General features: G+C 38.2%; 1 pseudogene; it reads left to right on the top strand.

The window, feature by feature from the left end:
• Positions 1–28,503: 28,503 nt before the first annotated feature.
• Positions 28,504–46,374, top strand: LOC122468735 (annotated as a pseudogene).
• The last annotated feature ends 25,715 nt before the right edge of the window (positions 46,375–72,089 follow it).

Genomic DNA, 72,089 nt, shown 5'->3' with positions numbered 1-72,089 from the left:
ATGAATAAAAATTTGAAGAAAAAAAAAGGATGTAGATGTTTCAACAAGCCAACACACACACGCAACCAAAGAAGGAGGGCATAGAGGTGGGAAAATGGATGAAGGAGAAGGAAAAGAAAGAGAAAAAGGTTGAGAAGGAGGAGGGAGGGAATTAGATCTCAAGAAGGGAGGAGGGGGAGGTGGAACCAGTAGCTATACATCAAAGAATTAGTTACCTGTGTCCCAAGGACTTGAGAGTTGACCTGCCATCAGTTATCAAGCAGTGAGGATCTGAAAATGAAGAGGAAGATGAGCATCGGCTATATAAAAAATCAAAATGGAGGCCGCCTGAAGGGAGTAAACCACAGACACACGTATTCCCCGCAAAGAGTTCTTGGACCGAATCACTCAAAGGTAAACAGTCTTCAAAAGCAGACATTGCAAAGTACACATTATCCTCCAACATTCCCTCAAAATAGCAGGATTATGATGTTTCCTAGAGTAAATACATACATACAACAGGGACTGTAAAACAAATGGTCCAAGGGGAATAGCCCTATACATTGGAACTTTGTAAAAGCGCACTGTGGTTGAAGGTAGAGAGACTCATTTTATCAAGTAGAAAGGTGAATTAATTACCCCGAATGCAACGTTTAAACAGCTATGACACGAATAATATAGAAATACGTAAATCTTAATAAAATATGCCTTTAAAAATTCCCATGGTTTATTACTCAGTAGAAGAGCATAAAGAAACAGCCTTCACTATCCTTAGCTTACTCTTGTCTCATTCCAAAACAAAAAAACAAAAAACAAAAAACAAAAAACAACTCTGGAAAAATAAGTATGAAAGTATGATTTTAAATTAAAAACTTAAATAATGAAATGGGCCTTCACTTCCATTCCAAAAGTGAGAGTGTAAGACTTAGCAGACTAGATGAACCAAAAAATAAAGGGGTATAAATATAAGTTGTTGTTTTTTGCTTGTTCCCTGTTGACTTCTTATGTGTGTCCCCTGGATTCTTCTTGTTTGGCCCAGGAGGATGATTACAACAGTGCTAGATCTCGCTGAGATATCTTTGAACAGGTTAATCCGCTGAACCTGATCAATTTCCTTGGGATGCCCCAAGGTTAATCATTCTTAAGAATCGTTAATGCTACCTACCATATTTTCACTACTATAGATAATGCTTGGTGATTATAAATAAGGTTGCAATAAACATAAGGGTGCATATATCTCTTCGAATTGGTATTTTCATTTTCTTTGAGTAAATACTGAGCAGTGAAATTACTGGATCATATGGCAATTCTGTTTTTAATATTTTAAGCAACCGACATACTACGTCAATAGAAAAGTTTCTTGTTTTTAAATGCTAACAGTGGGAGAAAAAAGAACTGCTAATGAAAAATAAACATTTACACACATTCAGCAGAATTTTAAGCACCTCACATGTATTAATGTATTTAATTCCCCAATGACTCTTACGAGACTGATACTATTATTAGCCATATTTGACATATGAAACAGGAGAAAACTGAGCTACCAAGAGATGAAAATAACTTGTCCAACGATATGCAACTAGAGGTAGGAGGGAGAGCCAACTTTTAAGCCCATGAGACTCTTGATTCCCAAGGAAAACAACTAACTGGTGATGTGCTTGTGTGACTAGTCAAACGGACATACGTTTAATAAATATCTCTTTAATAAATAAGAATGAGCTTACAGGACTGTCTTGGGAAAATCATTAGGGAATGAAAACCCTCAGAGATGAAGAGCATTGGCTTGGAGAAGAAGATGCAATGTACAGAATTCACGGAAGGCCCCACGTTGTGTGGGAGGTTGTGGTAACGTCACTCCTCATCCCATATGTCAGGTCTGCCACTCCCTTGCTTCTGGCCAGGAGGTACAATGGAGAGAGAAATAACATTGAAAATGGCAAGTACATTTTGGGAAGATAGATGGCCATTTGGGGGCGCAATATTATATAGATTCATTAAGACAAATAGATCTAGGTCTGCTAAAAAAAAAAAGTAAAAGTTACAAAATATCTTAACATGTATTTGAAATAAAATTTTTGAGAAAAAGCCCATCCTAAAATAACACCTCTGTGCTATGCTTTTATACAGTTGTGGCACATGCAAGCCTTTTGATGGCCTTCAAGTTTCTTTTTTTTAATTTCTGACAACTTTGGAGGTTACTAAAGAGTGTAGCAATCATTTCTTTTTCATTTTACAATTCTGTAAATTGTTCCTTAATTCATCTTTTGAAATAGCATTGATCTAAAACAAAACCGATTCCATCTGCAACTTTACTAAATTACAACCTTTGAATTATTTTCCTGTTGACTCCTCGGTTTTCAAAGTTACCAAAAATGTAGCATTTGTTCATATAATATGCCTTACATATGGATATTGGTTTTCCTATTAACATTTTTAATTTTTTTTAATTTTTACATTTATTTATTTTTGAGAGACAGAGAGAGACAGAGCACAAGAGACAGAGAGGGAGACACAGAATCAGAAGCAGGCTCCAGGCTCTGAGCTATCAGCACAGAGCCCAATACAGGGTTCGAACCCACGAGAACTGCGAGATCATGACCTGAGCCGAACTCAGACGCTTAACCGACTGAGCCACCCAGGCGTCCCGCCTATTAATATTTTAAAGATGAAATATTTTGAATAAGATGAAATATTTTAAATAAAGAGGAGATATTTGTAAGAAGAAATTATAAAACCCATAATTGTTCCCCACCAGAAGAATATAAATAGGGAAAACACCAGATTGATCAACCCATATTTTGTTGACCATTGACTAAATGGACAATTTAATAAATTGTGATCAAACGTCTTGTATAGGCTAGATATAGAGTGGAATACAAATTATAGAAGGCATGGTGACCCATGCTCCCCAGGAAAGGTCCACAATAAGCACACAGTCATCATAGGAGGAGGTATATGACAACTACTGAAGAAATGCTATAAATCAAGTGAGAGAACAAGGGAGAAAGTCATTTGTGCTGGTAGACAAAAATAAATGAAGACAATCTGAGGCAAATGAAATAAAACTAAGGAATGCATGAGGCAGAAGAGTAAATTTTCCAGTTTTACTGAACTACAGATTATTATTTGGAGAAAATGGAAGCAAAAAGAAAAATGTAAGCTGGATCAAGGTGATGAAGGGCCTTGAAGGCCAGTCCAGAGCTATTTGTTATTACCTTAGATACAACATCTGTTTGACTGATGTTTCTATCCAGATACTTGGCATTATCCCAGCATTCGGCTGGAGTTTTAAGAAAAAAAAATAAGAAACATAACCCTTGGGCAAAGGTCAAGGAATATCTGAATTTGACGTTGGAATTTTTTTTTTCCCAAGGGGAGAAGTCTTACCACTATTCCTTGAGGCTTAAAAAAAGGCCACAGTTAAGAAAATAAATTATTAAACAACGTCACAAAATCAGATGGCTTTTAATATAAAAGGAGTCCACTCCAATTCTGATTTGTATAATTTTATGAACATTAATTTTTCAATGGCCTATAAAGTGCTATAGTACTCTCACCCACACCCAATGACAATGCATTGTCATTGCAGTGGCTTTTCCTAAGTCAGGATTTTAAGGGGTAATTGCACGTTGATGTCCACTGAACTTCCTTTGAGGTTCAAGAATCTTTATTTATTAGTGCATGCACTTAAGTCTGTAAGCTGGAAAGTTACATAAATTTGGGAGTCATGAATTTGCAGGCAGTCTAAGAGTTCAAGCATAAATTTGGGAGTCATGGATTTGGCATTGGTTTCAGTCTTGCCAAAATGTATCTTCCTAACTCTGATCCAGGGACATCACTATGGCCTTCAAACCTTAATCTCTAAGCAGGCGCTACTCCAACTATAAACACTGGGAGTTTTTCACATTTCAAACCGTAAACCCCGCATACCCAGGAGTTTGTGGTGACTCAAGTGTATATAAAACTCAGATTTTCATCCCTACAAAATAAAATAAAGATTCTTCAAGCCTATTTTAGCAAAAATGAAAAATTTTTAAGTATTTTTCTCTTTCTTGAGTAGGTCATGAGTTAAGGACAATCTGTCACCATAACTTTGAACTACTTGATCTTGGTATGCTTTTTTGGTCTCGTTTTAATGTTTCTCCAACCCAATTTCTCTTGTCTTCTTTAAAATGGACTAATCTCCAATCATCATGGAAATAAGTCAAGTAAATGAAAAATCATAAATTACACGGGGACTCACTAATTCAGTCAGTTTATTTGAAAACAAATGCCCTGGGGCTTCAAAGAGAGGTAACTGCCTCAGCTCCAATTCATCGTATACATTGGCCAATTTAACTTGCCAAGGAAATGATAGATGATTTAACAAAGTGAGTGGCCAATGTGACATTCTGTTCCATCCACCGACGTGTTGGGGGTGGGAACGAGGTGGGGGTCAGGGGAGGATAGAAAAAGTCTGGAGCATTAATTCTAAATCATGGTTTTTATGAAACACTCAGGTTAGTTACATTTCACCCCCTAAGGAAGTATCATAAAACAACCCCAACATTTTCAAAGTTAAAAGCTTTCAATTCAATTCTTTTTTAATTATACATACTACAAAGCACTTTAAGGAAGTTGCAAATCCCCAAGGGCTATGAAATATAAAATTAGATATGTGCCAATCAGAAAATACTCCCTTATAGTTTGTTGCATTACTGAAAACAAAACCCATCGGTTATCCACAAGATAACAAAAAATGAATTCAAGATGTAAGTGACATTATCTTATAGGCATATTGCGGTTTCCAGGTATAAGTTACATTCATCATATCTGTATTATGATCTAGTCATGTGAGATATGAGAGGTAGATATTATTCCATTTATCACTAAAGGAAAATTGAAGAGTGGAAAGATGTAATGATATATTCAAGACCACACAGCTGGTAAATAGAAGAAAACAGATACCTGTAATTAATCCAACTTTCCACTATAATACACTAATCATTAAAATGGAAACGTGGAAAAGTATACATATAAAATACAACATAGATTTCAAGATAATATTCATTAATTTACTCATTTAAAAATAATTTTATATATTAATCTGCCCCACACTTTCTTATGAACTAGTGAATAAGATAAAAAATAAAATACAGTTTTGAAAGAATCAGGTTGTGAAATGTAAAATTTTTAGGGTGGCCACTAGTTAGATGAAAGTGACATTTTCCCATGACTGCCTCTATGTCCTTTATAGAGTTGCTGAGTTCTTCCTTGCTTATCACCTTTTAAAAGTGTTTCTGAAGATATCTGGAATGAGAACTCCAAAGCAAAATTCCATCTTGAATTTCAGAGCTTCATCTTGAGGGAATTTTCTAGCAATTCTTACCTCAACTCATCTGGTTTATTAGAAATATGCTAATGCATTATTGGGCCAAATTCCTTTTTAAAAAATTAAGTGCATTAGGTGAATTGATAATAGTGGAATCAAGATGAAATTTTAACTCTTGTTTTTTTTTTTTTAACTATGAAATTTGGGGTGGATAGAGAGAGTATAGATTGGCAAATGTAGACTTAGCCTAAGAGGTAACTTGGAAAAAAAGATTCCTAAATTCTTGTATGATGTACAGGAAGTAGAAAGCAAATGTCAAATATAAATGTAAAACAGGACAGAATAAACTATTACAGCAGATCACGAAAGTGGCTCGGTTCAAACGGGCTTGTCTGGGAATTTTGTGCTATCCAGATGGGTCAATTTGATACATGCACATATATACATCCTACAAGAGTCAACTAAAGTCTCTTATAACTGGAATGTCTCACAAGCTGACAGCTTATGAAATACCAAAGTATTGAAATACAAGCACAGTGTGATGAAAATTAGAATAACATACAAAAATCAACTTTAATTAGTTGTGCATTAATGGGATCCAAATTAGTTGTATACTCACAAGTGGAAGCATTTGGATGGATGATGCAGACATCTGCTCGAGTGTGGGCAAAGGCAGAAAGATAATTTTATTTTCAGCTGCTTTAGGAAGGAAACAGAGAAACTACGGCAAATATGATCGGCTAGTTAAATAAATTAGATAGTGGCAATTACTGTACAAAGAAATACCGTGTCATTTTGGGCAAAGTCATTAGAAAACAAAACAAAAATTTAAATAAGTATGAAGACGATGTATTTTCTAAATAAGTATACAAATCACAGCTTTGGAAATTAAAATTAAAAAAAAAACATACAGTGGGACAAATATAAAATAACGGAGGATTCAGGTCTATAAAATTTTATGTTTAAATGTGGGTGGGGGGGACCCTTCTATCTGCTGGTTAGCAGCAGTCATGTTAATTCACATAAAACCAGAAAGATTGCTGAAGGGGGTGGCCCCCTTGAACTAAATTGTAAACAATCAGGTAAATTAGCAGAAAAATCTACTGCTTCTTTGCCTCCTTGCTCCCTTGCCTCCCGCTATCTTCAGGGGGAAAAAAAAAAGTACCATTGTCACAGTATGTGCGCCAGGACTTTGTTCTATTGGTACAACTTTTGTGTTCTTCTGTTTCTGGTCATTGTATGTTGAATTTACACCCTGACCCACAGAGCTGGATAAAATCCATTTTGTTAAGTCCCTTCATGTTTAGGGATCCTAAATAAACTACCTTCAACAGACTATTCCTGCGCCTGTGTCCAGATTTAAAGCCATGTAACACCTGGACTTTGTGAGCTTAACCTGCTGTGACAAATAAAAATAAATAAGAAAGTTTCCCGTAGTTGACAACCCAGGTGGAAGTTTTACTACAATTTCCATCAGTCATGGGGGAAGGCTTCAAGTGAAATAAACTGTATTTACACACAAGTTTGGTCAGAGAGGTGGCTGTATTATAGCTTTATTCAGCCTCTGAAACCTGCACAGAGATCTACAGATCTAAATAAACTGAAAACAAATCCCCTTGTCCACTTGAAGTTCTTCTTTATCCGTTTACATGCATCTTTGAAGTTCTTCTTTATCCGTTTACACGCATCTTTTCTGTATCTAAATAATTGGGACCAAGTGAATTTTGCCCTAATTCGGGGCAAAGAAAAATCTGGGGGACTCTGGGCTGAATGACATAAACGCTCTGGGAGGGGCGGGGAGCCAAGGATTACACATACTCTCTCAGATCTATATCTCACACTGATTCTGTGATTTAAGTTTTCCTTTTATTCTGATTTACGGAACTGATAGAGTAGGGGAAGTGTGACCAAATTTTTGTAAATACCATATAAAGACAAAAATAAACCCTCTTGCAACAACAATCTAAGATAGAAGAACACTGGTTAAAGAAGTCCAGTCCAGGATTTTAATCAACATCCCCAAAGTATTTTTTTTGAACAACATAAATTTTCCCTAAGTGGAGGCATGAAAATCCGAGCTACATAGAAAACAAGACTAATGAGAGACAGACTTGCAGTAAGGTACAAAAATGTGTTATAAAGCTACCATGCTTAATCAAGTGTGGTGATGTGGGCACAAACATAAGACCAGATGAGAGTCCTAAGAAACAGAAAACACTGCGGAAAATAAAATGTTGTGCATAATGAAGACGGCACTTAAAAACAATTGGAAAAGAATGATTTAGCCATTAAAGTAATGAATGTAGGTTTTCGGGGTGGGGTGGGGGTGGGAGGAAATGAAGTGATACCATTACTCCTACCAATCACCAATATGGTTTAACCGCCTAAACCATGTCAGCAGTTTATCTAAGATGGGGGGAAAAAAACCACGTAAAAGATCAAGAAGAAAATATATGTGTATTTTTCTGATCTTGACGTGTAGAGGAGTTTAAGCACTGAAGCTAAGAAAAATATCATAAAGGCAAAAGCAGAAGGTTCTAACAACATTAAAAGTAGAAACATCTGAATCAGAAAAACACAAACAAAACGAGTATTAAAAGAAAATGATAAATCAGAAAAGCATTACAACACACACGCTAGATTAGTGGACACAGTCCTAATAAAGAACTACAAATAAACACCAAGACACACACCCTAATGATATTATACACAAAAGTCAGGAACGGACAACTTCAAAAAAAGAAACGTGAACAGTCATTTGACATACAAAACAAAGTTCAATTCTGCCTTTAATGGAAGTATCAATTTCTCGTTTTCTCTTTGGAAAAATCAAAAAGTAAATGATAGTGCCTAGTGTGGTTTGGGTAAATCAGACACTCTCATATACTGCAGGCGGGAGTATGAATTAAATTAAGGCATTTGGAAAAAAATAAGTTGCCAATATGATTCCAGGCCCTGAAAAATGTCAATGCATCTTGGTTCAGCAATTCCGTATCTGGGGATTAATCGTATGGAATTAATTTAGAGATGCACACTAAGATTTATGTATAAGGATAGTCATAACTGCTTTATTTATAGTAGGAAAGATAACTTTAAAACTCAATAAAAAAGATGAGCTGAATAAATTACAATACATGCATTAAATGCAATAGTCTACAACCATTATAAATCATATCTCTTCACAGAATATTTAGTGACATGCAAAATTCTCACAAGAAAATCAGGATACAAAATGTTATATACACTTTGATTTGCATCATGTTGTACTCAGCCTCAAGCAGCAGCAAACACAGAAAAATACTACACTGAACTCTAAGAACATATTAACATGGGTGAAGTATCAACTTTGGATTTTGGTTGATTTAAATTTTCTTCTCCACACGTTTCTGCATTTTCCAAATATCTGCAAATAAATGCGTATTGCCTTTAAAAAAATTTTTTTTAAGTTTATTCTTGAGAGATAGAGATAGAGTGCAAGCACGCGAGGGGGAGAGATGGGGGGAGACACAGAATCAGAAGCAGGGTCCAGGCTCTGAGCTGTCAGCACAGAGTCCAACATGGGGCTCGAACTCATGAACCGTGAGATCATGGCCTGAGCTGATGTTGGACGTTTAACCAACTGAGCCACCCAGGCGCCCCATCTGACTGCCTTTCTAATCGACAGACAAAAACAGGTTCAACCACAGCTTCATCTGCTATGTGGACTCAGCCAGGTCGCTTTACCTTCTTGTTTGGTCTTCATTTGCAAGTGCCCACCATCCCAGCTATACTTCTCAGAGGCAGATAGGTGTTTAACAGTTTAAAAACAGTTTTTAAAAAATAATAAAAGGATTACGCATATTTCACGTAGTTTGTTGTTTTATAAAATCAAAAGACATTTATGACTCATCTCTGACACCTTCCTGAAAATTAGGAACACAGGCTCACAAAATGGTTTGCATTTTATAGTCAATAGAATTATTCTGGAAGGTGTATCTAATTGTAGTTGCACGCTCTGGTTGCTGATGGCAAAATGCTTACATCGTCCATTTAGTTTGAATAAACTAAAACCAAGCTGAAAGACTATCACAGTGTTGACATGAAAAAGAAACCTTTCTACGGTGTTCTAGATATTTTTGTTAATGTGAAATCTGAGAACTTTAGTAAGGAAAAGTTCCAATCCATTTTTACATTACTTACATTGATACGTTGTTTCTGAAATGTTGGATCACGATTGGTTGTGTTTTTCAGTCAGAAATCAGGGTATATTAATGTCTAGCAGAAGACGTTGAGGTGGGTTTTGATATGTGGTAGTCCCTCGTTTCTCTTTGCCAATTTCTAGCCAACATGAAGGTTAAAATTATTATGTTAATGCTAAGGAAAGGGTAATGGAGGGGATGCATGAAATATATGAGGTATATGGAAATAGAAAGGTAGGACTTCTGTACTTCAGAAGATCCACACTTGCATTTAACTGGAAAAATAATAACATCGCCAGCAATAACAGCGTGTAACGCTATTTTACACTACTGAATTTCAGTCACCTTGACAAAGAGTCAAACGCTGAAAATTATAAACGTACCCCTTCATTATGCTGTTCCAATGTGGTTTTTTTAACATTGAAAAAATATTAATCTCAGTGATCATGTTCTTAATCGACCGACAATCCTCTCCTATTTGAGATCAGAGGGTCTACTATTGGGTAGAAAAAAAAAATCAAAGGCATAGCAATATCTGATATTTACATTTTTTTTCAGTATTGAATTATAGAAATTAAGTTTTTGAGGTTTTGAAGATTCACCAAGCTTAGATTTCACAGGGGCTTTAGAAATGTTACACGTTCACTTTTGTTGAATATCTAGGCATATTCTATCTTTAATAAAAATCGGTGAGATGTTTTGCACGGTAGAGGAAAGAACAAGCATTTATTTCTTCATTAACCTTTGCCATAGCCTGTTATTCAGTCCCTAACTAACAACGGCAGGAATTTCTAATAGTAGTAACTTATGGTAGTAGTTACAACCTTAATCCTACTTTGGTGCTCTGGTCCAAGTTGTTCATCTTTGTTTTTAGAAAGATTAAGCAAGCCGTGCTTTATTATTATGACGTCAACCTCCAGACATATTCTTTAATGGAGAAATTGGAGATAGCAAAAAGAAGTGTCACATTCTATGGTTCCATATAATACCCTTCTCTCCTTTAAATCACCATATTTTGTCATGTTTCTTCTGGAAGATGAGGCAAATCTTCCCTAGAGAACAACCAGGGTGATGAGTACCAATATATTCAATAAAAGCAACAGAAAGTTCTTGAACTCCTTTTCAGAAGTTCTCTCCATAGCCTGCTTCCTCCATTTTAGTGAAGAAATACAAATTCTCCTCTGGGGGTTACTCAAAGCCCGCCTTCTCACACCCCCAGCTTGAAGACTTAAGAACAGTAGCTCTTTGCACAGAATTACACACAATATGTATAAAATTTTATGTTACTATGTACTCGGCGGTAATCGTATTTATTTTACAGACATCGGTGCCTTTTCTCACATGTAGGTAAAGGCGGCAGAGGCTTGTATGAGTGCCCACCATTTGTATTTGGACACACCTGAAGAGTCTTGGTATCATGTAGAGGCAAGTTCAGAGCTCATTTGCTAAGCAATTCAATCAGTACATTCAATTAATAGTAAAAAGATTTTTTGCCATTTGCCATTATTGAGTTTGTTGAGAAATACTCAGTTACATTAGAAAGAGCATAGACCTTAGAGCCAAGCAGTACCTTAATTTAATCTCAGCTATAATTTATAGGCTCTAGGACAGGGTACAGGTTACTTAACCATTCTGATCCTCAGGTGTCTTCGTCGGTAAATAGCTACAGTTTGGGGGCAGGGATTAAATGTGATAAAGTATGACAGAGTGATGCATACATAATACACACTTAGTAAGTGGGAGTGGGGTTTTAAATACTTGGTTAAAATACACCAGAAAATAGATAACTGGCTATTCCTCCTATTCACTGAAAATCTGTACCTTTCTTATCCAAAACACTCAGAGTGTTCAGTGGTTTTTAAGAAAAGTTGTTCAAATGTTCAAATTTTAAGTAATATAATAAGATATATAACTGGTACCTCTTTTCCTCATTATTCTTATTTGCAGGCTGACGTTCAACTAGTTGGTTTTTATTCCTTGAACACGTCTCTTTGCCTCTAGACCGTAGGTTTTAGGAGGCCAGGGACCAGGTCTGTTTTTTTTCTTCATTGCTTTCCCTTTGCCCAACACACAGTAACAATTCAACAAGTGTGTGTTGATTGAATGAATGAAAACTAATGAACCTCCTTAAGAGAGTGAGGGTTGAACGTGACAAACATACAGCCAGCCTCACGGGTCTTCCTGAGTCACTAAGAGCTCAGTGGAAGACAACGGGGCTGCAGATAGAAGACAGTCCTCCATACCATTTGATCTCTGCTTAGCCTACTACATCCTTATTACTACTGATACCGAATAATATATCAGATGAATTTTATTTTGCATTCATAGTGACCTTGTACTTTATTGCAGAGCTGGGAAATGAATAAGAAAATGTTCTTGCCTATGGAAGTCATGGGACATGCCCAGTATCTACCCCATTATTGTCCGGCTGCACAGGAGACCTCTATAATGAGCCCACTAGCAGTATCCGCGATGTCTCGTGAACGAGCAGGTCAGATCTCCCTGCTCTATCGAAATGTGAGGGGGCCGGTGAATGGGAAACCGGGGCAGGGGTAGTTTAGCTTTATATTTTACTATCTGCCACTTCTTTTGAACAACATGGGTGGTGCTGGGGCCTCTGGCGGTGTTCCCAGAAGCACTGTCCCTGCCAAGCAGAATTTGCACCTTCACAAGTGCTGATTGACTGTGATAGAAAGGTATGGTCCTCTTTGGGAAGCAGCTTTCTGGGAAAGATATTATACTTTCAGTCCAGGGAGGACCCAAGGAAAGAGGAATATTTGTCTGGTACTGGTAGGCGGCAGATAATTTGATTCTTTTCTCATTACGTGTGTTCATGCATATTTTGAAAACTTAAGTTCCCTAGACGCAGATCATAGAGCAAAATAATAAAATATGAAAGAAATAAGGTTTCTCCTTTTCTTTCTCTCTTTTTTTCCTTTTTCTTTCTTTCTTTTTTTTTTTTTTACAGAGTATTATAAAAAGTTTGTTTTCCTGGCTAACAGCAGCAAATGTACAAAGCTTTCTTCGTTAGGGTTTGCTATTTAAACCATCAGCTCATTCTGCAAGAACATCAAACATGTGTCTACCAGATGCTGGGGAACAGTGCAGTCCTAAGGATCTGACTCAAGTGAACAATAATCTGTGGACAGCGGGTGTGAACCTGAGCTGGGCCAACACCTCATCAGACCGAATGGCTAATTGATTTCAAAATTAGACTTGGTATTTCTGAACAATAATCTTAAAAGGCAGCAATAAAATACATCAGGATCCTTTGAGCTAGCCAAGCTTTCATCCAAATGGCTTATTACAAAGAGCTGGCACACCTGAACTTTGGCACAGTCAAATAAATCCAAAAACAGCAAATGGAAACCACATTTGGCACTGGAGGTTTGTCAGGAGAAGTTCGTATTCATGAGGAAACATGATTTTTTATTTTGAAAATAATTTTTGTGTTAGTGGCAGGAAGCAATTCATTGAATGTGTTTTACTTTGACACCTGTGATTTATGCAATAAAATATGCATAATATCTGAAGGCTTTGGGGTCTCACCTAATCTTTGGAACACCAGGAGCAGCCAGGGCACAGCAAGGGTTAGAGTAGTTCCATTAGTGATAACTTAATCGCATGTGTAGACCTACCCCTTTGAACTCTGAATAGCTGTTTTGTGGCATCGGGGTCCAAAAGGGTTTAAATCTGACTGCATTGCAGTGACAATAAATTATACCAACTATTTTAGAAATGCTTGGAATCTTATCTTGCCTTCAGAGTGAACAAACTAAGATTACAATCCCTGGATGAAAAGATGGCATAAATTCTGAGAACAAACACGGAAGATTTACACAATGGCCATGGTGTATTTCAGTACTCTTCTCTTGAAACATTTTATTACAAATCCTACGGATATGTATCAAAAGGCTCCGTTTAAAAAAAAAAAAAGAAAAGAAAAAGAGATAAACAATAGGGTGCATGTCAGGGGAAAATGAATTAAAGAATGGACCGATTACATAATCCATGCAAGAGTGGAATTCTTATTTTAACTTCCTGGCTATTTTAGGAGAAAAACTTTTGGCATTCTCTTTACATGTATTAGCCAAATAATTGACTCAATTTTTAACATTAAACTTTATGTAAAAGCTCTGCTTAACTGGATGTATTTGTTAAGTCTTTTCACTTCCTTGCTAGACTCTACCCAAAGATAACAAAATATTTCATAGAAGGAGGAGGGAGAAGAGAAAAAATTAAGCAAAGGAAATGGACTCACCAGCGTGGGCCTAACCCGGAACTCATGCAGCAAAGAATTTTCCAGAGAACAAGGAGGGCAGAGAGTGAGCCTGGAGAACTTCTCTGCAACTGAAAGCATTTTTCTGTCTTGGGTTCTCCCTTTTTTGGGGCAATATCTCTCCGGTTGTTCAAAAAACTGACAACCTAAGAGCAACTGTGATGATGATTTTTTTTTCACTAAGACGCTACTCCCAGCCTACAGCCTGTGCTGAGCTCATTAGGAGGTGACTGCCCCTTGGGAATTCATGGTTAGAGACCTGAAGAAAGAAAGTCAGGAGTCCTATCGTCTCCTCTTCCATTCATTCACTTAGTGAGCTTTGACATATCTTCCTTTCTGGACTTCCGCTCACTCATTTTTAAATGATGAGAACTGAAATAGATGATGTTCTAAGGACTATTTCAGTTCTAAAATATTATAAAGCAGGGCGCCTGGGTGGCTCAGTCGGTTGAGCCTCCGACTTCAGCTCAGATGTGATCTCAAGGTCTGTGAGTTCGAGCCCCGCGTCAGGCTCTGTGCTGACAGCTCGGAGCCTGGAGCCTGCTTCGGGTTCTGTGTCTCCCTCTCTCTCTGCCCCTCCCCCGCTCATGCTCTGTCTCTCTCTCTCTCTGTCTCTGTCTCTCTCTGCGTCAAAAATAAATAAACATTTAAAAAGATATTTTTTTTGCAAAATAAGATATTATAAAGCTGTAAAACAGTTCCTTCAAAGCTGATATAAACAAACTTGGTGCCTGCACTGCTTGAATGAAAACATTAGAAAGAAACATTTAGGCTGTGATATTTAGTGAACTGGATTAGGACACACGCAGAGGTTTCAGAAATGTGGTTTGTAACCACATTTTCCAGCATAATGAGATAGAGAACTAATTGACAAAAACTTTAATGAGAAATGCTATTCGAAATGGAAATGATTTTTTAGCTAGTACTAAGTAGATGGAAAAATCACTCATTAACTCTGCTTGCACAGGGCAGTAGCAAAATTTTCCAAAATAAAATTAGTTCCTGAGAACACATCTCTCAAATCATATTCTTCATTTATCTCGTTAGCCAGTGTATTCTGAGTGTTTCTTTTATAAAGACAAATGAACACCCAAGATATACAAATACTCAAGAGAGTTGTTAAATGCAGAGTGTTGAATTCTGGAGAGTTTTAGGTATTATGAAAATCAACTCCTTGGTATTCTGTTCCTGCATTTTCTCAGTATACGATAAAAGAGTAAAGCATATATTTAGTTTCAAATGTTATTGACTCAGAAGTTGGAATCCAAAGCAGTCTACATTCCAATCCAAAATTCTTAAGGATTTCCATTTTAATACGTAAGTAATTAAAATGTATATTAATATGACATTGTGTTATCTATACCTTTAGACAGTTTTATCTGGAATCTTAACTAATACATTTTACAGGGCACCTAATCTTATTCTGCTGAATTTGCCTTTGGTCTCATTTAAGTAATTTTCTAATTTTTGTAAAATGGCAATAATAATGACAATAATATTTAACAAATGTATTCTAGTCTGTCAAGTGTTTTTAATGCAGTGACTCATTCAACTTCACAATAAACTTGCAAGGTGGATACTATTATATCTATTTTACTTATTAAAAAAACAATGTTCAAAAAGGTTAAGTAACTTGATGGCGCGCCTGGGTGGCTCAGTCACTTGAGCCCCGGACTTCAGCTCAGGTCCTGGTCTTGCAGTTCCTGAGTCCGAGCCCCGCGACGGGCTCTGTGCTGACAGCTCAGAGCCTGGAGCCTGCTCCCGATTCTGTGTCTCCGCCCCCCCCACTCTGTCCCTCCCTCACTCACACCGTCTCTCCCTCTCTGTGTCTCTCAAAAATAAATAAAAAACATTAAAATAATTTTTTAAATAAATTAAAAAATAAAAAGGTTAAGTAACTTGACCCGGTTGGCACAATAACTTTTTTTTTAAGTTTATTTATTTATTTTGAGAGAGAACAAATGGAGGATGGACAGAGAGAGAGAGAGAGAGAGAGTGAGAGGATCCGAAGCGGGCTCCTCTGACGAGGGGCTCAAACTCACAAACCATGAGATCATGACCTGAACCTAAGTCAGATGCCCAAATGACTGAGCCACCCAGGCGCCCCTGGCACAGTAACTTTTAACTGACTATTGCTTACCTGTTCTTATTTTCTACAATACCTTAATAAGTACATTATCACTACTGCAAGGAGTGTAATCATTCATTCATTCTACAAATACTCATCGGCGGCCTGTTAAACGACAACCACTATTCTAGGCATATAGGACAGCAGTAAATTTACATCTTAGGGTGGGGGGGGGGTCGGAAAGTAAATAAGTAAATATATAAATAAAGATTATTTCAGATAGGGAATAAGCGCCGACGCAAGTTGTGACTCTATTAACGCAAGTTGTGACTCTAAGAATTGTGAAGAAAATTCAGCAGAATGGTGCATGGGGAATGACTGGGAGGGATTTTAAAGTAAGCAGTCAGAGAAGGCTTCTCGGAGGAGGCAGCATTTGAGCTGAGATTCCAATGACAAAAAGCAGCCAGCCTCGGGAAGATCTGGGGCGGGGCACCACGCAGAACGACAGGAGCAAAAACTTTGAGGCAGGAACAGGTTTTCTGAGGACAAGAAACGTAAAGAAAGCCACGAGGCCAGAGCACGCTCAGCAGGGGGAGGAGAGGGAAGAGGAGTGAGACTGGAAGGGACTGGAGCACATGTGGCCCTTCCTGGCCATCAGAAGGAGCATGAAAAGCATTACTAAAATACTAATGTAAACCCTGCCTTTGTACTCTTGTCATTAACATTCATAGAGGGTAAAGCAGAGCTTGTGAATTTGTCTCACTCTCGGAATGCTTGGAGATTTTAGGGACCAAAAAAAAAAAAAAACAAAAAAAAAAGGAAGAAAAAGAAAAGCTATGAATTATCTCTCTGGAAAAACAGGCACATGCACAGAAACGTGCACACTATTTCAGGAGGTATCTAGCTTTATGTTCACCCAGGAGCGTATATATGGGCCCATGGACTTCAGATTAAGAAAAATCACAAAACCTATGTAACGGTGAGCTAAATGAATTGTGGCCGCTAAGTAATAAGCATAATCCTCGCTTAAGGAGTTTTCCTCCCAAAATTATATAATCCAGTGCAGACTATGTAAGTCACACTACACTACACAAGGCTGAGTTTCCAGTTTCAGCCTCAGAGGTACATGTATTTCTTTAACAGATCCACAATCTCCTTTCTGCAATTCTTACACGCAAAAGCCAAATTCTAAAAGCTGAAAGCAATCATTTCATAAATCAGTTGCCAGAAAGGTTTGACCTGAGTCAACCTGAGGTTGTTTTCGATTTGTCTTTATTTGTGCAACTTGTATGTCCTATCTATGGCAGAGATAATAATGTGTTGGATTATACAATGATGCTTTAGTCCTCCCTGGTTGTGTTGATAGATGATAGATAGGTGATATAGATAGGTAGGTAGGTGGGTAGATAGATACGTAGGTACATCCCCTCCAACCACCCCCCCCCCAAAAAAAAATTATCAAAATTCTGAAACACATGAGGCCTGGAGATTTGGGGGTAAGGAAACATGGGCCTGCATAAGTCTTCTAAAATGTTTCCTGAATATCTTACACGCCTTTTCTATGTGTTTGAGATACCAAACATAAGTCAGCATGCAGGGCTCTAACCGCTTACGTCCAGCTGCTGTTCTGCCGGGTTTTAGATGACAGCCTAGTATTTCCTCAGCTCAGACCACCTCGGGAGTAGGAAGGCTACAGGACCCTGTGAACATTCTCCCTCAGCGTATAAAAAACACCTGTACCAAATTACTTTGTGCTTCTCCAGTGTGAAGTTCACAGGGTCCCTCCGCCTTTCTTACCTATGAAGGGTGGTCTATTGACTTAGCTGCTGTGCCCAACAAGCCCATGCAGGGAGCCCTGGCCTCTTGAGGGGCTTTTCCAGGAATTATTCCTAACATATTCCCAAGCTCGTTTCTTCTTTTGTTTTCTCCATTCTCATTTAACATTTATTTATATAGTGTAGCTTTGTATTTTCAAGGGATTTTTACCACCATTTAATTGCTAATACATCCCACATTGTTGTAAAGTAGGCATTATTCTCCTTGTGCTGTGGAGAGACCCAGAGATGAGTTAAGTAATTTTCTCCAGGAATCTGAATGTGAGTCAGTGATTAGGCTTCAATTAGAGCTCAGAGTTTCATATGCGCAATGTTCTTTCCTCAGGTCTCTGGGGCACGATGTTATTATCTGGGAAATGTTCCCAAAGACCAAACTAATTATCCCTAGCTATGATGCTTCTGCCTAAGAAACAAACACTTCTGGGGGCAGGAGAAGAGGGAAGAACTGTAAAGAAATAAATTTCCCAATTTCCCGTAATATATTAATGTATTGGATATAATGAATGTACTACCTCTTATTCGGTCTGTGTGAAATCATTCCATTGTCTTAACATATTTTAACGCGACGATTTAAAACCTAACACAATTATACTGTAAGAAAAAGAACATCAAAGTAACACTATTAGAGTTGAACTTTTGTCGAGTGTGTTCATTTACTTATTTTACTTTACGCGCTCCCCTGAGAAGTTCAAGTTAATTTTTGCCGGTAGTGGACAACCAGAAGATAAGGTAGGTTTTATCCAAGTTTCTAGTGGAGATCTGTCAGAATTAAAATATTTCTTTTAATCCAATCCATAGTTTTTTGAATATGAAAAATCTGACACATGACTCAATAAGGAAAGGAGGGCACTTTCCGAGGAATTACCCTTCTCCAGCTTTCTGCAATTCTTTCTCTCCCCTGCATCGTCTGGTGGACACCCCTTAAGTAGATTTTTTCTTCCTCTGCTCCTTTCCGGATCACTGTAACTGACCTTTTCCAGTTCCATGCAAGTTGTAGCCAGGTTTTCCTGAGCCTGTGCCTTAGCCCCTTAGGTTATTGTAGGATCTGGTATTGTAAATCTCAATTTCCATCTGTATGTATTTCAGGTCCAGAAGGCCAATTTGACAACCGCTTCCGTATCTTAATTTTACACTGCTTCACTTTCCATCAATGTCAGGGATAATTCCCTGGGGTCTTGGACCATCTCCTTTTGTGTATATATATATATTTTTTTAAGTAACCCATTTCTGCCAATAAAATGGTACTTTGCTCACATTTCCTGCCCGCTTGGAAACCCAATGGCTCCGTCTCATAGCGGGATTCCTCACAACTCCACGAACATAATTGCCCAGTGTTCGTCATTCGGATCACATCACAGCCATCCTGAAAAACCTTTCAGTGGTTCTCAGGATTATAGCTCTCAAAATGGGCTATATAAACCATTCTGTTTATTCTTCAAATACCACACTTCTATGTTCCCTGAAACAATTTAGGGTGTTCCTTTTTCTCCAATCATGGCCCAATTTGTTGGTCTCTAAGGGCTTGGCAGAATTCTTTCTGAACGTTCCCTAGATTTCCACTTACACATGTAATAGCCTCTTTTGTTCCATTCCACACATTGTAATTTTCTTCCTTTAATCTTGAACGCTTCTCCTTTCACCAAGAAGTCTTTCCTTATTAATATTACATGACCCAAATCTCCCCACTTAGCAATTGTTTATTACTTCTGTTTTCATATTTTGGCGTTGTTTTTTTTTTTTTTAAATTCCTATTTGGTAAATTCTACTTGTTAGTCTTACATCTGTCCTGCCTTTGTCTCAGAGGACATAGTCTTTATAGCTAGTGAATCAAAAAAGCACCATGCCGATTCTATGCTGTGCCCTTAATTATCTGTTGTCTGGGGGCGCCTGGGTGGCGCAGTCGGTTAAGCGTCCGACTTCAGCCAGGTCACGATCTCGCGGTCCGCGAGTTCGAGCCCCGCGTCGGGCTCTGGGCTGATGGCTCGGAGCCTGGAGCCTGTTTCCGATTCTGTGTCTCCCTCTCTCTCTGCCCCTCCCCCGTTCATGCTCTGTCTCTCTCTGTCCCCCAAAAAATAAATAAACGTTGAAAAAAAAAATTAAAAAAAAATTATCTGTTGTCTGTTTACTTAAAAGAAAGAAAGAAAGAAAAGAAAAAAGAAAGGTGGAGTGCCTGGGTGGCTCAGTCCACTGAGCGTCTGACTTCAGCTCAGGTCACGATCTCACAGTTCATGGGTTGGAGCCCCACACTGGGTTCTGTGCTGACAACTCAGAGCCTGGAGCCTGCTCTGGATTCTGTGTCTTCCCCTCTCTCTGCTCTCCCCTGCTCATGCTCTGTCTCTCATAAATAAACAAACATTAAAAACTAATAATAATTTTAAAGAAAGAGAGAGAGAAAGATTGAAAGATCAATGTATCAGGTGCCTGGGAGGCTCAGTTGGTTGAACGTCCGACTTTGGCTCAAGTCATGATCTCATGGCTCGTGAGTTTGAGCCCCACGTTGGGCTCTTTGCTGACAGTTCAGAGCCTGGAGCCTGCTTTGGATCCCGTGCCTCCCTTGCTCGTGCTCTCTCTCTCTCTCAAAAATAAATAAACATTTAAAAAAATGTTTTTTAAAGAAAGATCAATGTATCTTTTCTACCAGACAAAACCTCTGAATTTTTTTTTGATTTATATTTATTTGTGTCACTTGTGTTTTATAGTAGAGATGATGATGTGTTGGATTATAAGGTGATGGCTCATTCTCCTCTGGTTATTATATTATACATAGTGTTACTATACATTGTATAGATAGATAGACAAAGATAGGGATATGTCTATCTGTCTATTGGAGGTGAGTAGAGTGTAATATTTCAAAAGGTAGATGCCACAGCCAGACTGTCTTGGATGATATTCTAGTCCAAAACTTAATTATTAACTCTGTGCTCCTTGCACCCAGCCAGGTTAACTTCTCTGTGCCTCAGTTCCCTCATTGATTATACAGAAATAATCATAGTACTTACCTCGTGAGATGGGTATGAGGCTTTAACAAGAAACTGTACTTAAAAAACTTAATAGAGTGTGGCACAAAGTAAATGCTCAATAATACATAGCATCATCTTTAAAATTAGATTTAATTCACAATATGACTTTCAACATGTTGGCTTGGGGGAGGGAATGTAAAGTCAGGAAAGATTAACAGCCAAAATTGCAGAGTGAGTTGACGCTTTCAAGCATCCCCTGTCACTGGACACATAGCAACAATATGATTACAGAAACTAAAACTTAAAAGGATAAAATAGAGGGGCACCTGCGTGGCTTGTTGGTTAAGCGTCCAACTTCGGCTCGGGTCATGATCTCACAGTTCGTTGTTTTGAGCCCTGCATCGGGCTCTGTGCTGACGGCTCAGAGCCTAGAGCCTGCTTCGGATTCTGTGTGTGTCTCTCTCTACCCCTCCCCACTCCCACTGTCTCTCTCTCACTCTCAAAAATAAATAAAACATTAAAAAAATTTTTAAAGGATAAAGTAGAACTCAAAAGCAAGATAATCATTTTAATGGCTTAAAAACAGAGCCAAAGCACAAAGCTATGAGTCATGCTAATGTCTGACCTAGCAGCAGGCAGTAAGTAGTTGTTGGGAGGGGGCAAGGCCTAAAATGTGCTTGAAAATTAGATTTTGGTGGAGTTTTCCTATTCCTGAGTAGAGGCCCAAATAAGCCACTTAGGGGCCGAGACCGGCTAGAAGATGTGGAACTGGCGATGCATGTTGTAGGCCCTGTCCGCAGCCCCCAGCACTATTCCAGGCAGACATGGCCGAGGGAACCTGTCTTCTTTCCTGACACAACCCCAGTCATAGAAAAGCTCTACTCCAGGGACATAGGCTGAGAACACTGAGACTTTTCATGCTTCTGTCCAAGCTCACTTATAGGGCAGGTATTCCATGCCAGGCGGAGCTAAATGAGAAGACCAGGGTCGAGTGTCTCCACTCAGAGCTCTAATCACAGACCAGAGGTATCACCCTGGCAGAAGTGGGCTCCTGTCCAGGCTACAGCTGCAATGCAGTGGCACAGTAGTTTCATTTAGGGGGAGAGAGAGATTAAAAGAACAAAGGGCAGGGGTGCCTGGGTGACTAGTTGGTTGAGCATCTGACTTCGGCTCAGGTCATAATCTCATGGTTTATGGGTTCGAACCCCGCATCAGGCTCTCTTCTGTCAGCACAGTTCCTGCCTCAGATCCTCTGTCCCCCTCTCTTTGACCCTCGCCCGTTCTCTTTCAGTTCCTCTCTCAAAAATAAACATTGAAAAAGAACAGAGAGCAGTACAGCTCAGCTTAAGGTGAATTGATTCTATTTGGAACAGAGTATGGGGAAAGTTCATGAGTAGGGGTGTTGTGGAAAACAGTTGAGATCTTGGTGGTGAGCACTTAAGAGGAGGCTAGCAACCCCATGAGGGAAATAAGCTAAACAGTAGATGAACAAGAAGTTTAAAAGGGAGAACCAGAGAGAAAGAGAGAGAGAGATAAAAAGAGAACTCCTAGGGTTGAAACAAATCACAAAGATTCTCCTCAAAGATCACGCCTGCAAAGGGGATCAAATTTATTGGATCAGACTATGGAACAATTTATGCCCCAAGGCCTAGTCAAAAACAATAGAATAGGGGCGCCTGGGTGGCGCAGTCGGTTAAGCGTCCGACTTCAGCCAGGTCACGATCTCGCGGTCCGTGAGTTCGAGCCCCGCGTCGGGCTCTGGGCTGATGGCTCAGAGCCTGGAGCCAGTTTCCGATTCTGTGTCTCCCTCTCTCTCTGCCCCTCCCCCGTTCATGCTCTGTCTCTCTCTGTCCCAAAAATAAATAAACGTTGAAAAAAAAATTTAAAAAAAAAAAAAAAAAAAAAAAACAATAGAGTAATCCACCATCAGGGACTGGAAGCCAGCAGCAATGTGTGATATCAGCAGAGGCAATCCCTAATAGAGAAATCAGGGACACACAGCACGGCAAAATCCATTCTCAGCTAAGGGTGATTATATCCATGTCAAGGCTGTACCTACTGGGGAGTGACATCAGGTTTTTCTGGAGGGGAAATAAACTTCACTAAAATAGTTCACATCCAAGTCACAAAACAACCAACATGGAAACGATAAGCCTTTGGGTGGGGGAGGGGAATTGGTACGAATAGTTGCTTTACTGTATCATCTAAAATGTCCAGATTTTAACCAAATATTATGAGACATGCAAAGAACTAGGTGTTTATCAACAGACAGGGGGAAAAAAAACTGGCAACAGAAACTGTCTTTGAGGGATCCCAGATATCAGAGAAGAATTCAAAGAAATGATTAGAAATATGTTAAAAATCTAAAGGAAAATATAAGTAAAATGTCAAAGGAGGCATTGTGAAAATATCTCATCACATAGAGGTATTATTAAAGAGATAGGCAAAATAAAAAAAAATAATCAACTTCTGTTCTGGAAATTCTGGAGTGACAAGAAAACTTCACTAGAGGGGCTCAACAGTAGATTTCAGTTCGCACAAGAAAAGAGCAGTGATGTTGAAGACAGATTAATAGAAATTATACAATCTAAAAAACAGAGAGAGAAAAAAAAAAACGAACAGAGACTTAAGAGAAACATGGGACACCATTAGGCATAGCAACATAAACGTAATGGGAGCACCAGGAGAAGAAGGAAGAGAGAAAGATGCACAAAAAAATACTCCAAGCCATAATGGCTGAAAACTACCCGAATCTGATCAAAAATATTGATCTGGAAATCCAAGAAGCTCAAAACCCCAAGTAGAAAAAACCCTAAGAGATCTATACTTGGAAACATCATAGTAAAAATATTGAAAGGTAAAGACAAACAGGAAAATAAGAATGCAGCAAGAGAAAAATTACTTATGTTCAAGGTACCCCGATAATAGTAATGGCTGGTGTCTTATTGGAAACGGTGCAGACCAGAAGGCTTTGCGATGGCATAATCAAAGTGCTGAAAGAAAAGAACTATCAAATAAGGATCTTATAGCCAGCAAAAAATCTCTCTCAAAAAATGAAATAAAAAGTCCTAAGATAACAAACATCGAGTGAAATTGTTGCTATCAAACATGTTTTATAATAAACACTTAAAGGAAGTTCTTTTTTAAAACAAAAATTTTTTAAATGTTTTTATTTATTTTTGAGATAGACAGAGTGTGAGTGGAGGAGGGGCAGAGAGAGGGAGACAGAATATGAAGCTGAGTTGTCAGCCTGGAGCCCAATGTGGGGCTCGAACTCACAAACCGCGAGATCATGACATGACCTGAGCTGAAGTCAGATGCTTAACAGACTGAGCCACCCAAGCGCCCCAGGAAGTTCTTAAGATAAAAAGTAAGTGATACCAGACAGTAATTCAAATCAAATCTGCACACACACAAAAAGAGTGTCAGTAAAGGCAATATATTATATATATATATAGAAATATAAATATATATAGTCATATATATATAGAGAGAGAGAGCAAGAGAGGCCTATAGTATATAGAAATATAATATATTTGGCAATTGGCAATGCCAGCAAAAAGGAGATGGATGGGAACGAAGTTGATTCAGAGTAAGGAAATGACGACACATGTTCCGTTGAATTCATAGGTGGAAAAAAAAACAACTAGAAATTGCAAATATAATAAATTTGATAAATAAATGTTCTCCTTTCTTCTTTTAAATGGCATGAGAAGATATAAAAAGATATTCTTTTCAAGAAACAGCGCTACAACACTGAACATCTCTACATGTGGAAAATGAATTCAGACACAGACTTTATACAAAAATTAACGTAAAATGATTCACAGACTTGAGGAGCCTGGGTGGCTCAGTAGGTTGTGTCCAACTTCAGCTCAGGTCATGATCTCACAGGTTCACGAGTTTAAGCCCCGCATCGGGCTTTGTGCTGACAGTTCGGAGCCCGGAACCTGCTTCAGATTCTGTGTCTCCCTCTCTCTCTGCCCCTCCCCCGCTCACATTCTGTTTCTGTCTCTCAAAAATAAATAAACGATAAAAAATTAAAAAGAAAAAAAGGATCACAGACTTAAACTTATAGAACTAGAAGATAACATAGGAGAAAATCATGACAACCTTGGGCATGGTGCCGACTTTTTAAATACAATATCAGATACACGATCCATGAAAAAAAATTGAGAAGCTGACTTCAATAAAATTAAAACAATTTCTTCTCCGTGAAAGACAATGTCAAGAGCATGAGAAGACAAGCCACACACTGAGAGGAAATATTTGGAAAGACACATCTGACTAAGCACTGCCATCCAAAATATACAAAGAACTCTTAAAACTCAACAATAAGAAAACAAACAACCCTTATCTCCTCCCCAAAGAAGACATACAGACATACAGATGGCAAATAATCATATGAAAAGATGCCCCACCTCATATGTCATCAGGGAACTGTGAACTGAGACAACACTAAGATACCACTACACATTTTAGAATGGCCAAAATCCAGAACACTGATAATACCTCGCACTGAAGAGGTTGTGGAAAAACAAAACCCTCATTCACTGCTGGTGGAAATACAAGCCATTTTGGAAGACCTTTGGCAGTTTCTTACATGACTAAACCTACTCTTATCATCTGATCCAGCAATCACACTCATTGATGTTTACCCAAAGGAGATGAAAACTTCAATGCACACAAACACCTGCACCGGGATATTTATGGCGGTTTTATTCATAATTAACAAAACTTGGAAGCAATTCAGGTGTCCTTCAGGAGATTTAGGGCTAAAATAACTGTACATCTAGACAGTGGAGTGTTATGCAATGCTAAAAGGAAATGAGCTATTAAGCCATGAAAAGACATGGAGGAACTTTAAATGCATCGGACTAAATAAAAGCCGATCTGCAAATGCTACATGCTGTATAATTCCAACTCTACCACATTCTGGAGAAGTCAAAGCTATGGAGACAGTAAAAAGATCAATGGTTGCCAGGATCTGAGTTTGGGGGAGTGAATGTGTGGAACATGGAAGATTTTTAAGGCAGTGAAAATACTCTGTATGATACTCTGATGATAGCTACATATTATTAAACATTTTTCCAAACCCATACAATGCGCAACACTGAGTGAACCCTAAGGTAAACTGTGGACTTTAGACGATTCTGGTGTATCAATGTAAGTTCATCAGTTAGAACCAATGTACCACACTGGTGGGGGATGTTAGTATTGGGGAAGGATATGCATATGGAGGGGCAAGGAATATATGAGACTCTACTTTACTTTCAACTTTGCTGTGAACCCTAAAACCACGTTAAGAAATTAGTCTTTAAATATGAAAAAAAAATAGAATACATAAGATAATTTTGAAGGAATATAAAGATTGGCAGTATTGATCAACCGGATATCAAGCTTTATGATAAAGCTGTAATTAAGCATTATCTGTAATTAAGACAACACGGAAATCGTGCCAGAATGGATACATGTTGCAGAATAGAGAGCTCAGAGACAGAAACGTGTTACAGAAAAATGGTAATAGTACAAAACAGTCTGGAAAATACCGAAAGGAAAAATGCTTGATAATTTCTTATCTGTATGGTAAAATAAAACAAAATTAGATCCTTACCTCATACTGTATATGAAAATGAGCTCCAGATGGACTAAAAGCCTAAATATAAAAAAACAAAGCAATAATATCTTGAGAGGAAAAGTATTAGATAACATCTTCATGATGAGGTAGCAAAGAATTTCTTTAAAATATACCAAAAAAAAAAAGTCATGAAGCAAAAGAGTGATAAATTTGACTCAATGAAACTATAAAATTCTTTTTATACACACACTAGAAATAAAACTATAGGATTCTATCTTTATGATTTTGAATTAGGAGTATGATATTGTGATATAAGAAATATATATTTTGGTCTTTGTTCCCAGCTCCAGGTCAGAGTTTCTAAAACCCTTGTAATTTCCTGAAAAGGACTAAAGGGGCATCTTTTGTAATAATATTTGTTTTTGTTGCCAGTTCTAGAAATAGCTCAAAGGTGACAAAGGTGAAGGAGTGTCTTCTGTTATCGTATCAAGTCTGGCCAACCATACCTGAGTGTATGTTAATGAGGTGACTTTTGAAAAGCATCTAATGATGGGGAGCAGGTTCCTAGGGGAACCAACCTTGTGATTAGCAGGTTAGAACTTTCAGCCCCACCCTTAGTCTCTGGGGAAGAGAGGCTGGAAATGGATTCCCAGACTTCATTACATAGATATGATGAATGATATCATTGGCCATTGGTAATTCCTGGAGTTAGCACAGACCCCACAGGTGTAGGGTTCTGTGTAATGAAGGCCAGGAATTACCAATGGCCAATGATATCACTCATCATATCTGTGTAATGAAGTCTCCATCATCCTAACACGAGGAGCTCAGAGGGCTTCTGGGTTGGTGAACACATCGAGGTGCCTGGAGTGTGGTGAACGTGGAGAAGGCACAGAAGCTCCATGCCCCTTCCCACATACCTTGTCCAATGCATCTCTTCCATTGGACTGTTCTGAGTTGTATCCTTTGTAATAAATCAATGAGAGTAAATAAAATGCTTTCCTGAATTCTGTGAACCATTATAGCAAATTATCAAACCCAAGGAAGGGGTCATAGGAACCCTTGATTTTATAGCCTATTGGTCAGCATTATGGGAGGCTGGGACTTGGTGACTGGCATCTACAGTGCAGAGCAGTGTTGTGGAAGTGAACCCTACACCTGTGGGGTCTGTGCTAACTCCAGGAAGCTGGTGTCAGAATTGACTTATAAGACACCAGGGTGGGTGTCGGGAGAGTTGGAAAATTGGTTGGGGTGGGAGTCCCTGCCACACAATTACATTGTGTGTCCGAAGTTGGTATGTGAGTCAGGAAAAAGTGTTTTCCTTTTAGGGAAAATTTTTAAACAAGGCAGACACCTTGCTAAACACACAAAAATGTGTAAAGATGGATATATCTGTCTCCATTGGAAGTGAAAACACTTTTAAACAAAAGATCCTATAAATAAAGTAAAATAGTAGTGCCTAATGCAGAATAAAGAAAGAATTAGTATCTAAAACATTTGAAAAGTGTCCAGGATAAGGGTGCCTGCGTGGCTCAGTCAGTCAAGCATCCGACTCTTGATTTCAGCTCAGGTCATGATATCACGGTCTTGAGATTGAACCCCGTGTCTGGCTCCACACTGAGTGTGGAGCCTGCTTGGGATTCTCTCTCTACTTCTCTCTCTGCCCCTCTCCCTCTAGCTCTCTCTCAAAGTAAATAAACATTTTTTAAAAGTGCAATATTGTACAGTGGAAAGAGAATGTAATAAAACCAATGCACGAGCTGTATGCCCTTTTTACCTCTCTGAACATTGGATTCTTCTTTTGTAAAAAGGTGGGTAGTAACATTCACCTACTGGCGTAGCTATGAAGGTTGGATGAATTGGCATAAGAACAGGTGCCGAATATCTAATCAGTGCACAATAAATATATTAATTATCTCGACCCAGGGACAGATCTATTACTTCAAGATAAATACATGCATAATTGTGTTTTTTTTTATCATGTCTGGTAATATTACCGAAAAGTTCACTTCTGAGACGATACCATTTGGGAATCGGTACGGCTGCACAGTTTTATGTGTCTGTGGAATGGCGTGTTGACTCTGCAGTGCCTTCGGGAACCTGCATCTCTTCTTTCTATCCGACTCTCCGTGGCATGTGGTTTTGTCTCCCATCCCCCTCATTTCCATTCATAAGATGAGTACTCTACCTCTAGCATTATATTTTCTGCCCATAAATGAAGAAGAAAAAGAACAAAGTCGACTCTTTTGAAATGACTTTCCGAGAAGCTCTGCTCAAAGCTTCTATTTGGTTCTCATTGGCTAGAACTGTGTTAAATGGCGTCTGTAACAGCAAGAGAGACCTGGGAAGGTGATCTTGTAGTTGGGCACGCTCCCTTGAGCAAAAGCAGAGTTCTGTCGGTAAGAAGATGAGGACAATAAACAGAATCCATGTGGGAGCCAGCAGGACCGTGGCAGAGATCATTGTTTTCTGCATTCCAAGAGGACCTCCATGTTGAGTCCGGCTTCCCTGACTAGAGAAGATTTGGGGGTGACGATCTGATTGGAAAGTAATTGATTTAATTTTATTTAAGCCTCTCTGCATAGCAAGTGCTCTGCTCTTATTGAAATGACATGTATATTTGGGGTGTGGCTGCAGGAGTAGGGAGGTCGTTGATGGAGCTGGTAGGTGTGGAAATTCTGAAGTCCCCTGGAGTCTTCAGGTGAACCACGGCTTCTAATAATTTTGCGTTTAACATCCCCGGGCACACACACTTAAAATCGAGTTTTCTTTGCGTGTGGAGTAAATTAGCAAAGTACAAAGATCAAAACTCTTGCTAATAATGAGTTTTCATGAGGGGGATTAAGTGGATTGGGGCAGAGCTGTGCTTTTCTCCTTTTAGCTTCTTTCCTTCTCTTCACACGTGCTCGTGGGAAGAAACTAATAGAACTAATATTCTTTGAGAGAAAACAATATTCTTCCCGAGAGAGAGCTTGCCTGAAGCAACCTCTTTTCGGCAGTGCTTTCTGAGGCTGTTAGGCCAGCCTTTTATAGAGAGTGTATGTGTATATATATATATATATATATATATATATATATAACACAGGTGTGTGTGTATATATATATATATAGCACAGGTGTGCTAGAGCTCCACTAATGAGCATAATGAGCAGCGTATACTTTTAGTTATATTCTCATTTGTGGTGTCATCAGGGTCCAAGAAAGCAGGAATATTACAAATTCAAGTTAAAAAACAAAAAAAGAAGGAAAGCTTTAAGGCTCTGTTAAGCCAGGTATTCTGGGAATCATAAATGAAATAAAAACTTTGAATTATTACAGTGCACCCCATTTACAGCAAACCATTCACCGGTGAAAATTACATGGAGAAAGAATGCTTTAAAGTCTATAAGAAAAGGGGAGAAATAAAACAGGTTTTCCTGTAATGTCAATTTGGGCCAACCTTGACCAGAGTCCCTTCTAGAAGCAAAGTTTGGCCCAATGTCTTGATTTTTATATAAGTTCTGTTAACAATGGCTTTTACACAAGGAAAAAACTGAAAACAACTTAATGACTTACCTCGAGTCTTAGCTTCCCTGGACACTGTAAACCAAGCCATGGACTCCTTAAAACTCTAACTAGCTCGTCTACAAAAGTCAAGTTCAAATGTGATCTTGGATTCACTTGGAGGGATCGCTCCTATCACAATCAAAGGTGGTGATGAATCTTCAGAAATCTCCCTGTAGCCACAAACAATGTCTGGATTAATAAGAACCATCTTGGATAAGGACATATGCTCGAGCTCCTTATTGTATTCACACGAGATAATGAAGGCACGCCATTCACAATCATACCCTTTTCGGTTGCACAACAGTTTAAAATGGTCCTAGATGCTAACATGTGCAAAAAGTTGAAGTGTGCTTCCACTTTGAGTTTTAGCCCAAACCGTCAGGCAGTGAGGATGAAGACTGTGAAAGCAGAGTGATAAGCAAAAGTATCAGCCTTTTATGGCTAATGTTATAGCGCATGGGTGTGAAAGAAGTGGGAGAGAATAGAAGATTATATTTATACATTCTGGACTGTGTAGTCCCTTTCCGTGGAGACTGATGACTCAGGAGTTGTGAAGTCAATCACTAGAGGGTGGCATGAGGTCAGACACTGGTCCCCACCCAAAGCCTAGTACTTAGAGCAAAAGTTGAGCAGGAGACAGGCCAGTCACATACCAATCAACTGGCATCTGACACCAGATCCAATCCGAGCAGGTGCAAGAACCAAGGTCCTGGAGCACAGTTAAGATTAGAGCTGACCAGAGTGGACGAGGACAAAAGGAAACTGAGAAACGCATCTCCTTTTGGGATGCACAGTTCTTTGTGGTGGCTTCTTGTAAAAGTATGTGCCCTTCCCTGCCCCCGAATACCATGCTACCTCTGGTATTTGAGGGGTAGCGTTTGATAATATTTCATCAGGTTGTCATCTCCCCCGCACACACCTTTCTAGTTTTGACACATTTCACACAGATGTCGTACTTACTGTCTTGGGACAAGTCTGTGCACTTCACACAAACCAAGCTGTGCTAATACAAACGTCTGTAACTGATAAGGAATGAGGCATCTGGAAGATTTATTGCAGCTAAGACCAGAAAAGAGCTCTGTCCCTTCTCCTTCTCTCCCTGGAGACTGATGCCCTTTCGTCTCTCCATCGAAACACTTGTTCTTCCAAATTTTCTATATTTGCCAAAGCAAAGATAATTCTTCCAGGTGCCACATCTCTCTTTTTTGACACAACCCTTCTATTCATCTACATGGAATGTCATCGTGTCTGCCAATCTCTGCTTTTGAGTAGCTTTTGAATTTATATTTTCCTTTTCTCTCACTATCACCAGCTAGAGCAGACCCTGATCACATCAAACCTGGATTATTTTAATAATGTCTCCATTTGATGTGCTAGTTCCAGCCTTTTCTCTTCCCTATTTTCCACACCCCAAGCCCTCACTGTTGGATCCGTTGGTGCGATCTCTTTACCTGTAATAATAAAACTAACCCCTCCTGTAACACTTAGGATCTGTGCCACCTTCTCCATCCAACAACCTCCTACCCCCTTCTCACCACTCTTCTCCCTGTTTCCAATTTTGCAGTGTTTCCCCCACTTCTTCTAACCAATTTTCTCTGCTTAAAATGTCTTCTCCTTCTTCTCCAGCTATCCAAATGCTATTTATCCATCTAAGTCCATGTCAAATTATCTCCATTCTCTGAAAAATTTGGTCTCGTTAAATTCCATAGCCTTGTCAATACCACACATTTAGGAATCTAGAAGATTATGTTCCGGTTTGTGTCATTTAATTCTTGTTTTGTAAGTTCAAGTTTGCTTCCTTCAACTGCTCTTGAGGGCGATGACTTTGGGATGCTATCTTAAGCGGTCTTCCCTGTAGTGGGAAGACATCTTCCCCTACAGTGAGAAGAATGCAATGGCACAATACGCACACGATGGTTATTTAATATATATCTATAAAATTTGTCTGAAAACATGAAAAAAAATGACATTAAGAAGGACTCTTGGAAGGTCAGCTTGGGATTTGGAGAGGTTTAAACATTCTATACACGAGAATTAATTTGAAGACACAAGGAATGAAGCATTCTGCACCCTCTGACCTTTGGACCGGCAGCAATGCTGGCACGTTATACTCCATTTTTTGGCCCTTCTACCACAGTTCCCGGGCTGCTTAATTGGCCTGCATTCCAAGTTCATCGCTGGAATGTAAGACATCACCTACACGTTTAAGTAAATAGTTAACTCTGACCTCTTGCTTTACCAAGTGGAACAGTGGTCTCAAACATGGGACCCTACACCTCTGCCACATCCTTTGTCACTGTGTGATCCCCTCACATCTCAGTGTTAAATTCTCTTTCTCTTCCCCTGAAAATGATGCTAAAGCAAGACGGGGGTAAAATCAGAGTCCAGGGGAAAAGAAGAATGAAGTAAATTTGATTTTAAACTGAGAAGCAGTTTTCATTTTAAATAACTTGCATACATGGAACCTTCAGTTAAAAAAAGTAATATGATTTTTATTAAGCACCAAAGAAGCAGCAAGCCTGGGTGAAGTTGAATCTAGCTGGGGATTTGCTCAGCAGTTGGATAATCTGATTAGTAAATACTATAACAAGGTTAGAGAGTATACCCAGAATATGAAAATTAATTAAATAACCAAGAGTGAAAACTCTCTTCACTTAGATCTTCCATATTCCATCTTCAGGGTCTACAGCAGAACTTTTTAAGGATTTTTTATAAAATCAAAAAAAAGGAAAGGAAAGTTGACTTTAGACTATTTAAATAACACCAGGACTGGGTTCAAGGAAAACTGAACTGACATGCATTATCTCCGTACAGAAGTAGCACCTGGGAGTAATCAATTAATTCGGAATAAGAGCATCTCATTTGTATTATTCTTTTTTTTAACACATGTGGTTTAGAATTTCAATACTCAAACCATAACAGGCTGAAAATACCACGTTGGCTCCCCAAATCAATGTTAGACAAGGTTAACCTTCAATAACATGCTGACTAATCTCACTCACCCTAAACATATTATTTTTGGATTTGACTTAAATAGCTAAGTTACCACTTTATCTCTCTCTTTGTCCAAGCCAATCTCTTCCCTCCCTCCGCTTTACAGTACCGTCTTTTCTTCTTGCTCAATATTATCAAACCAAACCACAAATCTAATTAAGCTGTCTTGATGGCCAAAATCTCTGCTCCTGGAGAAATGCATCATGCAGCACATGTAGGTAAGTGAATTAAAAAAGCATCCAGGCAGGTATCTGGTGAATGTCTCAGTTCATCCTTGCATAATAAACTATCTTCTCCTGCTCATTCATTTGTCAGTCACAGTAACTAAGGATTATTATTTGCTGAATGTACGTGACACCAGCAATTTGCAAAGTCTGTTGGCAAGAAAATCAGGTTAGAATGACAGAGTGAGAAATTAAGCAGAAGCCTGATGTAATTAGCTACAACAATCAGTGCTCTAATTTCTGATTTATTGTTTCCTGTTTTCCTGCTGCACTCCACTCTGTGTATACTGTATGCGCTTCATATAGGTCAAACAATTGCCTTATCAGTCCTGGCAAAGCGAGGGGTCAGAGTTAACAATATTTATTTAAACATGCAGGATGCTTCCCACTGCAATTAGGAAATAACTATTACTAATAGGTCCTTGGCACTACTTCCTCATTTATACAATTTTTGGGGGGGAAAAAAAAAGAAACAGAAACAAGAAAGAATTGGGATTTATTTCTTACATATGCACGAGAGTTGGCTTAGCTCTCCTTGTAAAAGAATTTTCCTTACTTTCAAAAAAATCTATGCTTCTAAATGAGGCAAACAAATCATTATTGTTTTGGCTGAATATTCTTTTAGGGGAAAAGTATCCTTCCTGATAATTAATACAGTTGCATTTTCAAATCTCTGTTAAAAGGTTTTTGCAGACCCCAGCCCCCTGGTAAACTCTCTGGAGGATGTCTTTGCTTTCCATCATTTGGCCACAAACTTAAAATGGAATTAGTGATCCTTCTCATAGTTTAAGGAAGCATTCTTTAAAACTGCATGTAGGATCTATTTCGAAGAGGAAAACCATGAGCATGTTTAAACTCCAAGAAGAATTTTTAAAAAGAAACCTCTGAAATAGAACAATGAACTCCTGTAAGATAGAAATAGCACTATGCTCGACTCAAAATAGTGTTTACAACCTGAAAATAGAAGCCAACGTAGTATAAATTCAAATGAAATTTTTATCACTAGCCGGCAAAGGACAATTTTATAGGCCCTTCCTTTTGAAAAACAAAGGAACTGGATATGATGAGATAAATACTTTTGCTTTTATTCTTTTTAAAAAAAAATTGAAAACCTTTTTATTTTAATTTCAGTTCGTTAACACGGAGTGCTATCGTAGTTTCAGGGGTACTGTATGGTGATTCAACGATTCCATATGTTTTTATTCTTTCAGTTTCAAAAATTTACATATCAAATGCTCTCAGAGCACTATATACCTACAGTAAGAGGAAGCAGAACATCTTTAGAAGGCCTTCAGGGAGTCCTCCACAGCCTGCAAAGCAATATGGACATTACAAGACTACATTGAGTATCAGGAGACCTGGATTTTTATCCAGGCCATTTCTCTCATTAACTATTGGTCTTGAGCAAGTCATTTGCCCTCTCTAGATCTCATTTTCCTCATAGATTAAATTAGAAGTTTAGATTTGATCTTTAAATCTTCTTTATAACAAAAATTAGTGTATATCAAGCATTTATGTTCTGTGTCAGGCACTATACTAAATATTTCAGAAGCCCTATGTCTTTTTTTTTTTTGCTATTAATACAACTAAATTAGAAACATTTCAAATTCCAATTAAATTAAAATCTAAAACATTATAATGGACAAAAGAGGGGCATTATGTACTTGCAAAACACATGAGGAGAAAAATTGTCTATTATACTTGCCTTTTTTTCTGCTCTTTCCATTGTTCTGTCTTTCCTGATGCTCCCTGATTCCTTTTCATTTAAAGGACTTCCTTTAGCCATTCTTGAAGGGTAGGTCTGCTTGTGACCTTTTTTTTTAGTGTCCATTCATATGAGAATGTCTGGATTTCCTCTTCATTCCTAAAGGATAGTTTTCCTGGATATACATTTTACTGTTGACTGTTCTTTTCTTACAAGTTGAAAGACATTCCATGTCCTTTAATTCTCCCAGTAGTCTATCAACTAGAAACTCATTATCTCTGCTTTACAGATGAGGAAACTGAGACTTTGAAATTCAGTGGCTTGTCTGAGGTTACTCAGCTGGAATGAGACCCAGGGATCATTTCAAACCTATAATTAATGCAAGTTAATTTGTGCTCATAACCCAAGTGCTTAACCTTTTTGCTCTACAGTCTTACATCTTAAGCTCTTAACATATTAATACTGTAATCAAACATACATACAGATCCATGGAAACCAACACTGTAGTATACCTTAAACAAAAATGCAAAAATCCACAAGGTTCTACTGAAATAAGATGGATTACCTTAACACATGAGTATCCAATTGTACTTGTATCTAAGAATAGTTAAGTGAAAATGTCAATAAAGATTTCCAAAATTAGCATGGAATCAATCACTAAATCATTGCTGATTACATACTGTGTTCTTAATTCAGAATTTTATTCTATAGAATGCTATAGACATCTAAAATGCATGCTTTTCTCCCAAGAGGTTAATAATTCAGTTGGGGTTATAATCCATGTTATATATCCATTTATGATAAAAATTGAGGTGCACATGCAAGCTGAAGGAAGTCATCTGAAGAAATGATTTCAAGTCTCAGAGCAAGAACAGTCAGTGCATATTCATGGATGAGGTAGATGAATATAATCTACATTAATGCAAGTGGGGAGAAAGAGATTTACTGGAAAAAAAAACTGGCAGAAAGATGTTAGCTAAGGGATTGAATAGAGACAAGAATCTTTAAGAAAGTCTAATGTAATAGTGCTCAGGATAGAAGAATAGGTGTGTGTGTGTGTGTGTGTGTGTGTGTGTGTGTGTCCCAGAACCCTGTGACACTCTGTGTGTGTAGAGAGGAAAAGTAGGGAGAGAAGGGACCTCATATTGAAAGAAGTTACTTAGGCATTATTACAATGTTCTACTTACAATGGATAAAACCCGAAATGAAAAGTGCCAGTAGGAAAAGAGAGGGAAGACACATGTGAGAAATGTTTTTAAATTTGAAAAGATTTTTATTTGTTCACTCAATTATTTATTCATGTGATTAACCTTTCTTAAAATGTTCTTTTTAATTTTTTAAAAATATTTATTGATTTATTTTGGGACACGGAAAGTGAGCACAAGTGGTGGGGGAAGGTGAGGGAGAAAGAGGAAAGAAAATCCCAAGCAGGTTCCCCACTGTAAGTATGGAGCCATAGGTGGGGCTCCATCTCATGAACCGTGAGATCATGACCAGAGCCCAAATCAAGAGTCAGGTGCTCAACTGACTGAGCCACCCAGGTGCCCTGTAGGCTAACTTTTGAGGAATAAATAGGTAGTATCCAAATGAAATACCAAAGTAAGGGTATTCCAAGGCATAAGATAAGCATGCTCTAAAGTGAGATATACCATTGCATGTTTGGGATTCTGAAAGAAGTTTGGAAAGGTGAAGTATGAGGTGCTAGAATATAGAATGGGAGACCTACCACTAGAAAAGAACACTGGGACAAAATCTTAAAGAGTCTGTTATATCTTCATCTGAAGATAATAGGCAACAATGAATGGACAGTTGGGTTGCTTCCATATCTTGGCTATTGTAAATAATTCTGTAATAAACATAGGGGCGCATATATCTTTTCAAATCAGTGTTTTTAATTTCTTTGGGTAAATGTCCAGTAGTGGAATTACTGGATCATATAGTAATTCTATTTTTAAGTTTTTGAGGAGCCTCCATATTGTTTTCCACAGTGGATGCACCAATTTACATTCCCACTAACAGTACTCAAGTGTTCCTTTTTCTCCACATCCTCACCAGAGAAACAAAAATACCATATCATTCCACTCATGTGGAATTTCAGATATAAAACAAATGAATAAAGAGAAGGGGAGACACACAAAAAATACAATTGTTTTTGAATTTTATTTGAGAGAGAGAGAGAGAGTGCAAGCAGGGGAGGGGGAAGAGGGTCAGAGAGAGAGAGAGAATCCTAAGCAGACTCCACACACAGCACGGATGCCAACTCGAGGCTTGATTCCAAGACACCATGATCATGACCTGAGCCAACATCAAGAGTTGGCTGCTCAATCAACTGATCCACCCAGGTGCCCCCCAAAACATACTCTTAAATACAGAAAACTAACTGACAGTTGCCAAAGGGGAGATGGGTGGGAGGATGGGTGAAATAGATAAAGGAGATAGAGTACACTTACTTTGATGAGCACTGAGTAATGTATAGAATTGTTGAATCATCATATTGTACACCTGAAACTAAGATAACATTATATGTTAGTTATATTTCAATTGTTAAAAAGAAAGAGAAAGAAGAAAAAATAAAATGAACAATGAACGTGATTGCATTTGAATCTGGGAAACCCAGATATTCAGTGTATACGATTATGTCAGCTGCAAGCAAAGGTACTTTTATTGTTTACTTCCCAATCTGTATACCTTTTATTTTCCTTTCTTGTCTTATTGCAATAGCTAGAACTTCCAATAGGATAGTTAAAAAGAAGTAATGAGAGGAGACCTCCTTGCCTTGTTCTTGATAACTAGTGGATATGCTTCAAGTTTCTCATCATTATGTTAGCTGTAGGGATTTTTTGTTGTTTGTTTGGGGCGGGGTGGGGGAGTTGTTTGATTTTTATAGATATTTCTTATCAAGTTTAGGAAATTCTCATCTATTCCTAGCTTACTAAAATTATTTATCATGAATTGGTGTTCGATGTTGTCAAATGCTTTTTCTGCACCTACTAATATGATCATGTGGGGTTTTTTTTTATAGAAAGTTGATGCAATGGATTACATAAACTGATTTTTTTTAACATTTATTTATTTTTGAGACAGAGAGAGACAGAAGATGAATGGGGGAGGGTCAGAGAGAGAGGGAGACATAGAATCTGAAACAGGCTCCAGGCTCTGAGCTGTCAGCACAGAGCCTGACACGGGGCTCGAACTCATGGACCATGAGATCATGACCTCAGCTGAAGTTGGATGCTTAACTGACTGAGCCACCCAGGCACCCCTACATAAACTGATTTTTGAATGTTGAGTCAGGTTTGTATACCTGGGATAAATGTCATTTGGTTATGGTGTATAATTCTTTTTATACATTGTTGAATTCTACTTGCTATTATTTCGTTGAGAATTTTTACATCTATGCTCAAAGAGAAATTATTTCTCCTAATGCCTTTGTCTGATTTTGGTATTAGAGTAATGCTAGCATCATAGAATGAGTTAGTAAGTATTCTTTCTGCTTCTGTCCTCTGAAAGACATTGTCAATAACTGATACATTTTCTTCCTAAAATGTGAAGTGGAATTCGAAAGTGAATCTGTCTAGACCCCACCTTTCTAGTTGAGGAGGTTATTAATTTTTGACTCAAATTATTTAATAAATATAGGCTTATTCAGTTTGTCTATTCTTTCTTGTGTGACTTTTGGTATTTTATGTTTTTCAAGGAATTTCATCTAGATTATCAGTTTACGGGCATAGAGTTAATTCATAGCACATCTTGATTAGCCATTTAATGTCCAAGGGATATGTAGAGATATCCTTTCTTTTATTTCACATATTAGTAATTTATATTGTCTCTCTCTCTTTTTTTTTTTTTCTTACTTAGCCTGGCTACAAGACTATTGATTTTATGTATCTTTCAAAGAACAAGTATACGATTTTGTTGATTGATTTCCTATTTCCAATTTCATTGATATCTGCTTATTGTTTCTTTTCTTATGCTTACTCTGAATTTAATTTGCTCTTATTTTTTTTAAGTTTCTAAGGAAGAGACTTAGTTTACCTATTTTAGATATTTCTTCTTTTCTAATATATTCATTTAATGTTATAAATTTCTCTCCATGGACTGTTATTGCTACATCCTACAAACTTGGTTGTGTTTTCATTTTTATTTAGTTGAAAATATTTTTAAATTTCTCTTGGGATTTCTTTGATCCATGCTTTATTTAGAAGTGTGCTCTTTAAACTCATGTATTTTGAGATTTCCTACTCATCTTTCTGTTATTGACCGCTAGTTTAATTCCCTTGTGATCTGAGAGCAGACATTGTATGATTTCTATTTTTTCAAATCTGCTATGGTGTGTTTATGGCCCAGAATGTGGTTTGCCTTGGTTGCATGTTTCATGTGAGCTTAAGAAGCATGTCTATTGTGTTTGATGAAGTAGTCTGTGGATGTCCATTATAGCCAGTTGAACAATGGTGTTGCTGAGTTCAACTATATCCTTATAGATTTTCTGCCTCTTTTATCTGATCATTTCTGATAGAGGGATACTGAAGTCTCCAACTCTGATGTGGTCTCATCTATTTCTCCTTGCACTTCTGCCTCATGTAGTTTGTTGCTCCATCGTTAGGCACCTACATGTTAAAAATCATTATCTTCCTGGAGAATTGATCCCTTTATCATTCTTTAATGTCCTTTTTTATTGCTGATAATTTTCCCTGCTTTGAAATTTTCTCTGTGTGTAATTAATATAGCTACAGCTTTTTTTTTAGAGTTATCATGGTATATATTTCTTCATCCATTTATTTTTAGTCTATATGTGTCTTTATATATATATAGTGGGCTTCTTATACACAACACATATTTGAATCTTGTTTTTTGATCTACTCTAACAATCTCCATCTTTTAATTGTCCAATTTAAACCATTGGCGTTTGAGATGATTATTGATATAGTTGGATTAATATCTATCATATTTATTACTGTTTTCTATTTGTTGTCCCTGTTCTTTTTTGCTTTTCTGTCTTCTACTCTTTTTCTGCCTTTGAATTGAACATTTTATATAACTCCATTTTCTCTCCTTTGTTAATGTACAAATTATACTATTTTTTAAAACTTTTTGTAGTGATTGTTCTGGAATTTATAATATATATTTATTATAAATCTAAGAACACTTTCTAATAACACTATACCACTTCATGGTAGTGTGAGTAACTTATAATAATAAAATAATCTTAATTCCTCTCTCCCATGCCTTGAATCATTGCTGTCATTCATTTAACTTATTATAGCATACATAAGCATATGTATAAATATATATACATATGTAAGATGCATACATTAGCACACATAATCAAATAGGTTGTTTCTGAAAGAAAAGAAACATATGATCATCTCAATAGACACAAAAAAAGTAATTAACAAAATTCTACATCCATTTATGATAAAAACATTTAATAAGTTAGACACGGAAGGAGCATTGCAACATAATAAAGGCCATATATGACAAGCCTATAGTTAACATCATACTTCATGGTAAAAGGTTAAAAGCTTTTCCTCTGATAGGGAACAAGAGAAGGATTCCCCCTCTCACCACTTCTACTCAACATAGTGCTGGAGATCCTTGCTAGAAAAATCAGACAAAATAATAATAATAATAAATTAATAATAATAATAGACATCAGAATTAGAAAGGAAGAAATGAAGCTGTTCTATTTGGAGATGACATAATTTTATGTATAAAAAATCCTAAAGACTCAACTAAAAAACTGTTGGAACTAATCAATGAATTCAGTGAAATTGAAAGATACAAAATTAACACACAAAAATTAGTAGTGTTTCTGCACGCTAACAACTAATTTTCTGAAAAAGAAACAAAAACAATTGATTCCATCCAGAATAACATCAAAAACAATAAAATAATTAGGAATAAATTTAACTGAGAAGACGAAAGATCTCTACTCTGAAAACTACAAGCCACTGATGAAAGAAATTGAAAGAGACACAAATAAATGGAAAGGTATCCCATGTTCATGCATTGGAAGAAATAATATTGAATGTTGCTAAAATACCATCTATAGATTTAATGCAATCCTTATCAAGATTCCAGTGGCATTTCTTACAGAAATTAAAAAAAAATACTACTAAAATTTATATGGAACCACAGAAGACCCTGGAGAGCAAAAGAAGTCCCGAGGAAGAACAATGCAGGAGGCATCACACTTCCTGATTTCAAGCTATATTATAAACCTATAGTAATTAAAACAGTACATTACTGGCACAAAAGCAGACAAATAGACCAATAGGACAGAATCAAAATCCCAGAAACAAATCCACGCACATACAGTTAACCAATATTTAATAAGAGAGCCAAGAATACTCAATGGAGAAAAAAAAAGTGTCTTTAATAAATGGTGTTGGGAGAATTGTATATTCACATGTAGAAGAATGAAAGTAAAAAATTAACTCAAAACTGATGATTAAAGGCTTAAATGTATACCTGAAACCATTAAACTCATAGAAAAAACAAGAAAAAATCTCCTTGACATGGGTCTTGGTAATATTTTTTTTGGAAATCACACATAAAGCAAAGGCAACAAAATCAAAATAAACAAGTGGGGTTATACCACACTAAAAATCTTCTGCACAGCAAAAGAAACCATCAACAGAGTAAGAAGACAACCCTTGGGGGGTGCCTGGGTGGCTCAGTCGGTTAAGTGTCCGACTTCGGCTCAGGTCATGATCTCTCGTTCCATGGGTTCAAGCCCCGCGTTGGGCTCTGTGCTGACAGCTCAGAGCCTGGAGCCTGTTTCAGATTCTGTGTCTCCCTCTTTCTCTGACCCTCCCCTGTTCATGCTCTCTCTCTGTCTCAAAAATAAATAAGTGTTAAAAAAATTTAAAAAAAAAAAAGAAGACAACCCTTGGAATAAGAAAAATATATCTGCAAATCATGTATCTGATAAGGGGTTAATATCCAAAATATACAAAGAACTCCTACAACTCAATAGCAAAAATAATAACAATAACAATAATAATAATCCAATTCGAAAAGGGCAAAGGACCTGAATAGATATTTTTCAAAGAAAATATATGAATGGCCAACAGGTACATGAAAAGATGTTCAACAATCACTTGTCATTAAGAAAATGCAAATTAAAACCACAGTGAGATATCACCACCTGCCCCTTAGAATGGTCATCATAAAAAAGACAAGAGAAAACAAATGCTGCTATAATTGTGGAGAAAAAGAAACTCCTTTGCATTGTTGCTGGGATTGTAAATTGTCACGGCCATGATGGAAAAACAGTATGGGGATACTCAAAAAACTAAGAATAGAACTAACATATGATCCAGCAACTCCACTTCTGGGAATGTATCTAAAGGAAACTAAAACACTAACTTGAAAAGATATCAATTAAGGATAAGAAAATTTTAAGTTTTGGGACACCTGGGTGGCTCAGTCAGTTAAGCGTCTGACTTCGGCTCAGGTCACGATCTCACGGTTGGTGGATTCAAGCCCTGTGTCGGGTTCTGTGCTGACAGCTCAGAGCCTGGAGCCTGCTTCAGATTCTGTGTCTCCTTCTCTCTCTGCCCCTCCCCTGCTCATGCTTTGTCTCTCTCTGTCTCTCAAAAATGAAGAAATGTTAAAAAAAAAAAAAAAGAAAATATAAAGTTTTTAACTTTATCTTTATTATTTCTTCTTCAGTGCTCTTCCCTTCTTTATGTAGATCTGAGTTTCTGACCTCTATTGTTTCCCTCTTCTGCTTTAAGCACTTCTTTTACCATTTTTTGCAAGACAATGCTACGGGCAACAAATTCTCTTAATGTTTGTTTATGTGAGAAAAGCTTTAGTTTGCCCTCCCTTTTGAAGAATAATTTTTCAGGGTACAAAATTCTAATTGGTGGTTTTGTTTTGTTTCATTTTGTCTTGTTTTCTCTCAACACTAAATATTTCACTCCACTCCCTTCTCACTTGGATGGTTTTTGAGCAGTCAGATGTAATTCACATCTTTGTTCCTCTTTAGTCAGGGTGTTTCTTCCCTTTGCCTTCTTTCAGGATTTTATTTTTATCTTTGATTTTCTGTAGTTTAAAAATATCTACCTGGTATAGGTTTTTTTGTGGGTTTTTTTTTTTTTTTGATATTTATCCTGTTTGGTGTTCTCTGAACTTTCTGGATCTACGGCTTGGTGTCTGACATTAGCTTAGGGAAATTCTCCATCATTATTGATTCAAATATTTATTTGTTCCTCTCTCGTTTTCTTCCCCTTGTGGAATTCCCATTACACGTATGTCACACCTTTTGTAGTTGTCCCTTGGTCTTTGATATTCTGTTCTTTTCCTTCAGTCTCTGTCTCATTGTTTTTCAGTTTGGGAGGTTCCTATGGACATATCCTCAAGCTCAGGGATTTTTTCTTCAGTCCTTTCCAGTCTACTAATTAGCCCACTAAAGGCATTCTTCATTTCTGTCATAGTGTGTTTTTTGGTTGTTGTTGTCATTGTTGTTGTTATCTCTAGCATTTTTCTTTGGTTCTTTTTAGGATTTCCATCTCTCTGCTTACAATCGCTATTTGTTATTGTATGCTGTCTACTCTATCCATTAGAGCTCTTAGCATATGAATCATAGTTTTTTAAATTCCTGGTATGATAAATTCAACAGTCCTGCCATGTCTGGTTCTGACACTTGTTCTATCTTTTCAAATATGGTGGGGGGGGGGTGGAGGGGCCTTTTGGTATACCGTGTAATTTTTTCTCAAGAGCCACATGTGAGGTACTTGGGTAAAAGGAGTTGCTGTAAATAGGTCTTTAGTAATGTGGTGGTGAGATGTGGGGAAAGAGAAAGTGTTCTATAGTCATGAGGTTAGGTCTCAGACTTTTAATAAGCCTATACCCCTGGACTATGAAGTTCAGAAGTATTTCTTAGTTTTTTTCCTCCATCCTTCAGTGGTAAAGGATGGCTAGAGTGGGTTGGAGTTGGATATTCCCTTCTTCCACATGGAAAGCTAGAGCGACCGGAATTTGGTTTTTCCCTCCCTCTAAGACAGTTAAGCTCCAATAATACCTGGTTCACGTGGCAATTTCCACACATGAGCCTCTGCTCCTGTGAGCTATGACTTTCTATATTCACCTGTCTCTCCTATCTTGAGGGCCCTGTGTTCTCATTTCTCCTTTGGATCCTAGAAGAGTTGTTGATTTTTCTGTCTGTTCAGCATTTTACTTGTTATTAGGATAGAGTGGCAACTTCCAAGCTCTTTACATGTGGAACCAGAAACAGGAAGCCCTTAGATTTTTTTTTTATGTGAATGATAGGGTAAACATTGATGTCATTTATAGAAACAATATTTGTTTTTACTGAGGTATTGTTGATGTATATATAGGCATAGCTGGGACATAAACCTATACACAATCCATATGAAGCTGTTCTATGAAAGGCATACATTCCTTAATTCTTTCATTTACTCCACAAATATTTACTGAGTGCAAAATAGGCTCTGTACTGTTTTGAAAAAACAGTGGGGAACAAGTAAGACAAATCTTTATTCTCGTGGCAGAAAGTCAGGAGTTCAAGGGACCTATCAGAAGTGAAAGGCTCTATGAATGCTAATTGGCTAAAGTTGAGGCTCCTGGGTGTGATATTTAAGAATAGCAAGACAGGCAAAGTGGACAACATCCAGCCTGGAGCGTTAATGGAAGGTCATCTAGTACAATGTAGTTCTGGATCATGGACTTAAATTACTCAAAAAGAACAGCCACGTCTACAAGTATGATGGCATATGAGAATCTGGATTTAGGGAACTCTGATTTCTTCGAAACTCACTGTTGCCTCGAACTAATGGAGGAGGTCCTATTTATGAAGGGCAGAAGCTGAGGGACGGTGAAGTTTGGTGGACTGCTGCCTTCCTTTGACATTGATGGCCGTCTGCTTTTTGAAATACTCCTCAGCAACATGTCTCAGTGCACCACAGGCAAGAATGAGGTGACACCAGAATTCCACCGGAATGTTGATGTCAAAATCTCTCTCACAGAGGTGCACTTCTGTGGGTCTCCCACCCTAGAGGATGACGTGGACCTGTTTGAGGCCTTTGCCCGATACATGCTAAGATGTACATAATCCTGGAGGCATTGAAGATACATCTTCCAGAAGCTGCAAGGTGTGACTTCTCTTGATAGTGAGAACATTTGGATCTACCCCAACCTTCTGCACTTGCACAGCAAGTTCTTTGACTATAAGATCCCCTACACCATGATACTTAATCTCTTTTCGCTACTCTACAACGACCAGCACCAGAGGCTTTTTGTGATTAGCCTGAATCTGCCCATCAGACAGGATCAAACCTAATGCCACTTCATGACCCTTCTTTTCCCCAAGAACAAGGACATTTTCTTAACTCCTATTACGAATAAGGAAGAGATGAAGAAGCCCTTTGACAGGCAGATCACCAAGAACATGTCAAGATGCCTCCAAGAGATGTTAATCGGGTCATGAAAACACTGGTCAACCACAAGTTTCCAGGCAACTTCCAAGGGCGCTCGGGGGCTCAGTGCCTGTGCACCATCTGCTCCTGTAAGGCAGGCTCAAGACTATTGCATCTGCCGGAGCAAGGTTTATCTACGTTCATAAGCCACCCGTGTACATCTGCTTTGACAAGATCTCCTTCGTCAACTTTGCCTGTGGCTTCACCCCCACTTGCTCCTTTGACTTTGATATTGAGACCAAGCAGGGCACCTTCAGAAGCATCGAGAGGCAGGTGCGTGGGAACCTGATTTTGTTAACGCAAAAAGTTCAACATCAAAAATGAAATATTGGAAGAGAGGGTAAACCAAAACTACAGGGAATAGGGCTCTAACTGCAATGAAGAGGAGAGCCACGCACACTTGAACTTGATAAAAGGATACCTACTTAGAGAATGCCATCAACGGTAGAGATGACTCAAGAGAAGGAACGAATAAGTCATTCAGCTCAAGAGAGGAAGAAGAAATGGCAGAGAGATTTGACAGCAAGCCCTCTGCTAGTTCCTCCAATAATGAGGACGACAGTGCCTGCAGTGAGAAGAGGAAACACCTCAAAAAGACCAAGAATCATAAAGGTTGCAAGAAGCCTTTGGAGAAGGGAAAAGACCTCAGTGCCCCCCAAAAGGCATATTTATGCATAGATGCTGTGGCTCGATCCTGAGTGAGAAAAGATCAAGTCAGACAGTCTTAACATTAGTATTATGAAACTTTCCAAGAAGGCAAACGAGACCTGGAGGGGAATGTCCAACGAGAAGAAAGACAAGTGGGATTGCAAGGCTGAGGGTACCAGAGAGAATATGACAAAGCCATGAGAGAACATAGAGGGGTCCATGGTGAGTCTTCTAAGAGAGACAAGTCAAAGAAAAAGAAAAGAAAACTAAATGTGGGAAAGAAATCAATGCCTTCTAGGAGCTCATTATCCAAGTCATTCTCAAGGCAGCTAAGTGAGGCCTTCAAGAAAATAGTCTGTGTCCTGTGAAGATAACTTTTCAGGAAAGAACCAAAGCGAAAAAAAGAAGACAAGCAGGAAAGGACTCTGAAGAAGAGGAACTAGCCAGTACTTCCCCAGCTCAGAGGATTGCGTGACAGGATCTGATAAGCAGAGAGGAGGGAAATGTTCTTTCCTTGTACTTGTCCTGTCACCCCTTAGTCTCTCCATCCATGTTTCAGTACCAGTTTCTCCTTGTGTGAAATGTCATCCTCAGGTTATGTGCCATCCAAACAAGTTCTCCTGATGATATACCCTTCCTTGGGGAAGCAGGAGAGGTGTCTTATCTGCTACTTCTCAGGGATGACTCTATAACTTGGGAGAGATTGGGTCAGAGGCAGGGTAATGCAGGATCAAAATCCTCCTAATTTCCAACCTTTAGGATATATGCTTCTTGTTCAGGTCAAGTTGCTATCGCAGGGGTCATGTGAGGTCGGGCCTGTCGCTTCTAACTGGGGCCTATTTCTACTTTTATTTTGTATTTCTGGTCTGTGAAAATCAACATTCAATAGAGGGAACTGACTTCGGGGAAGAAAGAGAAGGAAGGGGGGTGATCAATTTTGCCAAATACTACTGATTGGTAGAGAAAGACAATGGCAAATGGAGGTTAATGATGACCTTGACAAAAGCAGATTCATGAGCTTTGAGGTAATACATCTAGGGATTTAAAATCAGGCTCCACCAGTTAATAGCTTATGACTATGGGCAAAAAACTTAAATATTATGGGCCTCAAAATTTTCATGTTGGCAATCTAGTTATATAGTGCCTATATTCAAACTGGTCTGATGACTAACAAAATAACATACGGGAAATATCTCATGATTCAAAAAATAGTCTTTCTTTTTGTTCTGCTTTTCCAAGTCAAAAAAATTGAAAATATTGTTAATTAACTGGTTTTGTCAAAGATCCATGGGTTGAAATAAAAAAAAAATAGATGACTACATTTCTGAAGTGATTCTTCCACTCACAAATTCAAGGCAACAAAGTTTAAACTTTGTAATGGGAATAGTCACAAATTACTAAACAGTCACATAATAGCTAATAATTTTAATAAATGCTTTAAATTTCAATCACAAAGAAAATAACTAAAACATGTTTCTTACACAAAGAACTAACTTCCTCTGAAATAAAAACAATGAAAGAAGAGATTGCGAAAATGGGAGTATTAATAAAATTAAAGGCATATTAACTTAAATTAAAATGGTAATGATGTCCCAGTAGGAGTAAATTAATTCTTTTTAGACTGAGGAAACAATTTCATGCAGAATTTACAGCAAAAGAAATGCTATCCTTGTAATGGAATCTATCATTTTGCAATTAATTTAACATTTTGTCTGGGTTAAAGCTTAATTACTGCACAAATATTCTTAAAGTAACATGAATTTCTGTTATGACAGTGAAACAGTTAAAACATTTTAGGGATGTTTGGAAAATACCTGGGAGTTTTTGTAATACTTTCTTGTGTCTTCAGAGGAATGAAATCCCCTAATTTTAATGTAGTCTGACATGCTAATCTTTTTCTTTTTTTTCCCTTTTTTTTCTTAAACGATTTTTATGTATTTATTTTGAGAGAGAGACAGCATGAGTGGGGGTGGGTCAGAGAGAGAGAGAGGGAGAGAGAGAGAATCCCAAGCAGGCTCTGAGCCGTCAGCACAGAGCCCAACATGAAGCTTATCTCTTGAAACATAAGATCATGTTCCAAGTCGAAATCAAGAGTCAGACACGTAACCGTCTAAGCCACCAGGTGCCCCATGATATGTCAATCTTTTTCTAAACGGGACACATTCTGTGTCCTATTAAAACTTTTAATGTGTTTTAAAGTATATCTACTTATTCACTCATTTATTCAACAACATTATTTCCTTGCCCCTCTGTATCAAAAATAGGATACAAAAATGAACAAGATAAATCTCAGTTCCTAAAGAATTCGTCACACAATTATGGAAGGGTGAGAGGTGTGGAAAAGACAATTAGCACAGACAAATAAATATACATTAAAAAACTAATGAGAGAAATGTTATAGCATAGATATCTATGAAATGCCAGGAAAGCAAAAAAGGGAGGTTAATTCACACTAGTGGAGGACAGGGTTTATTTCAGAGTTAAAAGTATATATATTTCCAATACATCTAAAGGCTGTGGATATAATGTGTTTAGTCTTATTCCTGGATAGGCCTAAGGGTATGTCTGACTTTATTAGCTGCATAATTTCAGGTAATTATTAACCAATCTGAGTTTCAGTTTATCCATCAATAAAATAAGCATGATAATGCCTGCCTGATGGGATCATTAAAGGTTTAATGAGACAATTTATCAAAGGATTGACATCTAAAAGTCACTCAGTAAATGCTAATTCCCTTCACCTCTATTTTATCTTAAGCTGTTAAAACCATCTCAGTGTAAATAAATTATCAATTGATATCAGAAATCTAAAAAATGCCCATAGTCCCTCCAATGCTTACAACTGTAGTAGCTGAGAAAATGTTAGTATATCGGATGATTCTAGTGCTCCCCACTTAAATTTCCATCTGTTTCGTCCTCAGTAATTAAAAAATAATAATAGAAAGTTGGGCATATAGCCAGTGAGAATGAGGATTAAATCTCAGTCTTCCTCACGGTACCTAGATGTGGTCACATACTATAGTTCTGGTCAATGGTGTGTGAAGGGAATCTGTAGGCATCTCTCAGACCCCTCCTCACTATCTCTTGTTCTTGCCAGTTGCCCCTCATATGCACTGGATCCCATTCCTCTTGCCTTCTGCAGGGTTTCATTCCAGTAATTCTCCCCATCTCTCCTAGATCACTAATACTTTTCCTTTCTCCTAGACCATTTTGTGTCAGCACAAAAACATGATGGCATTTCATCCATCTTTTAAAAGAATCTTCTCTTGCCTCACTTATCTTGCCAGCTACCATTTCATTTCTTTTCTCCCCTTTGCTGAAAATTTTTCAGAAGACATGTCAAAACTCACTGTCTCCAATACTTTTCTACTTTACCAAAACAACTACTGTCAACCATTCTTTTGATTTCCAGGTCGCTCTCAAGTTGTCATTTCTCTGTCCTTATCTAGACTGGACAGTAGTATTTGACTCAATTCATGCCTCCCTCTTCTTTAATGTTTTTCCCTTACTTGTTCTCTGGTTTTCTTTCTTCCTCATATAGAATTCCTTCTCAATCTCCTTTGTACTTTTCTCTTTTCTACGATGTTTTAAAGTTGGAGTTCTCTAGGACTCATATCTTAGTCCCTTTCTCCTCCATGTACATTCTCTGGCTGATATCATCAAGCACCATGCCTTTGAATACCATTTGTATGTCACAAACCTTTTGTTTCTGATTTCAGAAAGTATTCACTGTTTCACCATTTAGTATAATACTTACTGTATATTCTTTTGTAACTGTCCTTTATTTGATTAATGAAGTTTCCATCTCATTTCTAATTTTCTAATATCTCTTTTTTATAAACGGATGTTGAATTGTGTCAAATGTTTTTCTGCATCTGCCATTATAAGGATATCATTTTTTTCTTCTTATTTTTTTTTAATTTATCATTTTTTTCTTTATTCTGTCAATGTGCTAATTAATACTGGTTTATTTTTATTTTTTTTTAATTTTTTTTCAACGTTTTTTATTTATTTTTGGGACAGAGAGAGACAGAGCATGAACAGGGGAGGGGCAGAGAGAGAGGGAGACACAGAATGGGAAACAGGCTCCAGGCTCTGAGCCATCAGCCCAGAACCTGACGCAGGGCTCGAACTCACGGACCGCGAGATCGTGACCTGGCTGAAGTCGGACGCTTAACCCATTGCGCCACCCAGGAGCCCCTGTATGTATTTATTTTTATGGCAAATTTTGATAAATGTGACCGCTACATTTGAAAATATATATTCTGCAGTTCTTGTGTGCAGTGCTGTATATATTTAATTCCATCCAATAAGTGAACTGTATTTATATTCTTACTGATTTTTTTTCTGCCTATCTTATCAGTTGCTGAGAGATGTACGTTAAAATGTCCTCAAATGACGGTGGGTATTCTGTTTGTCCTTTTAGTTATGTCAACTTTTGCTGTGTGTATTTTCAAGCTGTGTGTGAAGTGCATGCAAATTTTAAATTCTTAAATCGTCTTGCCGGATTGAACTGTTATCATTACACAACATCTAAAATCAAGGTTGGTATTCGTTAGTTTGCTTTGTGGATGATTCTTTATCCTTTTTGCATTCAATTCTTTGTTGTTTTTGTATTTGAGGAATATCTCTTATCAGTAGCACAAAGTCGGCTTTTTAAAGGAATTTGATATATTTTAAATGAGAGTCTTTGTTATGTAATATTTAATATAAGACCTGATATCTTGAGATTTAAATCAGCTATCTTACCATTTGCTTTTTTTTTTCTCTCCCTACCTGTCTTACATTCCATTTTCCTCTTCTCTTTCTTTCTATACGATTAATCAAATATTTTATCTTATTTTGTTTGCTCTCGATGATAGATTACTCCTTTTAGTGATTAGTTTGGAGATTATAGCATGATTTTCTCACTTATTAAAATCTGATATAAATTTGTAACTTCACCTCCTTCCAGAAATTGCAAAGACTCAAGAATAGTAGAACTCCAATTACCCGTCTTTTTTATGTAATTAAGATATATTTTAATGTTACGAATACCTCAAATCCAAAGGAAAAGTCATGCAATCTTCGTTTAGAGATATTAACATACTCACCTTTTACTGTGTTTTGTTCCCTTAATGTGTCTCCATGCCTCCATCAGTATCATTTCACTTCTGTCTGAAGATATCCTCTCAGATCTTTGCTGCTTTACTAGCTTACCAATAACCTACAAACAATTATTTTTAAATTTTGCCCAGATTTTCTAATTATTCTTGGTAAGTGCCTTGGTCTGAAAGAAGAGAGTCTGTTTTTGCTGGAAGCAAAAAGTCTCACTGGATGTTTCCATCTCAGACCTCTCTCCCAGATTCCCTCCCGGATACATATAGTCAAATGCCCACTTGACATCTCTATGTAGCTAACAGCTCAAACCTTGGGCTCCCCCTGACACTCCTCCCCACATCCCAACAAACCCTCACTTCCTTTTAGTTGGCCAACTTCAAGCCTTTGAAATCATTTTTCATTCCTCTTTTTTCCCTCAGAATTCCTAGTCAATCTTTCAGAAATTATGTTGGCTCTGTCTTCAAGACTTACCCAGAAATCAACTACGTATTTCCATCTGTACTGTTACAACTCTGATGTGAATTACTATTATATCTCACCCGGATTATTATAAAAATCACCTAATAGGTCGCTGAGTCTACTCCTTCCCCCCACCAATCTGTTCTTAACAGTGCAGCTATAATGATCCTTCTTATACTTAGATCATGTCACTTCTCAGCTCATACCTTCCGTTTCAATAATCAAAGACCTTACAATACTTTGCAAGGTCCCACTTGATTGTCCTTTCCTTGCCGATCTGACATCGTCTACTATTTTCACTGTACTCCATCACACTAGCCTCTTTACTGTTTCCAAAACACAGAAGGCATTCTCATATCTCAACATTCCCACTCTAGCTGTCTCTTCTTCCTGTAGAGCTCTTCTCTTATATATTGTATTGGTTAACTTTCACTTTTCCAGGTCATTTCTCAAACCCCACCTATTCAATGAAACAAAGCCTACCATGATGAATGTATTAAAACTGCAACTTGCCTTACTTCCGAATGACCATCTTAATCCCCCTTCCCCTGCTATAGTTTTTCTTTCTTTGTATTGAATTTTTTTATCTTTAACATAATATATGATTTGCTTATCTTATGGTTTATCTATATTTGTCTTCAACTGCTAGCATATACGTCCAAAAAGAAAGAGGAGTCTTTGTGTTTTTCATTGGTGCATTCCAAACATTTAGAACAATGCCTGGCATCTAACAGGCTTGCTATACGTGTCTGTTGCAGTGGGTAAGTGAATGAACGGATGTATACCTTCCTCTGTCTACACATTCTCTTTCAGAAAATAGGTGATATTTGTCCATTTTGAACCATGAGACTATGTACCATCTCTTAGTGTATTAGTGCCCTGTGTCAGCTGTAACAAATTACCACAAACTTGGTAACTAAAACAAGAGAAATTTATTCTTTCACAGTTCTGGATGCCAGAAGTCCAAACTCAGTATCCCTGGGCCCCAGTCAGAGTGCCTAAAGCCATGCATCTTCCAGAGTCTCTAGGGGAGAATCTTCTGTTCCTTGAATTCAAATTTGAGAATGAAATTCCTGGGTTTATGGCCACATTATTCCAATCTCTAAGACCAAAATTTTCTTTTTTTTTTTTCAACGTTTATTTATTTATTTATTTTTTTGGGGGGGACAGAGAGACAGAGCATGAACGGGGGAGGGGCAGAGAGAGAGGGAGACACAGAATCGGAAACAGACTCCAGGCTCTGAGCCATCAGCCCAGAGCCCCACAAGGGGCTCGAACTCACGGACCGCGAGATCGTGACATGGCTGAAGTCGGACGCTTAACCGACTGCACCACCCAGGCGCCCCGTAAGACCAAAATTTTCAAATTTCTCTCTGCTCTGTTTTTGCATCACCTTCCCCTCTGTATATGTGTCAAATCTCCCTCTCCCTCCGTTTATAAGATACATTTAGGACCACACGAATCCTCCAAGATAGTCTCTCCATCTCAGAATTCTTAACTTATTCACATTTGCAAAGACTTTTTCCCCAAATAAGGAAAGATTTAAGGGTTTCGGGATTGGGATGTGATATCTTTGGGGGCCATTATCGGCCTGCTACACCTAGGGATGCTGGTGTAGTGAGTATATTTTCCTTAAAACTCCATGTAGCAGAGTTGTCATATTATCCCCAGGATCCTTACTTTGGGATATTAGGTTAAAGAGAAATAAACCTATTTGAAGCTGCTGCTATTTTGGGCCTTGTTAAGTTCAACCAAATCAAATCCTAACTGATAAAAGTTGGTGAATCATTGTTAATGTTGTTTAATTGAAATATTGCATTTACCTAAGATGAAATTACACAGACTAATCCTAAGGTCATGTTTTTTTAAATTTAGACTGGAACTTTATTGGTTCATTGGGCAACATTGGTTATTTCATGTTGATCAGAAACTCTGATATGAAATGGGAAAAAAGTTACAACTTGATAATGAAGTACAGTATAATTAAAAAAAAAAAAAACTTGAAATGACAAGGGGCCTGGGTGGCTCAGTCGGTTGAGCAACCCACTCCTGACTGGCTCAGATCATGTTCCCAGGGTCCTCTCTAGCTACAAGTTGGGCTCTGCACTGCTCTCTCTCTCTCCCTTTGCCCCTCTCCCCCACTCTAGTGCACTCTTTCTATCTAAACAATAGCAACAACAACAACAACAAAAAAAACCCTTGAAATGTCTAGAGTATACAAAAAGTAATATAAAGAAATCTTATTATAGAACTGTTTAGATCCACCACTCTATATGAAAGCACATTAAATAGCTGAACAGTTATCTTCTTTACCCACTACATTTTCTCAAAAGTCCTAATAAGGAGCAAATGGCAAGAGTCTAGACTGAGTCACAAAGACGTGAATGTTCAAAGAAAGTATGTTCTAAACGAATAGCATATTTGGTAAGCACCACTAAATGGTGACCAAAAAGCCTAGTTTTTTGACTACAAAACTGCCTCTTTAGCTTAATTGTAAAACCTGATTTTTATTTTGACATGTTCGTCAAACACTACATTAAGAAAATATTGGGCAATTCCAATTCTGCAAAAATAATCCCCAACAATCTTAGAGATATCCTCAAGGGAAAGGTATTATGGAGGATTATAAACCAAAAATGTTTTGGGAGATTAGGACTCTGAAAGACAGTTCAGCATATTGTGGAATTCTAGAGAACATCTGTGTTTGGTCATGTTTGGTCATTGCCCACATGTCCTATTAGTAAGTAACACTGTTGGGTAAAACGTGTCAGGCCAACATAAACTTAATCATCTGACACATTATGTACTAAATGTTATCATCTTACAGTTAAACTTCATTGGTTGCCAACTGCTCCCCCAATGATCATATAGACCATACATTCCATCGAGATAACCCCAAATTTTATGTTGTAGCTCTCTCTAGAAATTATCATCAGTTGGCTTATTCAGTAACTAATGTACCACCATTTATTCAGCTGCCAAAACCCAAATCCATTTTTCCAGTCTTCCTTTACCCATCCAATAGGCTCACCTGTTAAATATCTTCATCCCTGTATCTCCCCATTATAACCATTCAGGTCAACTCTAGAACTAGCATTTCCCATCCAGCTTTCATTAAGGTCCTAAATAATCTCCACACACTTATCAATGCCTTTCTAATACATTCTCCTCCGGATGGATCTTCTAAAATTTAGACAACATTCTTCTTCTGCTGAAAACCACTTGGTGACCCACCAGATTCCCTAAGGCATTACAGTGGAGCCATGAAGAATGTGGGCCCTGGATCCAGACAATGTGGATTCCAATCTTATCTCTACCACTACCTAACTGTGTGATTCTAGGAAGTTGCTTCATGTCTCTGGTTCTCAATTTCCCATCCTGCAAAAGAAGGAATATAATAGTACTATTGCATTTGCATGGTTGTAGGGATTAAAAGAAATGATGCATGTAAAATTCTTAGTCCAGTGGCTGGTACACGGGAAACACTCCATAAAAACAAGCTGCTATGTCTCTAGTCTTGTGTTCTCTGCAGTTATAGGAAACTGCTGGCAATTCTCTGAAGGTATCATTCTGTCTCTGATTTCTGTCTTTACACACACCGCTTCCTTTTACTGGCATCCAGAGTCCTTTTCCTGCAACTTTAATACCGCTTTCCTTAATTGATTCCTACTTTATCCTTAAAAATTAGTGAGATTGAATGTCCTCCTGGATGTTTTTCCTCATTATTCTGGTCTAGGTTCAGTCTGTCTATGGTACTCACAGAGTAGTTCATACTGAGGGACCTGATGTGCTATATCACAATTCTTGTCTAGTTGTCTATATATCCATAGGGATTATAACAACTACAACGATTCCTCTCTGTATCCCAGTTGCTTAATATGGGACATTTACTATAATGAAATCTAATGGCGTACCGAGTGACCAAAGATTGTAAGTGAAGCAAAAATGGCAGAAATAAGGGTTATGTAAAGTTGGATGAATCTGAGGATACAGGAGTCAACAAAAAGATCCCAGTTGTCAAGAGAATAATCATATTCAAATACTTAAGACTGGATCTTTTTTACACATAATAAATTCCAAACTAATCAGATCCAAATGTAGGATTTGAAACCATATATGCAATAGAAAATGACACGGGTGAACTTTAGAGCCTAAGAGGCAAAAAAAAAAAAAAGAAAAAAGAAAAAAAGGAAAGAATGATAATTTTGAACACACATACACACATTCACAGGTTTTTCATGACAAAAATAAAAAAAAACATAAGCAAATTAAAAAACATAATGTTTTCTAAAATCCTACTTATAGGCAAAGATTTATTATTCCTAACATAAGTTTTTAACGTTGATAAATAAAATGAAAGAATAGAGCATTTTTCTTGTCTGGAGGATTTTCAGATGAAAGGATATGATATTTAAAGCTTAACTTTTAACAATTAAAAAATTTTTCCCATAAAAGTTGAGGGATAAATGAAAGATTGACAAAAGGATAGCTATTGAACTATGTAATGGGTACATGGAAATTCATTCTACTCTTCTCCCTATTTTTATGTATAAAAATATCCATAATAAAAAAGCTTTTTGAAGTTTATTGGAAGAAAGAAAATTCAATCATTTGAAGATTTAGGCTAATTGAACTCCAGTGTTTGTTTATCAGTATTATAATTTCTAAGAGTCTTTACCAACGTTCTAATATTCACTTTGGATTGAAATTACTATATTCCAGGCTCTATAAAAGGCTAAGGAATTTTATCTAGTAAGTTTTGTTCATGAAGGGTCAGCTATGTCTGGGAGGATGTCTTCTGAATTAGAGACTGAGCTTCCTAAATGTCAGGCTGTATCAGATGTATCAAAATAGTTCTTAATCATTTCGCACATACCAGGCAGGACTTCCGGCAATCATCTAAACCAGGACCTTAGTAGACCCACGACTTTGAGCCTCCTTCGAGCCGATGCTGTTTCCTGGATGGGGACTCAGTGGCGGGTGTCAAAGCCTTTGTGCTGACATTCAAATGGTTGTCTTACCTTTTTCTGGAATGGCAATAAAATGTCTTCAAAGGCTTAGAGGTTTATTTAAAGCCTCTAGTACAAGAAAAGTGACTTGCCAAAGAGGGATATAAACCAACTAACAAATGATCCTACATTTTGCGTAGATATACATATATATCTTTTTTAAGTGTATTTATTTATTTATTTATTTATTTAGAGCAAGAGCAGGGTAGGGGCAGAGAGAGGGAGAGAAAGAATCCTAAGCAGGCGCCACGCTGTCAGTGCAGAGCCCAACGTGGGGGTGGGGGGGGCTCGATCTCAGGAACCATGAGACCATGAGCTGTGCCAAGATCAAGAATCCTATGCTTCACCCTCTGAGCCAACCAAGCTCTCCTATATCTTTATCTTTTCATCTGTTTTCTCCACAATGGTCACTGAAACTTTCTCATCGTTTCTCTACCAGCTACTGTTGCTCAACAAATTCTGTTCTGCACTTGACTGCAAAACTAATTTCTAAAAACTTCATCATTGTGCTCTCTTTTTGCAAAACTTTTGATAGCTTATCAATATCTGTAGATAAATCCACCCTCAGAAATTCAGCACCTTCCACTCCAGGCAAACTTACCTTATCAACTTCTGGGCCTTTTCTCGCCTGCCTTTCTATCCAATGAACCTCACTGTACAACTTAAATTATTACATACTGGTTTATTTTAATAATTTTATTCTTTCTATTCCCACTTGGACACTAAACTTCTTAAACAGTAGAAACTACATCTTTTTTTAAAAATTTTTTTTCAACGTTTATTTATTTATTTTGGGACAGAGAGAGACAGAGCATGAACGGGGGAGGGGCAGAGAGAGAGGGAGACACAGAATCGGAAACAGGCTCCAGGCTCCGAGCCATCAGCCCAGAGCCTGACGCGGGGCTCGAACTCACGGACCGCGAGATCGTGACCTGAGCTGAAGTCGGATGCTTAACCGACTGCGCCACCCAGGCGCCCCGAAACTACATCTTAAAGTTATTTTTCTTCCTACATTTCTTAGCATAGTGTTATAATATGTAGTAAACAATTAGATTTAGAAAAGGGCTAACTTGTTTGATTCAGCCTAGCATTTTACTTTATTCCAGTTCCAAAGATAAGGAGACTAAAGATAACCTGTTAGGTTTCTTCTTCCGGATTTATGCCCTCAGTCCCCCACATGTCTAAGACTAGAGATGGAACCATAATTCAAAGGACTCGATGTGTTTATAAGTGCATTTTATTTTATTTTTTATTTTTTTTAACGTTTTATTTATTTTTGAGACAGAGAGAGACAGAGCATGAACAGGGGAGGGTGAGAGAGAGGGAGACACAGAATCTGAAACAGGCTCCAGGCTCTGAGCTGTCAGCACAGAGCCCAGTGCGGGGCTCTAACTCAGGGACTGCGAGATCATGACCTGAGCCGAAGTTGGATGCTTAACCGACTGAGCCACCCAGGCGCCCCTGTAAGTGCATTTTAAAATCTCTGTGCGAACACTGAGCACATTGCATGACTTGTTTTCAGAAAAGTTAAATTTCCATATATTTGTAATTTCTTTTTTGAAAACTATTTTTTAATGTGTATTTATTTTTTTTCAACGTTTTTATTTATTTTTGGGACAGAGAGAGACAGAGCATGAACGGGGGAGGGGCAGAGAGAGAGGGAGACACAGAATCGGAAACAGGCTCCAGGCTCTGAGCCATCAGCCCAGAGCCTGACGCGGGGCTCGAACTCCCGGACCGCGAGATCGTGACCTGGCTGAAGTCGGACGCTTAACCAACTGCGCCACCCAGGCGCCCCGTTTATGTATTTTTGAGAGCGAGGAAGAGAGAGAGTGAGCAAGTGCAGGGGAGGTGCAGAGAGAGAGGGAGACAGAGACTCTGAATCGGGCTCTGTGCTGACAGCAGAGCCTGATGCTGGGCTGGAGTTCACGAATTGTGAGATCATGACCTGAGCTGAAGTTGGAGGCTTAACCGACTGAGCCACCCAGGGCCCCTATGAAATTTCTTTGATAAGTCTAAAAAGTAATTTTTATTGATTTTATAAATAAACAAACCTAACACTTGTTTTCTAGATGACCATAAGTTTACGATGCTACACGATGTCTAGGAATTTATGGATATGTGAAAGAAAATGTTTACATGGAGTTGTAATTGCTTATGTCTCTTGTAACATCAAATGTGACTTTTGCTGGAAAGGTATAGCAAAATTTGGGAAGTTAAGATTTCATTCAGATTAGCCAGGCCCTGAATTTTTCTCTTAAAATTTTGAAAAGTTTCTGATAATAATGATTATACCTTAAAAATGGAAACCACTTTAAAAGATATGCTTAGGATGTGTATCCGAATCTATCAATCTATCTGTGTGTCTATCCATCCATCTACTCTCTACCTTCCCCTACCTCTCACCCAAGCTCACTGTAGGAAAATATAACACTGAATTAAAGGAGTCAATGCGAACTGCAAAGCAAAATTAAGTGAGTACAACTCTGATGATAAGCATCATCTAATATCTGCGCTCGGCCAAACACACAACAGTGAAAACTAAATTCAATATCACAAACATATAAGCAAACCTGCTCTAAGCATGATCTGTTAATGCGGGGGGCGGGGAGGGGGGGAGTATTTTCTTAAACATTAAACAATATCCTATTAATAGATACATTTATGGAAAGAAATCCAAGTGAAAGACACCACTTTGCTTCTTTAAGTGTATCAAACCCACAGACTGTTGCCAAAATGGGTACTTGCTGATTTTTCCCTGCGGTCGTTTAAGAGGGCAGAGTCACTGTAAGACATTATCGCTAATTTGTTGCTAGTGAATTTGTGGTACAAACCAGAATTTTAGTTTGACCCTTGATTTTATAATTTAATACGAATATTACTTACATTATTAGTTTTACTGGTAAATCAGGAGCAAGTTGTTGGAGTCCAGCTGTGACCCCGGGGCAAGAACTTTTTGCCTGCTGTCACCTTCTGACAGTTTGGGCTGTTAATTACCTCAATCAACTAGCACACAAGCACCTCTCTGTCTGCCAGCTGGCAGGCTCAGCTTCAGAAACTGGCAGCTTGGGAAGATTTAAAACCTGTAAAAAGGACTGCTATGTAAACAGTTTATTGTGTAATATTTGATGACCGCAGTAGACCCGCATCAGTAATCAAAGGTAGGGTCTGCTATTGTGCCTTAAGAGGTTAGCAAAGAAGAAAGTTTAAAAATGGCTTTTGTTTTTTTATCTTTTTTTTTTTTTTAGCCAGAAGAGTGAAACTAGGGATTTCAGTTCTGGAGGCGTTATGTTGGTGCCGTGGAGGAAAGCCAGTCATTTCGCTCTACTGAAATAAATGTGGAACCAAACAGAAAGAAAGGTGAGTAAGCAGTTGTGTTTCCTTTGCCAAAATCACAAAATAGGTGGGAACGCTTAAAACTCTCTACTAGGTAAGCATGTTTCTTGGGCATTCACCCTGAAAAGGAATCAGTACCCACGACGCATGTGTGTAAATTACGCATGTGCTGTATGATGTAGCTGAGCATGCCTGCTATTCTTTTCTGACTGAAATGACTTTCCATACATTCAATGACATTTAAACTACATTTTTCAGAACGATGCTCCAACTTTTGAGATTCTATCTCATATTTCACAGTTTGCTTTCCAAACTCCACAGAAAAAAACGTTTAAATATTAATTTGATTAGACTATCAAACGATAAATCAAAATGCTAAATGATTTTTAACTTTATAGATTCTATCTGAACATGAAAATTCAGAGGCTTCTGGCTTTTGTTGATCTCCTGGCTGGTTTCACAAGCAAACTGGCCGAAGTCCAAATCATGATCAAAACCTAAATTATTTGCTTTAAAGAAATAAGAAGAAATGTAAGATGCCATGGTAGGGGCGCCTGGGTGGCTCAGTTGGTTAAGCGTCTGACTTCAGCTCAAGTCATGATCTTGTGATGGCTGAGCTCGAGCCCCGCGTCAGGCTCTCTGCTGTGAGCACAGAGCCTGCTTCGGATCCTCTGTCCCTCTCTCTCTTTGCTCCTCCCCTACAGGCCCTCTCTCTTCCTCTCTCTCTCAAAAATAAATACACATTTTTAAAAGTAATATGCTGTGATGAAAGAAGTTAATTTTCGGAAAAGAAATAAAGCTAAATTAGAATCTATCTGCCTTTGATTCAGTTCTTTAAGGCATTTATTCATATATTTTTCCAGAAGAAAGATATCTTCCTTGGAACCTCTTTTCATATAAATTATCAGACCTATTTAGAAGTAACTGTTTTTATTCAGGTACACACACACACACACACACACACCATCCAGGCATCCTGCAGGTGAGCGTTTTATCTGTATTCCAGAAAGACATGAAAACCCCATGTCTGAGTAAGAGTAGTCCCAACAGGTTTGTAACCAGCCTTGCCTTCCAGAGAAGCAAAACTTCCCTCTGCTTCTCTACCTTCATTTTTCTCAACCTCTCTGCAGCATCTTTTACTATTATTGATAATAGTAGGTACTACTGCTGGCTAACTATATGCCGCGCAATGTAAGAAGTGCTTTAACGGTATTATTTCTCATTTATTCTTTGCAACAGCTTTATGAGATACGTCGTAAGATCGCCTTCATACCGTACAACGTTAAAGCAGAGATTCCGTAGGAAATCTTCCCGACTCATGGCTCTTGCCTCTTAATGGCTCTACTACTCCCAGTCCGCAGCATTACCTTGAAAGGCATTCTTGAAAGGCAATCACATCTCTGTGCTTTCTTGTCTCTTCTCCTTCTTCTGCCTGAACATCACCGGCTTTCTTTTTTTTTTTTCCTCTATGCATCTGGAGTGTTTCGTCCATTCCTAGGGCTTCTTCCCATCCACTGTTCTTATTTATCTCCGTGGCTTTGGCTTTTACTACTACACATGTGGCTTCACATTCTTCAAATTTCTTGAGTCCCCAAACCTGCTATTTGGCTGTGGTTATGGCTCCTCTTTGCAGCAAAACCGCCCTTTCCCTGCAAGTTGTGTCTTAGTTAATGGCATCACTGTCCACCCAAACTCAGGATTACCCGTCATCTCTTCATTTACCACCGCTGCAAGTGAAAAGATCTTAAGAATCTTACTTTTGAAAAAAAAAGAGCTTACTTTTGAAAAAAAAATCTCTTTTCTTTTCCTTGCACCTCCAGCATGGCCAAGTTGGAGTCCCCATATTTAGTCAATAAACTAGTATTTCAGCAGCGTCCTAACTGCTTTCATTGCCTCGTGTCTCTATGTTCTCTAATCAGTCCCACATTGTGCCACCAGAAACATCTTTTTAAACACAGAAGAGTTCTTAGAACTCCCCTTTTCAAAAACCTTCAATGGCTTCCCAGAGTACACAGACTAATAGCCAAGCTCCTCTGTTCAGTAAACCCCTTGGCTTAGTTCTGGCTTATCTTAATCCAGCTTAAGTTTGACCTCAATATCCCAAGATATACACTGCGCCATTCCCTCGCCATGCCCTGCCCTCGTCTCCTCTTGATTACGTTTTTGCTGTCTTTCTTTGTGGGCTTCTGCTTCTTTTTTTATCTTAATCCCTCTTGGTCCATCTCTGGATTTCCCCTATGAAATTCCTCACAGACCCACTAAAAATTCATCCGCCTCTTCATTTGTTTAAGAAATATTTATTGAATGTTTACCATGTAGGCACACTATACTCAGATCTGGAATCTTAAAAATAAAGTACAGTTGCCTTTCTCTTAAGGGAGTCTACAATGATCTAATGGGGAAGACAAACAAGTAAATAGGCAAGGAAAATGATGCATGGTTTTCATGACAGGCATAAACCACCACATCTCACTCAATTAAAAAGTAACCTTAAAAGTGCCATGAATATTTAAAGAAGAAGGAGGAGGGGGAGAAGGACGAAGTAAGAGGAGGTAGGGGAGGAGGAGAAGGAGAAAGAGAAGAAGATTCACTAATGAAGTCTACTAAACCTTTATGCAAGAAATGATACTAATTATACACAAACTTTTCCAGGAAATAAAGATTCCACCATTACATTACAGTTATACCAACTAACAACCTAATCTCTTAATACAACAGAAGTTTTGTGTTTTTTTTTTAAGTTTACTTAGTAATTTTGAGAGAGAGAGAGCGAGCAGGGGAGGGGCAGAGAGAGTGGGAGAGAGAGAGTCCCAAGCAGGCTCCGTTGTCATCACAGAGCCCCACTCAGGAACCCTAAGATCATGACCTGGGCCAAAACCAAGAGTCAGGCATTTAATCAGTTGAGCCATCCAGGGACCCCACAGGGGTTTGTTTCTTACACTTACCATAATCATTTGCAGTTTAAGAGACATCCCCTAACATTAAAACCAGACAAACACCCTACAGAAAACTGGAGACCAATGTCTTTTATTAACATAACATAAATGTCTTTGATTAAGGTGGTTTTACCACCTTAGTGAGAACTCATGTTACTCTACTATATCCTCTGCGTCCAGCCGAAGACAAGGAGAAATAGAGTGTGGGGATCATGAGACGGGTTACCAGGTACCAGGTCTTAAGGTATATGCTGCTTCTGTTTTTCATTGGCCAAAACTCAGTATCCTGAACCCATCTAAAGGTAGGGTAGGCTGGGAAATATACTTATGCTGTATACTCAGAAAGAAAAGGAAATAAACGAGCACTTACAATTGCCCCTGACACAGTGGCCATGAAAACAACATATACCTAATCATTTTCCTTTGGTATTTACATATATTTTAGTTGCCTCGAAGTTGTTGGAGCAAAGTGAAACAAATGAATAGATTGTACTTTTCTTCTCATTGAATAATCACTGATTTAATGTAACAGAGATGTTTTCTCTGCCCAAAACTTTCCACCATACCTATTACAATTATAGAAGCAGCGTCTTCAACTTCTACTGTGATAATTGAAAAATGCTGAAGAATTGATTCACTGAATGTAATGAAACTGAAAATCTTTCCATATTTGTATCCATGTGGATAAATGAGATTATAGATATCTGCATCCATGTTTCATAGTAAATTCAAACAAAAATGCCTGCAGTATGTACAGACTATCACTTTTTTTTTTAATTCTACTTCTTACCTAGGACAAAAAAAGTACAGATATTCTTTGCCTTAAAATGGGGTTATGTCCTGGCAATCCCATCATAAATTAAAAATAATCATAAGTCCAAAAAACATTTTTTAAGTTTATTTATTTATTTTTAATTTATTTTTAATGTTTTTTATTTATTTTTGAGACAGAGAGAGACAGAGCATGAACGGGGGAGGGTCAGAGAGAGAGGGAGACACAGAATCTGAAGCAGGATCCAGGCTCTGAGCTGTCAGCACAGAGCCGGACGCCGGGCTCGAACTCACGGACCGTGAGATCGTGACCTGAGCCGAAGTCAGATGCTTAACCGACTGAGCCACCCAGGCACCCCTATTTATTTATTTTTGAGAGAGACAGAGACAGCATAAGTGGGGGAGGGGTAGAGAAAGAGGAAGAGAGAGAATCCCAAGCAGGCTCCACGCTGTCAGCAGAGAGCCTGATGTGGGGCTCGAACTCATGAAACCGTGAGATTGTGACCTGAACCTGAATCAAGAGTTGGACACTTGAGCGACTGAACCACCCAGGAGCGCCCCCCCCCAAAAAAACATTGTTAATACATCTAACCTATCGAACATCATGGCTTGGCTTAGCCTACTTTAGATGTGCTCAGAACCCTGACATTAGCCTACAGTTGGGCAAAACCATCTAACGAAGTCATTTAATATTAAAATGCTGAGTGTATTATGTCATTTATTGAACATGTCACTGAAAGTGAAAAACGGAATGGTAGTATGGGTACCGAATGGCTGTTAGTGTATATCGGTCATTTACCCTAGTACGGCTGACGGGGAGCTGCGACGTGTTGCCACAGAACCGCAGCACGAGACAGAATTGCACAGCATACCCCTAACCCAGGAAAAGATCAAAATTCAAAGTTCAAAGTATGTTTTTTTACTAAACGCTATCGCTTTCTCACCATCGTAAAGTTGAAAAATTGTAAGTCAGGGACCATCTGTGGGTATTAACCATCTCATTATATCATGGAGTAGTGGAAAGACAAGTGGATTATGAAGTAGGAATCCCAGGTTGTAGCTGCGGCACCATTAATATCTGTGGTCTTAACAAGCCAGCTCAACTCTCTGGATCTTGTCAGTAAAATGAAAGATGTGGATGAGATTATCTCCAAAGTACTTTCCATTTCTAGTGTTGTGAGAGTCTTTACAAAGCCATGAACTCAAGCTGGCTGGCTCCCTTTGGAGTCAGAGGGGTTTATCATTCAAGGACTGAATGTTTTGGTGGCAGAACCTCAACTGGTATGAAAAGAGAGACGGGAAGGGAGATAGAGAGAAACCGAATTGAATCAAAATGCCTCTTTATCTTAGGAACTTGTAATGTACAATTAATTCTATCCAGGGAAACCTAGAATTATTTTTATTCTTCCCATAAGAGGCTATTTGGGGCTCAGAAAGTCAGTAACCATTGCCACAGATCATAACTTTATCCACCCTGCACTTATGACTTGTGGAACATGTTCTAACAATCCAATAGCTAAGACTCTCAAATGAATATTAAAAATACTGAAATTCTCTGATTTGCATTTAGTTCATTTCTAAGGAGTAACCACACAGAAGATGATTTAGGCCTCAGAAAAGGCCACATGAAGTAGTAGAAATAACAGAAATAGAAGCTTGAAAATCTGTATTCTATTCTCTGCTCTGCTCCAAATTATTTTCATGAGGTTGGCAAATCACTTAAGATCTTTAGATCTCAGTTTCTTTATTAAAGAAAGAAGTGTTTGGGTTTGTGGGATGTTAGGATGCCTGACAATCATGGGATTCCTTGAACATATGAAAAATAAGACCCGAATTGAGAGATGCAAATTATCATATAATACTGAAAGCCTACCTCAGATAAATCCAGTAGGAAGACTCATAAGCAATACTTCCCCCCAGAACTGGCATTCTGGCTTACCTTGAACCTACCTCCACTGTTAAGAGAGAAAGTGAAAGGACAAGTTTCATACTGTTTAGACGATAAAACAATGAGTTAAGTTCATGTGTCAAGGGTCTCAAAACCAGAGAAGTCTAAAAGTAGAATAAGTGAAAGATAAGCAAAGATGTCACTTGGATCAATGGAAAGGTGACCAATTTTGCATATTTTTCTTGTCATTAGGTCCATGAAATGAGAGAGGCAAATGTTTCTGGGGAAACTAATTCAGTGTCAAGCCTCAACTTAAATCTTGCCAAGCTTTGTGTAACAGGTGTCGTCTAAAGAAAAGTAGGGAGAGAATATATATTGAAGAAGGATTCAAAGTAAAGTGAAATGTATTTTCTAGCAAATATCAATACTGCTTTTAGGACTTAAGATGCAAGAAAATTTTTTAAAAGAGGGATTTCATTCTCAGAAATATTCTTACAGCAGGAAATTTTTCTAGAACCACATTAGAATATCTTCTGAATATTAGAGTAGGAAATTAATTTCTCTTTACCTTTATTTTGCTGTTAGATCCCACACACCAAACAGCTTACTAATCAAGGTGGTTCAACTGTTTAATCACGGTACTTTTCATTCTTTTGATTATTACTTTACTTTTCTCTTTAGGACTGTTGGATAACTTCGATTTTATCCTTGAGTGAACAATTCTGCTGTTAGGAAAACAGAAACTGTTGTTTAACTACGCAGATCTTAGGACAATCATAAGAATTTAGATTCATACAAACAAATAAACAAAAGTGGTTTTTGCCTTACTGACCACATGATGAGCACCAAGCTGCTTTTGCTTTAAACAAATAGGGACTGTTATTTTAAATTTCTTCCCAGTGTATAATGTCACAAAACATTTCACAAACTATAGCCAGAAAGGAAATTAGACTCACGAGGATTCTCAAGATAGTTATTGTAAGTACTTGTGCACATTCATTCATATACACCAACAGGCGCGCGTGCACACACATACACACACACACACGCACACATACAGACTGTCTTGGAAATGAAAAGCATGGTCTAACAGTGTCTGCAAAACGTACCTTATTAACCCTTGGGCAAATCGTCCCAGGAGCATGTAGGAGATAAAATTTTGAATAGAATGGCCCTTTAAACCATTCATCATTCTTATATTAGAAACAACTACTTTTTCATAGGTTACCTACAGTGTTTAAAGTGCTAGAGGTTCTGAGTACATACACAAGTTAGAAAGATTTCTAAAATAATTACTCAAATATCATTTTCCATTTCCCTTTCACAGTAAGTATCTAAAATAATAATTTTTAAAGTTATGCCTTGCTTTCTCGCTCTTTTTTGGTAACTTTCCATGAATTCTTATGTTTCTCTGAATCATCAATGCCTCTGTTCTCAGTTAAAGTCCTCAATGAATGAACATTTTCAATACAAGAAAAAAGAGAGACGCCAAAAAAGTAGAGAGGAAAAATGAAAGAAAAAAGGTAGAAATTTAACATTTTGAAAATAAAGAGAACATCTCTTCAAGATTCTACCACTCAAGGCTTTCAACGTTGACAGCTGGTGACTAAAGCGTCTAAGGATTAAGGAAGTATTTTGAAAAATTTCACATGCTCTTCAATTCACTAATTATACCCAGAAGAAAACAAAATTCAACAGGCTTTTTAAAGCTCTCTTGGATGTTATAAATACCCTGCACTCTATGTGTGCTCCAGGAGGAAGGAAGTTTGCCAGAGATTTGCAGGATGAGGTGTTTGTCCATTCTGGGGAAATCATCCGTTGACATTTAGAAGACTTTTAATATTCCACGATAGATTTCACCAGCAGCCTTTGTAAGACATGCTTTTCTTAAACTACCTATACTAATACTCTAACTGATAGTGGCGAAGGACAATCCTCGGCCCCGTAGAGGCAGACAGTAAACTTACAACTGAGAGAGAATAAACTGGAATCTGGATAAGGCTTGCATGTGCCTCTCGTCAGTAGTATACTGGTACGTTTAACAACAGACTCTCTAGAAGAAAATAAAATGTGTGTGTGCATGTTTATTGCTTATGATAAATTCTATTGATATAAAGAATGTGTAGCATACAAATTACAAATAGTGATGAAGTTTCTAAAACCCTTTCTTCTTCAAATTTCATATAGCCAATTTATGTTCACAGGAGGCTTTTTGTCGATTTTTGCCAAAATCTTAAGTCCACAATTGGTCTCTGGTTACAACCCATGAATGAATATATTTCCAACGTGAACATTGGTTAGAATTTTTCTTTACCTTAACCAACAATATGAAAGTAAAAACCCTGAAGAAATACTTTGGAACCTCACTCATTATCAATGACATGGACATTTCCTCTGCTGACTCTCCTAACAGTTTGCAAATACTAGAAGAAGTTGTCACCAAAGTTTGCGCTATTCACAATAGAACAGCCACAGATCTAATACACTTTTCAATATGATCTGCATTATGAACATTTCCTCCATCATTGCCTGAAGTCTGGGCCATCGGAAAAAAAAAAAAACCCAATACATAAAACCATGATACATAGCGTTTGCCAGTTTCTGTGGCTTCAGCACTTCCACAATGATGGAGGTCAAGCTACCAACATGCCTCCCTGAGGCAGAGTTGAGAAGAAATCTACAGTAGCACAACTTTATATGGCATTCCTACCATATAGAGACAGTAGACATATGTTATGTCAAGAGCATAGATAATAGTACAATATAGTAAGTTAATTAGGAAGTAATACATTTTGAGTATTTACTGCCTTTGTGTGTAACATAATTGGTTTAGTTGTAAGTTTCTATCATCCGATTTTTAACAATGGCTATGTTTAACAACTGGCTCACAAAATTCTTCAGTACTTAACCGTCAGCTCCTGTGAGCCAGTGTGAGCAGATTCTGTCACACCACTGCCTCCTGTTCAAAATGACCAGGGGGTTTCATATTTAGCATTTTGTCACAGGTTCATGAATCTCCATTCTTGCCTAGGTAAAAGATTACTGGAAGAATCAGAAGAGAATTTCTTTTAACTTCATCTAGGAATATACCACTTCATAGAGAAGTCCCAAATTTGGCAAATGCTTTGAAAGCTAATGTGTTAACATTATAAACATCTTATACCTATGTGTATTTACACACCATAGAAGAAACAATAGAGGGTTTACATGGGTTTACACCTTATATAGGTTTAAAGGCTTTCTGTTTCTTTGTTTCCATAACAATTGCGGTGATCAGAATAGAAGTGGCAGGCAAATAGTCTGCTTAGTCTCATTGAAACCATTCAGAACAAAATTTATTTATAGTGTAAAACACAAGAGCCTATAAAATTACCGAAGCCCGATCTTCAAGAATGTAAGCAAGACACTGGATTTGTAGATCAGGGTCTGGCCAAAATTCCATTAAGTGACCTTGAACCCTGTCAGAAAGTTAAGTTAAAGATACCTAGGGGCACCTGGGTGTTCCATTGGCTGAGCATTCGACTTTGGCTCAGGTCATGATCTCGGGGTTCGTGAGATCGAGTCCCGCATGGAGCTGGCTGCTGTCAGTGCAGAGCCTACTTTGGATCCTCTGTCTCCCTCTCTCTCTCTGCCCCGCCCCCGCTCACACTCTCTCTCTCAAAAATAAAAACACTTAAAAAAAAGATACTTAGAAATAAGTCATAAAAGTAGTTGTGAATCAAGCTCCACGCTGGAAAAACAATGAGACAGTGCAACCTAGTAGAGAAGGACAGAGGGTAAAGAGTTGGAGTCCAAGTGTGGGTCTAAATTCCAGTCAAGCCACTTAACTAACCATGTACCTTTAGAAAACTACTTACCCAGGCTAAGCTTCTGTTTCCTCAAAAACAAACTGGAGATTACAATAGTTAGTTTACAATGCTGTCAGGATCGTGTGAGAGAGGATATATACATTACCTGGCACGTAACAGCAGATCCGTAAGTGATAGTATTACGAAGACATACTCTTTCCTGTCTGACCAAATGAGTGGAGAAAAAGATAGGAACCCATTAGAAGGTAAATGTTTGTAACGCACTCAAGATTCTTTTTCTGGGCAGACTTCATTCAAGACAAAGTAAGCAGTGATTTGTATCAGCCCCAGAGGCTACCTCAGGCCCCAAATATCTAAAAAACATCATTGGATTTCTCCTTCGGGTTAAGGCCCCACAAATTAAATCTGAAGCTATATTTGGTCACCGTCAAGTACAGGACCTTCAGAAGTAGTGCAAATTCCCAGCAGTCCAGTAAAGAAAAAAAAGGTATCAAATATCTGTTATTTTGCTACTGAGTCATATCCAAAGGGCACAATTTAGGAATAGCAACACTGGAAAACACTAGTTCAAAGGGCGCCTGGGTGGCTCAGGCGGTTAAGCGTCTGACTCCAGCTCAGATCATGATCTCACAGTTCATGAGTTCGAGGCCCACATCGAGCTCCGTGCTGAACGAGCCTGGAGCCCGTTTCAGGTTCTCTCTCTCCCTCTCTCTCTGTCCCTCCCCCCGCTCACACTCTGTCTCTCTCTCAAAAATAGACATTAAGAAAGAAAGAAAGAAAGAAAGAAAGAAAGAAAGAAAATTCTAGTTCAAAGGCGCCGTTTACTTAAAATTGATTTCCTTAGCCCTGTAGTACCTACTAATGAATTGGCTTTTCATTTCGTTTTCCCGAGAGAAGATGGGGCAAAGAGAGGAAACTTACTGTGGGGGTGGAACAAAACTACTCTCACCTGCACAGCTACTACCTGGAAAACCTGTCACAACAGCAGGAGGCAACGATGCGCTTGGGTTTACCACCGCCATGGGTTAGTGGTGTGGGGAAAGAAAGAAAGGGAGCCGCGTAAATAAAATTATTTTATGTTGCAGGTTTGTATGAAAACAGCGCTGGCAACAATCGCAAAAGCACTATTTTCTCTGAGCCACAAAGAATATTTTCTTGGATATTCTCCTTAATATAGAAATGTCGGGGCGCCTGGGTGGCGCAGTCGGTTAAGCGTCCGACTTCAGCCAGGTCACGATCTCGCAGTCCGTGAGTTCGAGCCCCGCGTCGGGCTCTGGGCTGATGGCTCAGAGCCTGGAGCCTGCTTTCGATTCTGTGTCTCCTTCTCTCTCTGCCCCTCCCCCGTTCATGCTCTGTCTCTCTCTGTCCCAAAAATAAATAAACGTTGGAAAAAAAAATTTAGAAATGTCAACAACTTTGTAAATTTTTCACTTGGCCTCTTCTTTAATGGCAGAGAGCCATCTTCTGAGGTAGCTAGGTACCAGGAGGGGGTGCATCAGTTGAGTTAAAGGTAGCCTTTCTATGTGCTTGTAGATTCGGAACCAGAATCCTTGAAATGGCAGGAAAAGGAAGTAGCAGGCACACAGAAAATTAAAGTCCAAAAGCAAAAGTAGTGACAGTTCCAGAATGTCTACATGAGAGAGGCTTGGGATAGTCATCCCGTTGGAAGGAAAATTAGAGGACTTTCCTTCACACAGTATTTGCTTAGCAAGCAAGCACACAGTTTTCACTCAGAGAGCATATTTACTTAGGGCACCTTGGCACCAGAGGGGGCCCTGAGAGAGATTATAAAGGAAGTAAATTCTCTACCAGAAAGAAAGAAGAAAAGAAGGAAGGAATGAAAGGAGGAAGGAAGGAAGGAAGGAACGAAGGAAGGAAGGAAGGAAGGGGAAAAAAATAAAAATCTAAAATTAGAATTTAGCTGAAAAACTGTACCCAATTTTTTTTCAATTATAAGAAGCTAAGTTAATCAATAATCAATCCATATTTGTTGACTGCCTAGCATGTGCTTGATACTAGGTAGGAAAAAAATACATCTCCTGATCTCTCATTGCACGGAGGAGGGAGAGAAGAGGGATGTTGGGCAAGAAAGCGAGGTAACTGGTCTTAGAAAGGTGAGACGATGGAGATTCAATCTGGTCTAGGATCAGGGAAGGATCCCTAAGGAGGTGACCTTTCAAGGAGGAGTTACCTGGGCAAAAGCTGAGAGGTAAGTGGTAAAAGAGGGCTGGTAAAAGAACAGGGACAGAAAAAATACCTAGCAGACAGAACTGAATGTGGCAAGTCAAGAGCAGAGCCTTGGTGATCTGAGGAACGTAGGAATTCTTTGCTCTGTGGAGCAAAGTGGGTATACCAGCCAGGGTCCAAAAGGAAAACAGAAACCAGGCTGGTTTTTCTAACAGGGAGACCTGGGAACTGCTTCGCAAGCATTCAGCAACAAGAGGTAGTAACTGCAGAGAGCAGGGGCCCCTGAGGCTGGGAGAACAAAGGGAGGTGGGTGGGGTAACTGGGACCTGGAAGCTTTGAGGACAGGCCAGAGCTCGACTCCAGATCTCAAAGGAAGGGACTGACCAGCAGATCCTGATTATACCTGGGAGGACATGGTGAGATTGGTTCTCGGAGAATGGGGAAAAGGCTAGAAGCTGGAACTCCTTGCTTCCAGAGTGGAGAGTTATCGGTGCATAATCGAGAATAGAAACAAAAGAAGCTGGTCTTTTCTCTCTTCTCCAAACTCTATCTAGCACCTCTTGTTGGCCAAAGTTAAATATGAGCCTACCATTCCTGTAAGAAGATCTCCGTGTGCGTATCCAGCTGTATTTTCATATGGAATTCATCCCCCCTTATATATTAATACTTGATTTACGTCCATATTTTCATAGTGAAAAATTGCTATATCGTTAAAATATTATAAGGTGGGTGGGAGGAGGGATGAAATAAAGGGGATTAAGAGGTATAGACTTTCAGTTACAAAATAAATAAATCATAGAGATGAAAAGTAGAGCATATAGTCAATAAAATCATAAAAACATTC

Source organism: Prionailurus bengalensis, chromosome B1 (genome assembly GCF_016509475.1).
Source record: "Prionailurus bengalensis isolate Pbe53 chromosome B1, Fcat_Pben_1.1_paternal_pri, whole genome shotgun sequence".
NCBI lineage: Eukaryota > Metazoa > Chordata > Mammalia > Carnivora > Felidae > Prionailurus > Prionailurus bengalensis.
Note: the sequence above shows the minus strand (reverse complement) of the source record. Positions and strands in the feature narration are given on the sequence as shown.